Source organism: Balaenoptera physalus (genome assembly GCF_965194825.1).
Source record: "Balaenoptera physalus genome assembly, chromosome: 11".
NCBI lineage: Eukaryota > Metazoa > Chordata > Mammalia > Artiodactyla > Balaenopteridae > Balaenoptera > Balaenoptera physalus.
In genome coordinates this window covers 87,493,296-87,565,384 of record NC_138896.1, presented here as the reverse complement: position 1 = coordinate 87,565,384, position 72,089 = coordinate 87,493,296, and positions in this window count along the sequence as shown.

Sequence of the window (72,089 nt, the reverse complement as noted above, 5' to 3'; positions counted from 1 at the left end):
TGGGTCCTTTTGATCTGTTTGGAACTGCTCAGCCCATCTTTTCTGGATGTTGGGAGGATCAAATGAGGTAGCAGGTGTGGAAAGACATTAGAAAGTTTGCACACAAATGGAGTGGCGATGGGGTTTCTACTTACGTCCCGCTGTGGCTGTGTGAATTGATTTGTATATCTTTGTTGCACTCATTGAAATGAACCACAGTGCTTAAAAACTGCCTTTTTTCCTATGGCTTTTTCTATTAATATGGGAAGTGTTCACAAGTTTCTTATCCAAATAGTAGAGCAACAGGGACCCCGAGAGGACCAGAGGTTTTCAGTAGAGAAAAATCCATCATCTCAGAATTCCCGAGACCTTTATGAGAGAAGGTAGTGAGTCGGTGCTCTTAAAACAGTGGAAGTGCCAATTCTGAGTACAATGTCATGTTTCTTTCATGGGGGAAGAAGAGCAATGTGGAAATCCCCAAAGTATGTGTTATTACGGGGTTTCTTTCTTGTTGTTAGGATATTTGAAGGTTTTTTTTAAAGAGGTTTAGCATTGTGTTCTGAAAAGCCCTTACCTGTCGCAGAGTCTTCAGGAATGTATTCTCCAGTCACTTCCAAGGGATGCGATTCCTTTCATGAATATGCCACCTCTAGTGAATAAAGGGAAGGGTGGCCCTGGGGAAAAGTAAGGGGGTGGATACCAAGGTGAGAAGAGGATATAAATAATAGAGTCCTATCTGGCCTTAGGTTATTCTTCAAATTAATCAAATCCTGCCAAAAGGTAGATTCCTGGACAAAAGAAATTAACACTTGAAATGAACAGAAAAAGTCTCTACCCTCTTGTAACATGTTCTAGTACGGGATTTTAACCTCGTGCCACTCATCCTGTGGCGGTTTGGTAAAGTCTACGGATCCTTTCTCAGAAGAGTGTTTTCAAATGTAGAAAATAAAATACACAGAATTCAAAGAAAAGCAATTATATCGAAATTCAATAACTTGCAGCACTATGTTTGACCCCTATTATTGCACACTCTTTCGGCTATAGGCTACTTTAAATAACACACTTCAATAATTATCTCAACCCTCACATGTATTTGAACTTATCTAGTCCTTATTCCTAGACTGCATGACTGTCCTTGTTACAAAAGGCCTTGCAACCTTATAGAGAGTTGAGAATTCTTATGTGGACTGTCCGGTCTTAGAACCTTTTAACAAACAACAGAAACAATTCACTCTTTCTATGTATTGATTAACATTGTAAATAAGAAATACTAGAATGCAAGGAGATGTCTGGGTCACCAACATAAGAAAGCGTGGTTTCACTGTTTGGTGGCTGAATGATAAGCAGGCATAGAACTGCTCTATAATTGGCCATCTATGCCTTGTGGGCATCTGTACCCGGGAAGGCTCTGATAACATACCACCTTGCTGCAAGCCCATTGACTACCATAATTTCTAAGCAATGGGCATAAAGGATATTTCAAGATACTGTCAACAACTGTAGTGTCATAGGAGCCACACCTGTGATTTCTTGTTGATGACAAGTCACTGGCACTGCTACACGTTCAGTTTGCTGTCTGTGCTCATAATTGAAAGAAATGTTAAATTTCAGTTAGAGGGCAGTGAAAATAAGGATATGATTATTTTCCTGTCCAAGGACGTCCTAGACTCGCAATTTGACTCTAGGAAAGAATCCCTTGTGGGAAAGCAGGTAGTAAGTAAATAATAGCATGCCAAGTGATGGTAAATATTATAAAGGAAAATAGCACAAAGTAAGGGAGACGGAGAGAGCCAAGCATGCAGAGGGGACGAGCCACTCTTTTATTTCAGGAATGCCACTCTAGGATGACATTTGAAAGAATACAGGAAATGAGCCCTGTGACTATGTGCAGAAAGAACGTTCTAGATAGAGGAAGCCCCAAGTATGATCCCACCTCTTAGGACCTTATTGATCGTATTAGTGAAAATTTAATCAGGAAAGCAGAACCCCTATGAATAGCTAGGAATAAGGGCTTTATTACAGGAATTAGACTTTTCACACTTGTGGGAGGAGCTGGGGAAGTAACTCTCTGGCAGCGGGTATGGCATGTCAGGGAGGAGTCCCTAACCGGCCCTGGTGCAGGGAATAAGCCAGAGCTGGCAAGGGGGATCTGAGCTGGGAGCCAGACGCGTGTCCAGATGCTGGGATGGGGCTACGGGGAGGAGCCAGTGAAGGGGAGTCCACGGGAGGCTGTAGCCCAGCCCGCGCATAGCCCCTACCTCTGAGTGTCCACAGACGAGCATGTGGAGCTGGGCCTGGGGCAGCTGCTGGTCAGTAGCCAGGAAGAGCTAGACATCGGCCAGAGGAGAGTGAGAAACACCTGGAATCCACTAGACTCATCTGTGGTCGTCCTTCACCATGTTTGACTGGAAAGACCTTCCCAGAGTGATGGCCACTGTTTTTCTTCTGCCTTGCAAATCTTGTGCAAATTCCTCTTTGGCTAACTCTGACTCGGAACCATTCGGGGAAGAGGATTCTGTGAAAATTAGTTCCAGCTTAATCAAGTCGACAAAGTACAAATTCCCACATCTGTCAGTGTCAGGGCTTTGGCTTTTAATGGCGAGATGGGAAGCCATGGGATGGTTTTGCATGATGTAAGCTATAAGAATCTCTCTCGCTCCAGTGTTTGGCACAGTACTAAGAACAATATTTACTGAGTGTTTTGCATTCTTTTGAGAAATGCAGAAGGTTTTCTTCTTTTTTTTTTAAACTAGGGTAGCCCCAGTCTGAACCAAGCAACTGTGTCCACACGAAATCTCTGAAGTTCTGAATTTTCCTATAACTAGAGGAGCAGAGAGGTGGTTTTGAGGTAAAAGACCTACAGCTTAAAGAAATTGAATCCGTTTCTTTGTTTGTTTGTTTTTTTAAATAGCTGATACAGCCACTGTGGAAAACTGTATGGAGGTTCCTCAAAAAATTAAAAATAGAACTATTGAATGATCCAGCAATTCCAATTCTGGGTATATATCCAAATGAAATGAAATTGCTATGTAGAAGAGATACCTGCACACCCATTTTAACTGCAGCATTATTTACAATAGCTAAGAAATGGAAAAATCTAAGTGTCCACCAACAGATGAATGGATAAACAAAACGTGTATATATCTGTGTCTATATCTATCTCTATCTATCTATCTACCTATTTGTCCACACAATGGAAAGCTATTTACCCATAAAAAAGGAAGGAAATTCTGCCATTTGCAGCAACACAGATAGACCTTGAGGGCATTATACTAAGTGAAATAAGTCAGAGAGAGAAAGATAAATACTGTATGATCTCACATGTAGGATCTTAAAAAAAAAAAAACAGTAAATTAAAAAATTAAAATATACTTAGTACCTTCTGTGTACCCAGTACTAGGGCACTATTCTAGGCATGTGGTATTTATCTTGAACAAAGTAGGCAAAAATGGCTGCCCTTATGGAGCTAATACTCTAGTGGGGGCGACAATAACATAAAAATAATTGTTACACAGTGTTTCGAAGTGCTTTGGAAAAAATAAGTAAAGCAGAATAGAGCAATCAGGAGTCCTGAGGAGGGTTAGGGAGACATAATATAGGATTGAACAGGGTGGATGCTCCTTGAGACAGTGAGATGTAAGCAGAGCTTTGGAGGAGATAAGAAGTGAGCCGTGTGACTGGGGCAGAGGGGACAGCTAAAGCACAGGCTCTAAGGCAGACACGTACCTGGCATGTTCAAAAAACGGCAAGGAGTGAACAAGGAAGGAAACTCATAGGAGACGAGGTCAGAAGGCACAATGGGGCCAGAAGCCTTGAGCCTTGAAGCCCCTGTAAGGACTGTAGCTTTTACCCTGAGTGAAATAAGGAACCACTGCGGAATTTGCAACAGAGATATAACAGGACAGCGAATTGTTGGCATGTTTTTATTACATTTTGGAGCTAAAATGCATAGGTAGCCTGAGCTCGTGATTGTTTCCAAAGCCAGATAAGAAGAGTTGAGTCTCTCTGAAAGGAATAGTAAGAACAGAAGAGGAAAAATAAGACTGGGAGCCAAGTCCACGAATCAATCTTGATGCCTGCATCGTGCTCGGGAAACGAAAACCGGACTCACCTGAGAGCATGCTTCATGTTCTTGGAAAGGATTGCAAATGGGCTGAAAGGGCGTTGCTGCAATATCCCTTGGGGTTTGGAATTAGCCCAGACTTGGTTTCTGCGAGCCCAGAAATACTAACTAGGACTTCCCCAAGGTACACTTGATGTTGCTTAATGATAAAAGGCCTCCGTGTTCTGTTCCTTTGAGTTAAAAGCAAATCCCCCCATCTCTAGCTGCTATAATCTGCGGGTTGGAAGAATTGTCCTTTGTCATAAAGGAGAAGCTCAAGTAGAGAAAGATACCAGCTCTTGTGATAACCAGATTGGATGGATCTTACCCAAGAGTCAGCCTACGGTTCTCATTCCACCAAATCTGTGATGTTTGAGCCCAACCATTAAATTACAGTGGTTGCTTCTCAGATTGGTCACACACTAGATTCTTCATGATGAAACCAACCCAAAGGATGTCCTGCAGGAAGAAATAAAAGCTCCCCAGAAAGTCACTTTCCAGCCCTCCACTCCATCATTTCTCAATTCAGGGCTAAAAAAATCCAACACAGACTTCTTTTATATGCAAGAGAGGCAAAACCTACCATTGAAAGCAGGTAAAAAATAGAATAAAAGTACCAGTTTGGAAGGCAGTTGAAGAGAGATTGCCCAATACTTGGAATACACTTTGAGACTGAGTCCCATCATATATACAGAAACTGTAATGCAGTCCATGCCCTGAGGCCCTGTGACGAAATCCCCTGTGGAGTAAACAAAAAAAGAATAAGCATCAAGACCCAACAGGACTGACTCGACCAGAATCAGGGGAGGACTGGCAAACTCACAGCAAAAATTGTAATACAGGTCACAAAATCCTCCCTAAGGCTGCCAGTTTCCAAAAGTGTAGTCAGAGCACATCAGCATGTTGAAAGATAAATACCAGAGACTCAAACAATGACACATTTTTTTGCAGGCATGGCACCCTCGACAGCTCACCTACAGAGGCGCCACAGACGGTGAGGAAAACGAAGGTCTTCCACAGGGAGAGTGAGAAATCAAAAAGGTTGCAAACTCCAGGGTAATTTAAAATAACACTCATTATCTTCCCCAATTTTAAAAGAAACATGGAAATAGGCCCCTGTTAGCTAAAGATTTACAAACCCGGGCCAAATTCTAACAGTCTCAGCTCCTTCCAGCCAGCTCCAGGAAGCTGCTGTACCAATTTTTGGGAAAGGAGCCTGAAGAGCTGGAACCACCTGGTGTTGGGGTTACTTGAGGGCATAGAGTTCGCTTGACCCTGTTCTTTAAGAGTCAGAAGATAAAGACTGACATTCACTTACCTGGGCCTTATTGTTGGATGATAAATTGCCTATTATATCCCTGCCCTGGGAAAGGCAAGCTTCATTTTCCCATTAATTCCTGAAATGAGAATTGCTTCCTTACTGATTTCGTCTAGAGACTGATAGAAACACCGTCTGGACAAACAATAAGCTTTGTACTGCTGGCAGAACTCTTCCAGCGAACACCCCAGACTACAGTGAGGATGTGAGAACCAAGGCTCTGGAAGCCAGCGGAGGGACAACATACCTAGGCCCCTGAACATCAAGGATGTCCCGAAAGTCATGTCGGTGGGAGAGAGTCCAGGCCAGGAGCCGCTGTTACTGACCAGGACACTTCCCTACACCCAAGGAGGGCCCCCCCATCACCTTCAGCAGAGACACACTGATAGCATCTCTCCTCGTGGACTTGGTAGTCATTTTTTGGAATCCCCCTAGAACTTCAGTTGAGTTGGAGAACTGAACTGTCCCCAGAAAAACCATGCAGACTGAAAGTCTATCAACAGAAGTTGCTGGTTTGGATATGAGGCCCACGCCAAACACAGTTTGTACCCTCAGTGCAAATTTCTTAGGCCTCACTTGTAACAAAGAGCAATTCTGACCATAAGCAGAGTAAAATAAGGTAGGGGCATAACCTCTGGCCTTGTTTTATGAACTCCCAGCTTTTTTCTTTATATTTTTTTGTTGATTTGGATTTTTAGCCAAAGAAAGAGCTCCTGTAGCCTGTGTTGTCAGTCTGCTTTTTCCAAAGGATTATTTTATTAAAAACATTGACTAGAGATTATCATACTAAGTGAAGTAAGACAAAGACAGATATGATACGATATCACTTATATGTGGAATCTAAGAAAATGACACAAACGAACTTCTTTACAAAACAGAGATAGACTCACAGACAGAGAACAAATTTAGGGTTACCAAAGGGGAAGTGGGGGTGATAAATTAGGAGTTTGGGATTAACAGATACACACTACTATATGTAAAATAGATAAACAGCAAGGACCTACGCTATAGCACAGGAAACTGTGTTCAATATCTTGTAGTAACCTACAGTGGAAAAGGATCTGAAAAAGAAAAAAATACATATATATAAACTGAATCACATTGGTATACACCTGAAACTAACACAACATTGTAAATCAACTGTACTTAAATTAAAAAAAAATTTTTTTAAGTTACCTGGTTTTCTAAAAAAACAAACAAACAAAAAAAAACCCACTACAGTCTTTAAAACCAATCGGAAAAAAGAGTGAGAGAAGGAGGAGGAGGGATCATCCTGACCATTTCTAAATCACAATAAGCCTAATTTATTCTGTCAACATGTGAGTCATAGGATTTCATAAGGCATCTAATCCACCCTTCTCATTTTACATATGAGGAGATTAAAGGCCAGAGAGAGGAAATAACTTGTCTAAGGTCATGCATGTTTATGAGTGTAAATATAATGTTAAAATTTATTCCCAGCTACTGATTTCCTTATTATTATTTAATTTCCTGAACATTCTTTCCGTGGGAGTTGATGAGCATCCCAAAATTTGTGATTAAGAAAGAACCTGGCATGTTACAGTGAACAAGAAGAGAAATTCACTTGGACCAGCCTCTTCATATCTGTCATGGCCTAAGAAACCTGTTGTACCAAGCCCTGGTAAACAGCCCCATCCTTGGGTAACCAGATGGCCCTGGGGGTCATAGTTGCAAGGCCCAGGACGATAACCTCACTTCCACTCTTCTCTCTTTGCTTGGAAAAGAAAACTGTAGAATCAGCTATGCCACTGTCTTACTAAGCATCAGTTTTACCTACAAGGATTCCTTGCCTTTGCAGAAATTAGACTTTTGAATTAAAAATTCAGTTCCCAGAAAATGCAGTGATGGTGTTCCAGTGTTGTGGAAAGAATAGGTCTTTAGTTATCTGAATATGTGGTTCTCATTTTCCTCGTGATGGGATTATGGGGAAATTCAGAGGCACTATTTACAAATAGTATGGCTGTTATTATAGCAGTTTGTCATTATTGTGTGTAGCTGGACAAATCTTTCCTCACATTGTCTGAATTAGTAATTTTAATATTTTTCTTTTGGAGAAATCTCTCCAACTTCCTCTTCCTTTTCACTAAACAGTTTTTATGTGATAGACCCTCCATCATGTGTATTCAGGGATCCGTATTTAAAATGAATTTTAAGTTCTATTTTATATATATGCATTTAGAAGAAAATAGCTGATCTACATCAGGGTTTCTCAGCCACAGCACTATTGACATTTGGGGCTGGATGATTCTTTGTTGTGAGGCTGTCCTGTGGACCGTAGGATGTTTAGTAACATACCTGGCATCTACTCACCAGGTGCCAGGGGCACCTCCCCTTCATAGGTGTGACAACCAAAAATAGGCATTCCAAATATCCTCTGGGGATAAAATCACCCCTGGTTGAGAACCACTGATGTAACTTGTTTCAAAAAGAGGTCCCAGTAGAGGGTATGCTCCATAAGAACAGGAACTGTGTCTGTTTTGTTCATCACTATCAGGCACATAATAGGTGTTTTTAGAAAACTTGTTGATTGAATGAAAGACACATGTGGTATAAAAGAGAAAGCCTTGGGTACAGAATATTCAAACATCAATCTACTGCTACCTAGCCATGCCATGTGTCTAAATCATTTTATTTCTTTGACTCTTAGGCTCATAATATATATTGCAGAAAATAATCTTTACCTTGACTCTACTATCTTGTGAATTTCAAACCCGATTATTTGTGCAAATATGTCTGTAACCTGTGAAATGACCTCAGATCTGAAAGATAGTGAGGGACAAATGCCTTGAAGTAGATGCTGAACTCCAGAGGAAGACCCAGATCAACCTAAAACAATAGTTCTTGCTTCTCCAGGAACCAAGAGCTCTGAGCTACACTCTGGCCTTGAGGTCAGGTAAAGAAAGAGGAAGGAAATGGAGCTGGATCGGACAGCTCCAGAAAACCAGAGGGATGAGTCAGACACAAGTGGGACAGTGCCTGCTTATGGTTTCTTTGTACAGCATAGATTGTTCTACACCAACCCAGGTACCAAAGGACAACAGTACATTCCTAAGAAGGTACAGTACCATTGGGAATTAAGACTTTCAGAAGCCTTTGCACTGAAAGACTACGATTTCCCCACTCCCCAACCTTATCGGCAGATCAACTGAAAAAATTGTATGTGTGTGTACGTGTATAAAACACAGAATTTGTCTATATGTTCATTTTTCCTTTAAGCAGCTAGTTTTGCTGGAGGACTAAGGGCCTGACTGGCCCACCTGTTGGAAAGTCCAGTATAAGCTGTTGGACCTGGCACAAAGAACCACCAGGGGTCAGGTTCTGTGCAGAAGGAGAGGAGATGTATGGATCGTATCTGTGTATCAGTGATAGGCAGATCTCGGTGGTGTGTGCAGGAGTCTTCTGCATGGGGTCCGTTTCATAACACATCCAGATTTATCAGTAGATACTAGTGAGCCAAAAGGTGAAGTGTCTGTGGTTCCATGTTATGAGTTCTCCAGGAGGAAAAATTGGTGCAGGAGGATTCTTGCCCCACTGTGTTATAAATCACCCCATTGGCTGTGTGTGGTGTGGGGAGGGGTCAGGGGAGCACCTGACTTTTGTCTGCCTCAGCTTCCTCACTCAGGAAAGGGAATGGTATTGCTGATTCAGTCTAACTTGGAGTGCTGTTATGGGGGACAAATGCAGTCAGGAACTTAGCATTTGTTTGCTTTTTTCACATTTATCGGTTGATTATCGTGTTAGGGTTTTCCAGTTGAAATGGAACCAGTGTTGGGGGGTGGTGTGTGCACGGGTATACCCGTGGGTGTATTTATACACATACATACATACCCTAATTTTTCTTTATTACGTCACTTTTTAATTTTTCTGTTTAGACATGTAATACATGTTCATTGTAAAAATTGAAACACGAAGCAGTGAATGTCCGCCAGTTCCTACCCATAGGAGTAACTGCTATGAAGGTTTCGATGCATATATATCTGCAGATTTATTTCTATGTGTACATTACTATAAATCTGAAAGGATGAATCACTAGTCAATTCCAGATTAACAATTGTAGCATCCAGGATAAGATTGCCCAAGAGGAGTGAACTAGCCCTCACAGGCGAGACCGGTCACATTGATGATCACTCAGGCTTTCCAAATGAAACAAAACATGCCTACCTAAATCCATTGCTTTCCAGGTTGAGCTTGTAATATCCCACAATATTTTTTTCTCTCTCTGTCCTTGTATGCTGCCTCTTCTTTTCTCTGGATTTTGTCTTGAACCGGATTCAATAGTACAGGTGTTACTGCCATGGCAAGTAATGATTTGTACACCAAGAGTAGTCCTCTTGTGTGATTAGCCAAAACAGCCAGCGCCAGCTATGAATAATCAGGTAAAAAAGAAACAGATGCATGTTGCAGTGGCATTTTTCTCTCTTTGCCTTTGGTCATTCATCTACCATCTTCACTATTTTAGCCATGTTTATGTGCCATTGGTACGACTATTTACTTAATATTCTTTTAATCAAGTCACTATTTTATCTTAAAGTTGCCTTAAAACTTCTGTCATTGACATAAAAGGAAGGCCAGCATCACTTGCCATAAGTGAAAGGTAACCATAAAATAAATACGTAATTATTAACTATTGAAGCGTATTCACCTAACACCTTTTCCCTAGTTTGGGAAATATTGCTTTAATTGTCTAGCTAAGATCCACAGCATTAAATTATTAAGGGGACCTCTGAATTCTGGAGGTACCCACAAGAAAAACAAGCTTTAAAGAAAGTTATCACAAATACAAGCTTTGTCAGTCTCCTGGAACGAAAGTTTGGTGAATCAGAGAAATCGACCCAACGTACTGACAGTGCTTCGTATTCTATAGATTTAGGCGTGTACACGTTTAGAGCCGTAGAATCTTAGAACTGGAAGCAGAACTCACTCCATCCTCAGTCATGGAAGCTGAGGACCTGGAGACGGAAGGTACCTATGAGAAACTCTCATAAGTAAGTAACAATAGAACAAGCCATTTCCCCCGACCTCTACCCTCTAGGCTTCCTGTAAACTACCAGGTGTTGGAGTCAAGCCAACCTAATGTTTTGCTTATCCGCTGCTGTGTAACACACTGCCCCAGAATTTAGTGGCTTGAAACAGCAACCATTTAATTCCTCACAATTCTGTGGGTGAGGAATGCCGGCAGCACTCAGCAGGATGAAGCTATTGCTCCAAAAGGTGTCAGTGGGGGTCATTCATTCAGCTAGAAACCGGGTTCGGCTGGAAGGTCCAAGAACCCTTCATTCACATTTCTGGCACCTAGCTGCCTCTCCACGCAGCCTCTCTCTCTCTACGCAATAACTTGGGCTTCCTCACAGTATGGAAGCCTCAGGATAATGAAACTTCTTACATGGCATCTTGCTGCTAGGAATGTGAGGGAACATTGCAAGACCAGCAAAAGTGGAGACTGCAGATCTCTTAAGACCTGCCTCATTTTTGTTGATCACAGCCAATCACAGAGGTAGCGAAGGATCAAGATCAGGGGACGTCAACCTTACCTCTCAAAAGGAGAAATGGCAAAGAATCTGCAGTCTTCTTTTTATTTTTTTTAAATTTTATATTGGAGTATAGTTGATTAACAATGTTGTGTTAGTTTCCGGTGTACAGCCAGGTGATTCAGTTGTATATATACATGTATCTATTCTTTTTCAAATTCTCTTCCCATTTAGGTTATTACAGAGTATTGGGCAGAGTTCCCTGTGCTTGTTACACAGTAGGTCCTTGTTGGTTTTCTATTTTAAATATAGCAGTGTGTACGTGTCAATCCCCAACTCCAGTCTGTCCCTCCCCCCACCCTTCCCCTTGGTAACCTGTAAGTTCGTTCTCTAAGTCCGTGAGTCTGCTTCTGTTTTCTGCAGTCTTCTTGAATCCACCACAATGAGGTTCAACCTCCAGCTCCAGTATGTGCTAGCTCTGTCTCCTTAAACAAATTATTTAACCTCAGTTCCCTTGTTCGGAATAATTCACATGTAATAATATTTACCCCATTAGATTGCTGTGAGGATTAATCTCAGATAAGCATATAAAGTGATTAGCACAGTGCCAGGAAGATAGTAAGCGTTCAACAAATTTTAGCCGTTTCCTTCCTTATCTACCAAGAGCTGATTTCCAACCCCCCCCCCCCCCCGATGTTATGAAGGTCAGTAGCCTCCACATTGAGAACCGTGGTCCTGGGATGGAATATTCAAGCATAATAGAAACACTATCTACCAAAATGTTAAGCAGAAGGGAAATGCCCCAAAAATATCAGTCTCCCAGCCATCCCAGACTCAACCTGAGTCCAAGCCAAAACAGAGGCTGTGAATTGAAAGGTTTATCTTCCAAAGCTGACCTTTAAACCTTCCGAAGGCCTCTGTGAGAAAACAACCGTGGAGCCAGGCCATGGCTGTCCTGAGCCTGATCTCCAAATGATAATTTCATTGATTGGTGTGTTTATTCCAGTTCCTAAATCTGCTTTGTGTCTTAAACAGAATGAATACCGAATCCCCTCTGTTTGCATTCAAAGCCCAATAATTTTATTAAGCTGGGCTATTTACTAATAGAGAAATAATGGAAATTTTTGCTTGGTAAAGAAACGTGTCCTGTACACTAGAACAGTAATTCTCAACGGGGCATGATTTTGCCCCACCTACCCAGGGGTTCCTTGGCAGTGTCTGGAGACAGTTTTGGTTGTCACAACTGGAGAGAGAAGGTGGTATTACTGGCATCTAGTGGGTAGAGGCCAGGGATACTGTTAAACATCCTACAGTGCACTGAACAGCTTCCCACAGTGGATAATTCATGGCCCAAAATGTCAGTAGTGCTGAGGTTGAGAAAGCCAGGTCTAGGACATCACAGCCAGGCGATTTGCTTTAAGAAATCGTATAACATTTACACGGGGACAGGCGAACTTGGAATCCCTGTAGCCATTTAGTGACTGAAAGACCAAATGGACTTTATTATTTTGCCTATCAGATAAAATGCATGTGTAGATTCAGAAGCATGTGGCCAGGGGGTAAGAGGTATACTGTGGCAAGTGATGCTTCTCCCTAAGCACATACTCCAAAAGTGTTGTCTTTTCAACAGTTTTAAGGTGGTTTGTAAGAAGATAATGAAAAGACAGAAGAGGAAACCATATGAAAATAAGCTTATGTTACCTTGAGAAGGTAACCAAGGATGGCATCCTTTTCACATCCTTACCAACCACCGGCACAGCCCTACTCCATTCCCAAGCATGACCTTCCCCATCCTGGCACCTGAGGGTACTTCTGTTGGCCCAAAAAGAAAAGTACCAGGATGTAAGTTCCTTACTCATCTCTACATCCTCCAGCACCTCTAAAAGCATGAAGTGGCTGCTTATTGGTTGTTGATGGAATGAAAAAACCAAAGAACAAGTCAACCAGTCACTCAGCCAAACAGACAAGCAAGCTGGGTATTAATTTTTTGTCACAAGATATCAGCACTTTATTTTTTTAAGGTGCCAAAAAGCAAAGCATAGTATGAAGATGTGAAATTTTGAAAAAGACCGGCATATTTTGAAAAATATTTTCAAGTGAAAATCTGGAGAAAAAGACACACCTTTAAAGAAGTGAGTGAGGGAGTACCTCGCAGCAATGAGAATAAATGCACTCGTGACATATGCAACCACGGGGATGGGTTTCCCAGAAATCACGGTGAACAAAAGCAGCCAGGAAACATCCTGTGTGATTCCATTTGTAAGGCAGGGTTTCTCAACCTTGGCGATAGTGACACTTGAGGCCAGGTGATTCCTCGTTGTTGGGGGCTGTGCTGTGCATTGTAGGATGTATGGCAACACCTCTGGGTTCACTAATGCCAGTGGCACCCATTCCCCCGTTTTGACAGCCAACAGTGTGTCCAGACGTTGCCAAATACCCTGCAGGGAAGGTCATCCCAGGTTGAGCATCTTGATACAAAGCAATCCACAGTGTTAGAAGAGTGGGTAGTACCAGGGTCGGGGCCCAAAGGGCGATTTCTGGGGTGCTAGTAATACTTTTTTATCTTGCTCCCGGCTAATTTTGTGTTTTCACTTTGTTAAAAATTCATCGAGCCAAGCAATTATGTTTTGTGCACGTCTCTGTATATATAAAGTCTGCTTGGAAAAAAATGAACAGGACTGTAAGAATAGAGAAAAGAAATTTCAACCACTGATAGGGCAGAGAGTTTGGGCTGGTGGAAGAATCTGTACCATATTCCAATATTTTCCAACAATACAGGTTTCTTTTCCGACGTTTGTTGCTATTTCCGAAGTTTCAGGAAGGTTTTAACAAATGTCATCGGGATGAGGAATTTCCTAGCTCATCTTTAGAGGCAGAAAGCTGGTGGAAAAGTAAAAGTGTGTGACCTACGGAGTCCTGGAGCCAGCACGTCCTCTGGGCAGCCCCTGAACTTGGCGCACCGTCTCCGAGGTGGAGTTCCACACACATGCACAGATTACATTGTTGAGATTATCATGAAAGGGTTCCGTGTGTCAAGTGTCCCTTCCTTGCTGTGATAACTGCCAGGTTCTTAGGCAGCCATTGTCCCCGTTTGTTCTCACAGTGAGTCATTGCTGTGACTAAAATAAAATCCTTCTCTGAAATGTCTCTCTTGATGTACTGGGACCCTTTAAACTTGCCATGGCCCAGAAATCCTATTGAAATCACCTCTGAGGTTCTTGTGGGATCCTTTTCTGATGCGAGAATTTTGCTTTATCTAATACTGTTTTAAATGAATAGACCAATGGTTAGAGCTTAGAAATATTTTCTTGCTCTTTAGGGATTATCTCTGCAACGTGGTGATTTGAATTTAACCTATCTGACATCGAGGTCATTCCATTTTAACGTCTCTGCTAAAGGAAAAACAAAGGCCAGAGAGATGGTGCCTGAATGGCTTAGAATATGCTCAGGACACTATTTTTCTGGACTCCCCTAAGGGGAAATTCTCTCAACTTTCCCACCCTTTATTTTCTCCGTTGGCAAACTAGGTTCTGTAACTTGGTGGCTGTTCTGGAATTTCACTGAGCTTAAGGACACACACAGGCACAAATATATATAAACGAAGTATTCTTTGAAGGTTGATCTTTCTAGTGAGACGATGATAAGCCACAGTATGAGCTATTCTTGCAGGAACAGAAACTAGACCATGTGTCCTCTGGGCAAATTATATCTCAGTTTCCCCAGGTTCTTAGCTGTGTTTCTGGAAAAGGACCGTCCATGTGGCCACAGCATCCTTGCTCTGGGCTTCCAAGAGATGGCACAGAATCCACTGATCTCTTGTTCTCTTGAGGTACAAAGTTGCCTCTCTTCTTTAAAGACATACAAGATCCAAATTTATGGAACTAGTGAGAAGTTGGGGGAAAGAATCCTGCCGCAGAGCTCCCCATCTCCAAGAGAAAAATGACATTTCCTGACTTAACACAAAATGTGTGGCCTGCTAACCCTGGGAAGTTGATGGAAATGAGGCCCAAGACAATTTCTTCTTTTGACTCAAGAGATGTATTGAGCTAGTGGAATAGCAGTTACTATTTTATCTGCTAGCATGTGTCCACAATGACTGCCAGAGGACCACAGCCAGCCATGCTCATACATGTATGTATTGTCTGTGGCTGCTTTCACGGTACCACGTCACCGTTGAGTGGTTATGACAGAGACCACAGGGCCACAAAGTATCTACTCTGTGTCCTTTACACAAAACATTTGCCAACCCTGTGCTGTGACTAGAAAGTCTATTTTGTCTATAAATTGTATTAATGTTTAATTGTCAGAATGATGTTGTTCTCATTTTTAGTTTTAGTCTTAAAAAGTAAAACCTCCTGAGATGTATGCTTATAAGGTTCCCATGTAATACATTTGTGGCAACTTGGCATTTTTGTCCCTCGTCACCACCTCCAATCTCTCTCTCCCACTCCCTCTCCTCCTTTTTCTCGTCCCTCTCCCTTCTCTTTCTTTCCAGCTATCTGACTCCTTCCTACCTACCTCCCTGTATCCCTGGTAAAGAGAAAGCGTTTTTATATATACAGTTTTTAAAGGCTGCTTTCCATTTACAGTAATTACAAGATATTGGCTCTATCCGCCATGTTGTACAGTACATCCTTGAGCCTATCTTAACCCAGTAGTTTGTACCTCCCTCCCCACTGGTGACCACTAGTTTATTTTCTATATCTGTGAGTCTGCTTCCTGTTTGTTGTATTCACTAGTTTGTTGTGTTTTTTAGATTTCATATATAAGTGATATCATACAGTATTTGTTTTTCTCCGTCTGGCTTATTTCACTTAGCATAATGCCCTCCAAGTCCATCCATGTTGCTGCAAATGGCAATATTTCATTCATTTTTTATGGCGCAGTAGTATTCTAGTGTGTGTGTGTGTGTGTGTGTGTGTGTGTATACCACCTCTTTTTTATCCGTTCGTGTGTTGATGGGCATTTAGGTTGCTTCCATATCTCGGCAATTGTAAATAGTGCTGCTGTGAACATTGGGGTGCATGTATCTTTTCAAATTAGCGTTTTGGGGTGTTTTGGGATATATACCCAGGAGTGGAATTGCTGGATCATATTGTAACTCTATTTTTAGTTTTTTTGAGAAAGCTCCATACTGTCTTCCACAGTGGCTGCACCAATTTACATTCCCACCAACAGTGTAAGAGGGTTCCCTTTTCTCTGCATCCTCACCACCATTTGTTATTTGTGTTCTTTTTGATGATAGCCATTCTGACAGGTATGAGATGATATCTCCTTGTGGCTTTGATTTGCATTTCCCTGACGATTAACAATACTGAGCATCAGCGAGAGGGTTTTTTGATAAGAGAGAGAAACGGAACAAAGACATGGTAACACCACATTCCATCAATACGTTTCTGTAGAAGATGATCCTTACTGCCCATGGATATATTTGTCCTAAAAGATGCTTCAGTATAAAGACTCTGAAGGACACAAATCAGAACTTCTCAGGGACAAAAGAATCTGCATTTTCACATACCCATTATAGTTTGAGACCACCCCAGAGGTTAGACTAGGTTCCCAAACTCTTCTATCCATGGACCATTTTCTATCCACCCCTTGTGATGGATGCTAGCAGGGTTTGTGTTTGGAGGTCAAGACAACACATTCTTCTTATCAGCTGTCTTGAATTTCCTCTGCCCTGACCACCAGCTTCCCAAGGGAAGCGTAGACATTTTTCCCAGGGCCTGGAACACCTTCACGGAGTTAGTACAAATGGCCATCCAGAAAGCGTGGAGACGGACTGCCAAGGCTTAGATGTGCTTTCTGCTGAACTAAGCAAGGAATGAGAGGCATGGGGACATGGTTATCATACAGAAAACATTTTCTGGATTGGAACCATGTGTGCAGGGGTCTAGTACCTGGAGGCAATTAAGATGATGACGGTGCTAAACAAATGCCATTAAAATCCTGTAAACCACCCACCCATTTTTATGAGGAAAAGCTCAACGTAAACAAGCTGTTACCCTGAGACCTATGGTATCATTGCTGGCTTTTTGAACAGTTTGTAAAGAAATGGCCTCTGCTGATAGTGAATTCTTCTTCTAGAATCCATACTTAGTATTAATCACCTCCAGGGTCCCCCAGTGGACCAGAGACCTTCATCTTACCAATTCACCAGAAAAGTCAGACAGAATTACTCTTCCTGTGCCCCTGTTGATAATTATTTGAGCCTATTTTCCTTTGGGGACTGATCAAAACGGTTATAATCACATGTTTACAGTGCTTGTCACCAGCAAGATTGGGAATTCCTTGAGGACAACCACTTCTTCAACTTTGTATGTCACCTCACACCATGCCTGGTATGCACCCCTGTTGACATGGAGTGGATGCATCAATTAGTTCATTAATCGGAGAAAGAAGAAAAGCTGCCCTGTGTTTCTTGGCCTGGGGATGGGGTGGTTGATGATGTGGGTAACGTCAGCCGGCTAACTTGCAGAACTTTCTTGCAGCCAGGCGGCAGAGATGGAGACCATTCTCTCAGCCTGGGGCACAGTCGGCATAGGGCCTACCGCACACAGCTGCTCAGAAGTTTGCTTGTGTAGCAGTCATATGGGGCCAAACTATTGCACTTTTTTCAGACTCAGCCCCATAAATGGACATTTTCTGGACCACAGCTCTCTGCTCAGATGCTTCCTGCCACTCTGACTACATTTGTCCCCATCACATCACCCTGTGGGTTGAAGAGAATGTAAGACCTCGGAGAAGATGAAAAGACATCTTTAGGCAAGATGGCTCCCGTGGCAGCCTCACAGCTGGCGTGAGGGATCATTTTCAGCCCTCGGTAGACTCTTCCTTTCCCCCCGTGAGCACCAAAGCTCACATCAAGTCATGCTGGTACAGCGGCAGTGATCTTTAAGGAAAATTGTATTTTCAAACGAACGTGTGGGAGAAAAACATTCTTTCTCTTTTGGAGCCTGGCCCCTTCTCCTCAGCCCAGAGGCAGCGTGATGGAGGCACACTCATCCCCATCTGTGCTGCAGCTGCTGAGGCAAAGGGAGAGGCTGGGATACTTTCTGGCATTGGGGCTGCACCAGGCCCGAGTTGCTTATACGTTGCTTTTGGCACTCGTTTCCGTAAGCACTCAGCCTATTTTCAAGTAAGCCCCTGAGATTTCTTTTTACGAAGAAAAACATTCTCTACATTCCCATCTTCATTTGGGCATGAAGATGGGAGCTTTTCCTTTGTCTCTAGCCAGTACTGTTGTTCAATTTAACAGATGTCGTTGAGCACCTACCACATGGCCCTGTGGGTTGTAGGAAGTCTGATGCTGAATACGGCAGAATCCTTGCCTTCAGGGACCCCGTGACCTATCAAAGGGGACATACCAGTGAACCACTTATCATAATACAATAGAATAAGTTCCTATAATATGTAAGTACCCAAGTGCTGTAGACAATAGTAATCAATTCTATTTGGGGGTGACTGAAGGTTGAACTCAAGTTGGAGTTTTAGGGGATAAATGGAAGTTTGCCAAGCAAAAACAAGCATAATAACAATAACAATTTATATTATATAATTTATAATAATGTATATCTATATCCAGTGCCACTTATTGAGCACATATTATATGGCTGGCATTTTGCTGAAGGATTTACATACATCATCTCATTTATTTTTCACAGTAATCATTAGAAGAATAGTAAACATATTTCTAATACTTGCTATGTAACAGGCATGATCTACTTTATATGTAGACAGAGAAGAAATGGGATGGAATCTTTGGATGGATCACTATTCTGAGAATGCTCAAGAGGAACATGTTAAACATTTTTCCAGTGGTTCTAAATTTATACTATAAGTAAACCATGCTTAACATGTGGAAGAGGAGAAAAAAAAGAGAAAGAGAAAAAGAAAGAAAGAAGGGAGGGGGAGGGGAGGAGGGAGGAAGGAAGAAAAGAAAGAAGGAAGGAAGGAAAGGAAAAGAAAAAGAAAAGGAAAGTTTGTCCTCTTCCTTGTGCTTGGTAAAAATCTATAATGAGCTATCTCGTGATCTTTCTCCAAACTGCATAAAATCTTACTGGGAATTGTCTGCTAGCATGAGGCCGTATTTGTGCTTAGCTAAAGCCAGACCTCTTTGGTTTCTGTCTGGAATTGAGCTTGGGAGGCAACATTGTTCTGTAGCTGATCTCTAAGACAATGTGTGACTTGGCTTTGGACTTAGTTGTCCTTGGTATATTGCTGACTTTCACCATTAAATCTAAGAAGTCTGTGTTTGTATTTGTATTGGCACAAATTGGGAGGATTCTAGAAAAATAGTACAGATGAACAGGTTTGCAAGGCAGAAATAGAGACACAGATGTGGAGAAGAAACATATGGACACCAAGGGGGAAAAGCTGGGAGGAGGGCGGTGGTGGTGGCATGAATTGAGAGATTGGGATTGACGTATATACACCAATATGTGTAAAATAGATAACTTATAAGAACCTGCCGTATAAAAATAAAAGCGGACAAACTTAAAAATATTAATAATAAATAAATAAAAATATATGATTTATTAAAAAAAAAAAAATTGGGAGGATTGATTGCCATGAGGAAACAATGAGGAAAATTTTTCATATGGTAACAGTTACTTCTTTACGGTATATAAACTATTCTTCCTAGTTTTCTTTCTTCTTCATCCAACTTCACAGTATAAAAACGAAGTGAAATAAGACTATTTCATGCTACAGAAACAGGACAATTGCATAAGGGCAACAGTCATTCAGTCAATCAGTGCTTTGATATCCTGTGTCCGTCTCTTGATTTGCCCCAAGTTGCGAATCACCAAATTAAATAAATGCCAATGTCCAGTAACCAACCCAAGCCCAAATCCTGTCAACAGGGCAGCCTTCAGAGAAACCCCATGACACCTTCAGAAAAGACCTTTAAAATTCAGTCAACTCCTCCTACCACGTGAGGCCACCCCCCCGCCACCCTACCCCCGGACAAACTCTTCTTCAGACTGGGAGTGCTCTGGTCCTGGTGCTCACCACCAGTCTTTCTGCAGAAACAGCATCCTGGAGGATGGAAAGTTCCTGACTCGTTTTCAGTACCCTGTGAAACGAAGTCAGAAACTTCCATACTGTCGAGATCCATCAAAATAGGCCTTGCACAGAGAGTTCTGGGTCCAGATAACCTAAACAGAGACCAAGTCCATCTCTAGAGTAAATCAAAATGTTCTCCTGGTTTGGTTGAGCAAAAACTGTCAGTCCACAGACGTGCCCCTGCTCATTAGAGAATCTTCCCATGTTTCTATATGGAGCAGGTGTAGGGGGTGGAGGAGAGCAGGGGCAGGAGTAGATTTTCAAAAGGCAAAGCAAACATCATTTTTAAGACTTGTTTTGTTTGCTTTTTGTTAGCTCCTATGCAACAACACTATTTCTTGGATTTTATTTCTTCTCCCCATTTTGGTTTTCAATATTGTCCTTTATTTGTTAGCAGTTCCTCTCTATTTTACGGGATTATTATGCACAGCATTCTAAATCTCAGATTCATTTAACAATCCCAAGAATTTCAAGGACACCTGAGTGCCCACAAGGCACAGCTTTAGTGAATCCTTGGCCTCACTGTGACACTAACAGTTCTGTGGTTCCCTGAGAAGTAAAGTACATCGTTGAGAGAGAAGGGCAGTAGCTTTGGAAGCTAATCTTCTAAATATTATTTGAGGTTCTTAAATGTGAGCTCTCACTGCAGGCTCCAGACTCCCCCCAAGATGAAATTACATTGAACATTAAACATTTTTCAGCGTGTACGTTCCACTTTAAAGAAGGGGAAGAAAATTGTTGCAGCCATGCAAATGTCTATTAGTATACGCATCAAGAATAATAAAAATAGGTCTTTTAAAACGAACCTTTAAAAACAAAAAAGAAAGCTGTGGAAAACAGCTCCCAGAGAAGTAATTTTTCAATTTCCTTGATTTGCTTAGCGGGAAATTGCTCTCCAATTTATTGTAATTTGAAAAGACAATGAATTCTTCATTTGGAATTAATATAAAAATGACTGAAAAGCGTCTTGCTTGTCTCAGAATTTACAACCTGTTTGGATAAAGCATTTTGAGTCATGCATCACTGTTAAAACCCAAGACTTAGTGAAGGCTGGTAATGCTTTCCATATGGTTTCCCTAAATGATAATTATAGCTCATTCTGAACTACAAATTATGTACACTAAAAATGTTAATTTAATTTAGGGTTACTGACTAGATTTTTTTTTTTCTGAAAGCAGGTGTAATAGGAATTACATTGTCTGAATATTGTCAGTAATACTAGACATGATGAATAGGTATAACCGGATTATTGCTGGATTTGACTTTATTTTGCGGATTCTGCTTGCAAATGTTCAGCCTGCTGTGCATTCTCCGTGATTTATCCTGAAAGGAGAAAACATTAATGAGGGAAATCAAAACAAATGCCTCTCCTGGACTCTCCAATAAGCTGTTTGAAATAGTCTATCTAGGAGAGAGGGTGGGCATGAGTATAAAACTGCAAACCAGTCTCCATGTGACTTCTTGGAATTTCATGATCAATCAGCATTAAGTCAAACATTAATAAGTATTGAAGTTGAAATTAACTGCAACTTCTGACTGAAAAGTATTTACTTATAACCTTTCAGTTAGTTTCTGTAATGAAATATGGCAATGAATTAGCCATGATGGCCTGGAGAAAGGTGCTTAATAAGAGAAACTGCTCATATTTAGAATCCACGTTCTTCTCATGTTTATGTTAATGAATCCTTTTCATCCTTCCCCTGCTCCCCCCACCCAAATTGCCTTTTCGTGAATCCATCACTGCTTCCAGTAGAGGCAGATAGTAGGAAGAACTTTAATTAGTCTTCAGATTTGCAAGGTATCAGGAGCCTTAGAAATGGTTAGGATCCAGAGGTTCTCAAAAACCAGTGTTCAAGAGAGGCAGAGTGTACAATGCAGGGGCTGGGGTTCTGCAGCCAGACCACTTGGATTGGAACCTGGCTCCCCACACTTATTACACCTGAGACCTTGAGAGAGTCACTTAATCATTGTGACTCTCAGTTTCTTCATCTGTCAAGTGGGCATAATAATAATACTTATATCATAGGTAGGTATGATGACAACAAAGCTTATCGTACAATCTCATACCTAGAAATAGTCTATAAGTGCCTTATCATAGGAACAATTTAGGGTGCATTTTTAAAATACAGATCTCTCTAGGTCCTCACCCTGAGCAATTCCAATTTATTCAGTGTTCACTGAAGTCCAGATATCTGCATTTTGACCAGCATCCCAGGTGGTCCTGGACCATACTTGAGGAAACACTGATTTGGTCCAACACCCTTGTTTGGAGGATGAGAAAAGTGAGTCCCGGAGGGTGAAGTGCCTTTGTCAAGGTCACACAGCTATTTAGCGATCCACCTGATAGAGATCCCAGGTCTCTCATCTTGCATTCTAATATGCTCTCCACCATAGCTGCCTCCATTTATTGACTCTTTAAAAGTGAGCTTCTTAACCAGAAGTGCACATCAGAAACACCTAAGAAGCCTTTTCACATACTCATGCCCAAGGCCCAGCCCACACCTGCTGAATCTGATAACAAGTGGCAGCTCTCACACCTGAACCCAAGGTCCCTGATTGTTTTATAGGACCAGGTGATATCCTTGTGTTAGCTTCTCGTGCTTTTCTCACGTGGAGCTCAGAGCACGTGATTTAACTCATCTTTGAGTCATTTTCATTTCCTGACCACACTGTCGGATCACGGTACTATAATAAAAACACACTTTATTTTTTAGTTTATTTAAATATATTTTTTAGTTTATTTCCCTTCCCCTCCCACCATGGAAAACTCTGGCATTAGCCACTGCCCTGGCAAAGCATTTTGCCACTCCACCCCAATCTCCCAGGGCTTTTCATATACAGATTGGGATAATCCAGCGGCTCTCAACTGGGGTTGCTTTTGCCACCCAGGAGACATTGAGCAATGTCCAAAGACATTTTCAGTTGCCATAACTAAGGGGCAGTGCTACTGGCATGTAGTGGGTAGAGGCCAGGGATGCTGATAAACATCCTTCAACGCACAGGACAGCCTCAAAACAAGGAATTATAGGGCCCGAAGTGTCATGAGTACCAAAGTGAAGAAACCATAAGCTAATCAACAGGAAGAAGGACTCAGAGTGAGGATTTGTCTCAGAGAGCTCTGAGAGCCACTTCTAGAAGAAAAAACTCACGTGGATGAGGCAAGAGTGAGGACAGAGAAGAGTGAGCTACCATTTAGGAATATAAAAGAGTCTGGGGAGAAAGTGGAGAGTGAGGGTTAGGGAGAAGGAGATCGTGAGACCAAGCAGCTGAGAGGAGATGGTGCTTTGACTTAGGAAGTGAATCTTCTTTAAGGTTCCTCAACAGAGGCAAGTTAAGATTAGAATGATTTATACTTTTGCTATCTTTCAATGTGATACCGCTCCAAGACTGGGCCCATGGAGTGCTGGCTTGTATTACGGTTACAGAATAGTCCTTAGAATTACATCCCCTCCCTAAAGATGATAAAAATCCTCTTAAAGTATCAAAATAATTTTTCTTTTTCCTTATGTAAGCCTTAGGTCAACATCATATACCTACACCATATACAGCACATATGCTTGTCAGCGAGGAGAAGGAGCAGGGAGCTCAGAGAAGCTGATTCAAAGACCCAGAAAGGCTCTAGTAGCAAGTGTCTGGCTTGGCCTTGCCCCTTGTTTCGTCAGTAACTGACCACACTGACGAAAGGCCATTGACTATCCTGTTGACCCCAGAATACCAAATAACCATGTAGTTTGTAGGTAAAACAAATTTTAGGCTGATGGGGACAGAACTTTCTGGAAATAGTGACTGTAGGAAAGAATATCCTGTTGTAGATTACCTGAATAGCCTGTTGTAGACTGTTACCAGAATGGCCCCAAGTGAATCATGCCCCCATGTCCGTGCACCTCTGCAGTATGATATTGCCACTCCTCCCCACAAAAGGCAGGACCTGTTGCTCCATCCCCTGTGATCTGTGCTGGCCTGGTGACTTGCTTTGACCAAGAGAATGTGGTAGAAGTGATGTTGTACAAGTTCTGAAACCTGAGCTACAAGAGGCCTTGCAGCTGGAGCTCTCAGCCTCTTGGAACCCTGAGACCTCCATGCTGTGAAGAAGCCTCGTGTGGTCCATTGGAGGATGGGAGGCAGGTAGAGGAGAGCTGAGGCGTTGCCCATCCGCAGCCAGCACCAACTGCCGGGCATGTAAATGAAGTCATTTGAACCTTCCAGCCCCAGTCGAATAGTCAGATAACTGCAGCTACAAGAGCAGTCCCAGGTAAGACCAGCAGAAGAACCACCTAGATTGCCAACCCACTGTATTGGGAGAAATAATAAATCATTGCTGTTTGGGGGTGGTTTGTTTCTCAAGAAGAGGAACCTGAAAATTCCCCCGAAGTCCCCAGGATCAAATTGCTTTAGGCAAGGGTGGCCAAGGTAGCTGAATCCCCCTCATTATGTTCCTTCTTCTCCCAGGCCAACAACAGTGCCATCTGGATCCCTAAGCAAAATGAGTAGGTCAACTAGGTGTGGCTGTGGGGCCTTCCCACTTGTTTGTGAAGCATTCTTCTTTCCTCTTCTAGGAGCTTCTGTCCTCCCACAGACAGTCCCAAGATGCCAGGGCCACCACAGGGACATCTTTTCACTACCACCTTTCTTCATGCTCCAAGAGGGCATTCTCCTCCTTCTCAACCGCAAAAACCTTTCTTCCCTAAAAACCCTGTTCCCACCTCACTGTCACACGGAAAATGGTCCAGACCTGTTGATTTACTGAGATGTGAATGACTGATGAGATGTTTTCACAATATATATTAATAATGATATCGTACTAGATATAAAATAGATCATCAACAACGACCTACGGTAGAGCACAGGGAAGTTTACTCAATAGTCTGTCATAACCTATAGGGGAAAAGAATGTGAAAACGAATAGACACATGTATTGATATATGTATAACTGTATCACTTTGCTGTACACCTGAAACTATCACAGCATTGTGAATCAACTATATTCCAATATAAAATAAAAATTAGATTAAAAAAAAAAGAATCTCGTGCGCCTCAGGCAGACACTCCCTCTAGCCTCATGCTGACCAGTTAAGGGGGACACACGAGGAAAAAGAATCAGATGGGTAAGGTGACTCTTGCAAAGTCATAGAGCTTGAAAAGATGGAGCTTAAGTCTTTCAGACTCTAAAGATAGTACTTTTCCAATATTTAACATCACCTGCTCTGTAGGTGTGACCTCACATACTTAATTTCAGAAGCTGTGTCAGGAAAAGGAGAGTTGGAAAATGTCTCATCATAAGTAGGTGTCCATTGAATGCTCTTTGTCCGTGGAACACTGTCTAAGCCATCATAGGAACCACTGAAGATGTATAAGAACCACTGAAGATTTTTGAGCAAGTGAGCCCAAGATGATATTTTTTTCCCCGAAATAAATTCTCTCCAGGAGCCTTGGAGAATAAATTAGGATGTAGAGTGAGCATCTAGGAGGCTCCTTCAATGCACAAGGTGCATTTCAGGAAGACCTGAAATAAGGCAGGTGGTTAGAAAGTTGTGAAGTTACTTAGAGGTAAAATTCACAGAATTATAGTTAGACTCTGAGAGATGGGATTTAAAAGCTCCTTTTTCTCTGATGACATATCATAATAAGCCTTCATTGTGTATTAGCAGAGTGGAGCCAGGTTCTGGAATCATACAGAAGTGGATTTGGATCCCACCTCTATCCTTTAATAGCTGTATAAATTGGGCAAAATACTGTGCCTTCTAAATCTCCATGTCCTCTTCTGTGAAAAGAATGTAATAACATTTCCCACTTCAGAGGACCGTTGTGAATACTGAATATGGGCCTGTAGGCAAAGCAACAGGAATATTATGAAATCTCAGTAAGTGGTAGTTACTTTTTAAAATCATTGTTCTGCTTGTATTTGCTTGCAGGCTTTTACTATGCACCCAAGTTCCTCTTTCCTTGGCATCCGTTTTTGTTGTGACATTGGAGTGTGTTTGATGATTGGTCAAGCATTGTATGGTCACTGAGAAAACTGTATAAACATCATCACAGTTGTTCTCAAACTGTGTGCATTTTACCTATTAGTTCTGACTATTTTAAGATGTCTTATGGAGTCTCCAGCACTACTTTAGGGTCTGCATGAGCCGTATTGTGATTTAAGGAGCTCAGCTATCTGAGAAACTTGGATAGTTTGCCCTCAAGGAATTAGTCTGTTTAATGGGGAAGGTAGCAAGCATATTCCCTCCAACTGCAGACTCCTCTGAAATATCAAAGTTTTGCCTAGTGTTTGAATTGAGTCGTATGTCAAGAAAAAAACATATCACATTCCTTTGCCATAAGACAAACGCCATACGTTAAGTTTATTTTTAAAGGGTGGGTAAGAACAGGGAGACCATGTTCCAGTCTGAGAAAATATTGATGCCGTGGTGTCGGCAAGGCAGGTTATGGTTTAATTCATACCTGAGGATTAAAGAATGAAAAATGAACCCACACCCCCAGCCTGACATCTGGGTAAATGGTGCATAGGGACGGAGGTCTGTCTACCTTCCTGAATGTTCTCAGGATAAAGTAAATACTGAAGGGCTTGACGTCTCTCCCAAGCCTCACAAAGCTGGCACAGCTGGCGCCCAGATGCGCCGTTGGGTGGGTGGAAGGTCCTAGGGGCTGGGGAGAAAGAACAGAAGTGAGAAGATGCCTTGGGGTTTAGGGGACTTAGGAGAAATAGTGGAAAACTCCTGCTTTTACCCAGGATTGTTCTTATGCGCAATTGAAAAGTGGCTGAAGTTGGAGTCTGGGATGTCCCTTCAGCCACCTCCTTTAGAGCTGGCCCTCCTGCCAGCCCACCCCCCATTCCATACCCCATCCTCTTCCTTCTCAGGGTTCACAGTCTCACTTGATATGATCATCCAGGGTGGTTTGGAAGAATGTCTTAAACCAAAAAAATGCACTTATCTTCCCCCTCAGCTCTTCCCCTGCTCATATTCATCCTACCTACACCTGGGCAAGGAGATTTGGTAGCATGTTTGTCAGAGCAGACAATTGGAAACATCGTAAATGTCCAGCAGTAGATGAAATAAAGCATGGTCTTCTTCTACGGGTTCTAAGATTTCTCATTTGTGAAATGGGACCAGTGTCGGCTGCTTATTTCATGCCGTTTCATGAGGATGAAGTAAGAGCAGTTCTTGGCAAATTGTCAACAGTAAATAAATTGTTAGTAGTAGTAGCAGCAGTACATGGAATACTATGCAGCTGTTATAAAAGATGATTCATGTTCTTCTGTAACAACTGATATTAAGGACAAAAAGAATGTGAAAAACTCTAAGCACAGTATTCCACTTATATTTTTATTTGTATATTCCTAACAGCATCAGATTGCCTACCAGGAATATACTTGCCCAGCCTTCAACTCCCATTTTGATGAGCATCTCAGACATTCAATGGAACTGGGAAATAAAAATGTGCAGAAACAGCATGTATCCATTTTTTAAAACCTCACGAAACAATATTATAGAGTTTCTTTGGGTATTCCTATGTGTATAAAAACAGAAAACCGTCAGAAAAAGGGCAGATCAAACTCCTAAAGAAGTGCAGTGAATAAAGTTTGGGGGTTTCTGTGTTTCTTTGCTCTCAAAACATGGAGGTGATATGGGTTAGGGTTGGAGGAAGGAACCATTTGAGTCTTATCTCTAATGTTTTCATTTGGTACAGGAATAAATACTCATGTGTGACATGTGCCATTAAAAAATAGTTTAAAAGCGGAAGAGTAACCTGTGCTCAGGTGCTCACTTTTAATTAAGTCAGGTGTGTTTTTCTTAAGCAGCATGACCTGAATCTTCAACCTCAGAGAACTTCCAGAACAGGTGCCTTGTCTCCAGCTGAGGGAACCAAGAGTTTACTTTTAATTTTATTTATTTTTTTTATCGAAGTATAGCTGATTTGCAATGTTGTGCCCATCTCCGCTGTGCAGCAAAGTGACTCAGTTATACGCATATAGGCATTCTTTTTTTTACATTCTTTTCCATTATGGTTTATCACAGGATACTGAATATAGTTCCCTGTGCTCTACAGTAGGACCTTGTTTATCCATCCTATATATACTAGTTTGCATCTGGTGATCCCAAACTCCCAGTCCTTCCCTCCCCCACCCCGCTCCCCCTTGACAACCACAAGTCTGATCTCTATGTCTGTGAGTCTGTTTCTGTTTTGTAGATAGATTTATTTATGCCATATTTTAGATTCCACATATAAGTGATATCATATGGTATTTGTCTTTCTCTTTCTGACTTACTTCGCTTAGTATGATAATCTCTAGTTGCATCCATGTTGCTGCAAGTGGCATACTTTCTTTTTTATGGCTGAGTAATATTCCATTGTATATATGTACCACATCTTCTTTATCCGTTCCTCTGTCCATGGACATTTAGGTTGTTTCCATGTTTTGGCTACTGTGAATAGTGCTGCTATGAACATAGGGGTACATGTATCTTTTTGAATTATAGTTTTGTCTGCATATACGCCCAGGAGTGGGATTGCTGGATCATAGGGTAATTCTATTTTTAGTTTTCTGAGGAGCCTCCACACTGTTTTCCATAGCACCAACTTACATTCCCACCAACAGTGTAGGAGGGGGAACCAAGGGTTTAGCATGGGAGTGAGTAGCTCAAGGCCACATAACAGAGGGAGGCGGGAGAGTGGCCAGTGTTGGGCTTGGAAAGCAACTAGCGAAGCTGAAGATCAGCTAAGGTTAAGGGGGCAAGGAGGTTGGAAGAAGAGGAGATGAGTTAGAAGGTTCTTCAGAGGTTTTGTAGTCGAGATCCACAGAAATCAACATCAGCAGGCAAGTTCCTCAGGCTCTCCCCTTCCCACTGCTTCCCAGGGGGTGCCTGGGTTTGCCTCTAGGGCCTTCGGTTGTGTTAATGCTGATAATAGCAAAAGGAGAATTGAAAGATAGCCAGAAAATCTAGAAATCTTTACATGAGAAAAGACTAAGACCCTCTTGGTGAAAAGCTGAGGGGCAGATCTCAGAGAGGAGCCAGGCTCAAGGGATTTTGGAAAGCATGGGGTCTGGGAGATGCAGCAAGAGTTGGCTGCACTCCAGAGACAGTGGGACAAAGAGGGGAAAGAGGACTGTCTGAAGTTTCCATGGGTGGGATTGTAATCCCCTTTGCGTGATATTTCCAGAGACTTCAGTAAAAGTTTAAGTTGCTCACTAATATTTTTCTGGATGTCAGACTTGGTTTTGTGTTGAATGAACAGTAGCCCAAGATCCTAAAGTTTACACTAAAATATTACCACTGCTGATGGAGCTAGCAGGAAATACACAACACTCGGAGATTTTAAATCAATATCAGGAGTGGGATCTGGAGCCCTCTCTCCAGATTCTGCCCCTCAACCATCTTCACTCTTTGCTCTCATCCCTTTGTTTCTCAGACAAAGGTCAAAAGGAGATGGTGGTCAGAGAAAGCCCACCTTTGAAACCACTTCCTTTCCCAGCGGGGTGAAAAAGGGATTTTGTAAGAGCGCCAACTGCCGACCAAGAACACACTTGCCCGGCTTTCAATTCTCATCTGAAGGAGCCTCTAAGACTTTCAGTGGAATTAGAAAGTTAAAATGTGCAGAAACAGCAAATATGTCAAATCATCATGACCTGAAGGATAAAATACACGCGCGCACACGCGCAAACACACACACACACATACCCCAAGGGGAGGAGAAAAAAGACACATGTCCTTGGTTTGTGCTGGCAGAGTACCAGATAAGGGGGGCTTTGGGAATTAGTATATTTGGTACCCTGTTGAAAGAAAGTTTAAGATTTTTCTGCTTTGTTATAAGTATCCCCCATAGAATCTTGCTTTATCTGCCCTTGGTTGCCTAAGCCTGGTGAATGGATTTTGTATGCTGCATTTTCCAGGCAGATCAGACTATGCATTGACAATCATTTGCCAAAGATTACCTGGGTGGCACCTTCATGTAAGAATGGAAATGATTCTCCTGAATCCCGCACACGTTGTACGGAGAATAAACAACCTTGTTGAAATCATCTACATGACCTGGAATGCTAAAAGCCTTTGGTTTGCTTGCTGTAGTGCAAAAATATGAGAAATATTTAATCTTTAAAAATACACAATGGAATCATAATTTTGCTGCAGGTTCAAAGACAGCACACTGTATGACGCAGTGTATTTAAAATGTAATGGCAGTGTATATTTTCAAAACGCAAACAGCAGAGAGTTTGAGGAATAGCTAAAGAGCACCAGACCATATCTTATCCTTATAAAAATGTCTCCGATGAATGTTAACTGTATCTCTCAGAAAATTCTTAATATGCTCCATGGCTGAGTGTGTAGACAACAACTCTGTAGAAATGTATATGCCTACCTGGTGTGTGGTCTTTGTCAACTCAAAGTGAAGGTTGTATAAACTTTGGGTGTCCAGCCTTTTGCTTTAGAACAAGGAAACAAATGTAAAGTTTACAGTTTTCCAGATCTCTCATATACCTAGTGTTTTAAAAAATCTATTTTTGATACAATATTCTTCTATTTTTAAGTAATCAGACCAGATTATTTATAGTATATCTTTATCTGTTTTAATCCATGTTTGATGTTCGATTGTGTGTTTAAAACTCTGTTCATTTTATATCATAAAACTGATATATATTCTTGTAAAAAAAAGAATTTGTACAGGGTATGTTCAATTCAGGTACAGGTAACAAAGACATAAATGTTTGGGGCTTTATTCTCTCTTGTAGAGTCTGGAAACAAGCAGTAGAACAGCAGTAGCCAACAGAACTTGCTGCTATGATGGAAGTGTTCTATTATCTGTGTTGTCCAATTTGATAGCCACTAGCCACCACTGGGTTGTTATCGAGTACTTGAAATGTAGCTGTTGGGCTGAGGGACTGAATTTTTAAATTTTATGTAATTTTAATTAATCTAAAGCTAAGACGTCACACGTGGCTCGTGGTTCCCATAGTAGATAGCAGAGCAGTGGCGGTTGGCATGGAGGAGATGCATGCTGTTTCATCCTAATATCCCAGTTTGTGGCTTCTACACTCAAGATGTCCTCATGGTCCAAGATGGCTGCTGGAGCTCCACCTTGAATCCACAGTCCAGGCAGCAGGAAGGAACATGGGCAAAAGGGCTAGTCCCTTCCCTTTTAACGAGCCTTCCTAGCTGATCTACACAACACTTCTAACCTACAGCTTGCCCAGAACTTAGTCACATGGCTACACCGAGCCACGAGGAGCCTGGGAAAGATTCTGTTTTGCTTTTTGGACCGAAGAAGGGATCTGAGGGCAGGCAGTTGGCAGTCCCTGCCACAAAAATGTATTAAGTCCACCATTCCCATGCATTCCCCCATCCCCAACCCAAACTCATTCCTAGTCTGCAAAGATAACTGCCGTGAATAATGCTGTGTATAACCCTCTGGCAAATTCATTTGTACACACACATATGGGTTTTTTTTACATTTTAATCTTTTTATATACTCTGCAAATCACATATTGCATTTTTATAACATATTTTGGATCACAGACAGAATGTATAGATCTAGATCGTTCTGCTTCATCCAATATACAGTCAAGTGAGGGAAGGCACTGTGTGTATGGTGCTCAACTTTGTGCCCTCCCTGTACTAGACAATGAAAAAATCCAGCAGCACGGTGTCTCCTTTTACGGGTATACCATAATTTGCTTAACTCATTCTTTCCTCCTACCCCCAAAATAACAACCCTGCCCCCCAAAAAACAACTTTGCTTTGAAGCTCTGAGAACTTCAGACAGTTAACCAAATAAGTGCCACCCATCCAATTTCTTAGTTGTCTTCCCAACCAACTGCAAAAATTGATTGTCTCTGCTCTGTTGTGATTTGATTCAGTTGTTATGACAACTCAAAACTATGTGTCCGTGTTTCTGTTACTCCATGGAGGTATGCATGGACTCAAGAGTGCCAGTTAAGGGAAAAGTCGAACTAGTTAAAAATTCTCTTAGGGAGGGAGAGAGATGACTTCTTTGTGTTTCCAGACATTCTGTTGGTACAGATGTACTCAACAGCTGGAGATACTTACCTTATAGAAGTAACGTGGCTGGCTGACACTAGACTACAAAAGTGAGGACACAGAGTTACTCATTTCCTCAAGGACATAACAACACAGTGTGATGAGCACAGGATAGAGATAAGTAGGAGGTCAAGACATTCCGTTGGTACAGGTGTACTCTACAGCTGGTTACATACACAGCTTAGGGTAGGAATGCAGTGAACGGACTCTGTGAAGGGGCTCTCACCATCCCCAGCAGCTATGCCAGTCCCTGGGGGATTATTGTGTGGAAAGTGTAGCTGAAGAAACAGAGAGACAGTCTGGCAAACAGGAAGGCAACAACAGCTTTGGAAACAGACAAAACAGGCTTTGACTCCAGGCTCAGCCCCTTCCTAATTCTGTGACTCCAAGAAAGTCCCAAAATGTCCCTGAGGCTCGGTGACCTTATCATTAAAAGGTGATCGTGTCCCTTGCCTCCTAGCATTGTGTGAATTAAATGAAATATTATCTGTTGCCTGGCCCATAGCAGCACTCACACGTTCAGCTGTGCATGTGGAAAATATTCATGCGTTTCCAGAATATTGGAGTGGGTCCTAAGAGCCAGTGGGTCGGTGTCAAGAGGGAGATCTTCATGACGGTGGAGCTGCTCGTCAGTGTTGAACAATTCAGACTGATCTGGCCTGAAATTGAGCACATGTTCATTCCTCTATACAGGCATCCTTACAGAAACATAGTCCAAATGTACTTGGACTGATGTACATCCAAACGTACGTCCTCACTGATGGATTTGGTCCATCATTTTGGTATGCGGAGGATGTAGAGACCAGTGCAATGAGCAGGGCAGTAGCAGCCCAGCAGACCAGGATCTCAGCATCCCAGACTCCGATTTAGAAATATTTCTAAACTGGAGTTTTACATTGACCATCTGCATCAGAAAGCCTTAGGGCTGCTGGTTAAATATGCAGATTCCTGGGGCCCAATTAAAAATGCAGAATCAGAATTTATGGGAGTGGGGTCCACAGTCCCCCAGGTTAACAAGCTTACCAGGTGATTTTTTTTTTTTTTTTTAAATGAAGGTCTTTTTTTTTAAACACTATTTTATTTATTTTATTTATTTATGGCTGTGTTGGGTCTTCGTTTCTGTGCAAGGGCTTTCTCTAGCTGTGGCAAGTGGGGGCCGCTCTTCATCGCGGTGCGCGGGGCCTCTCATTATCGCGGCCTCTCTTGTTGCGGAGCACAGGCTCCAGACGCGCAGGCTCAGTAATTGTGGCTCACGGGCCTAGTTGCTCCGCGGCACGTGGGATCTTCCCAGACCAGGGCTCGAACCCGTGTCCCCTGCATTGGCAGGCAGATTCTCAACCACTGTGCCACCAGGGAAGCCCTTACCAGGTGATTTTTGAGCATAGGAAAATTTTAAAACTTTTGTCCCAGAGTGACTTAAATTGAATAATAGTAACTAAAGTGAGTAATTGAATATTTTTTAGAATCTACCTCACAGAAGTAACATAACCTAACGTAACGTAACTGACTGACACTAGACTACAAAAGTGAGAACACAGAGTTACCCATTTCCTCAAGGACATACCAACAACACAGTGTGATGAGCATGGGATAGAGATAAGTAGGAGGTCCAGAGAAATAGCAGAGAGGAAGGGGTGATTAACTCCGGCAGGCATTGCTAGAGGAGGCTTTAAAAAAGAGGTGATATCTGAGCTGGGCTTTCAGGGATGAATAGGAGTTCACCAAGTTGCCAAGATAGCATAGTTCAATTCTAGGGAAGCACTTCTCAGGCTTTACTGCAGGTATGAATCACTTGAGGATCCTATTAATAAAATACAAGTTCTGTTTCAGTGAATCTGGGGTGACGCTCTTGTGGGATGACCTATGGATGGCCTACTCACACTGTGAGTAGCAAAGCTCTGGAGGTAGAAATGGCATTGGTTATAATGCATCAGACGAGGTTTCTGTTCTACCCATAGTGAGGCGTGTATTACACATTATGTTGATATTTATTGACTCCTCTTTCATGAGGAACAGCTGACCTCCTTCTTTCTGCCCAGGAATATCATAGCTATAACCTATAATGGAAAAGAATCTGAAAAATAATTTATATATATACACACACGCACACTCATATATATACAAATATATATACATATATATGTATAACTGAATCACTTTGCTGTACACCTGAAACTAACACGACACTGTAAATCAACTATACTTCAATTTAAAAAATGGTTAGAAAAAAAGGTACCTATCGCATACTATTTCTGAAAGTAACAAGCAATTCTAAGTAAAGGGTACTGCACCTAGTTTATGATGGTTATTCAAAAAGAGTAGCTACATAATCATCCTACTCACCTGCCTTCCTACAGTAACCTCCACCTCACCTCCCTGTACTGACCCAGATGGCTGACTCACATGCCTGGGCGTCCAGCGCCCACCTCCACCTTCACACGGCTCCTCTCCCCCATGCTGTACTACCCTGTGTTTCACCTGAAGCCAACTCCTGCTGTGTATTTCTTCTAAAGGACTCAATCTTGTTTGCACAGGAAAACAAATACACCCACACAGACCACATGTTTGCTCTGTCTCCGTGTTCCATTATAAGCCTTGCAGACAATCACAACAGGCCAGGAGAAAGGCACCTTAGGGAGAAAATGTACTTGGACGCACTTGCCAGGCGAAGGTGCAGCCATGGCACCCCATGTACATGCAGGGGGATAACTGAGATTTTTCAGTTAGGGGTTTGACTTTGTAAACTCCTAATCGCATCTACCTGTCTCAGGTATTTGAGGTAACTAAATACTGTTGTGTCCTGTAGTGCCGTTGCTTCCTGCTCTAATGACAGCCATTGCAACCTTTTGAAAGGCTTGCCACTTATTTGAAGATGGACCAAGGATGCTTAAGTTGTATCCAGAAACCCTTTAGTAATTAACCATTTTATTTCAAAATCAGTTAAACTCCTTCAGCACTTACTTCAGCACATGGGTAGGTAGTGGGTGATGAACAAGGTGGGGAAGGCTGACCTCCAACTACTTTTCTTGCTCTTGTCGATCTAGGGGACCTGAAATTTATTTCCTAGCCTGGTGCTTTTCAAACTATCACAAATTTATTGATTCATCAAAAAATATTTCCTGCGTGCTTCCTATGCGTGGGAATAGGATCCACTGGGGAGATGCTGGTCCCGGTGCAGCTCCCAGATTTCTCTGTGGCAAAGGTCCTGGGGTGGCATCTGGCTGGAAGGGGGAGGGCTGGGACCCTTTCCATGAGTCCACAGGCGCACAGCCAGGGTTTCTCCTTTAATTACTTACTTATGTGGGGTGGTCTCAGGTGAAGGTTCTACTCTGAGGACTTGAAGAGGGGCTGAAGCCCCCCTTTGGCCCTGACCCTAAACGTTAAACATGACAAACAGGTTGCCTCCCTCCAAGGGAGTTATAGTCTAATGGCGCAAGAAACAGACACTAAATGAGGAAGTAAACCCCAGACTGGTTAAAGATGGCAAGAAGTGCTATGAAGGAGATGAAGACGGTAAGCGAGATAAAGAAGAACGAGGAAGACCAGGGGAGGTGACATTTAAGATGGACTTTGAAAACGAAGAGTCAGACACACACAGGACAAAGGGACAAGTGTGTCAGCAGATGGAACCACACATAGGGCTAGAGATGGGAGCAGAGGGCCCTGGGACCGCAGCGTGGGAAACCCGGGTTGAGGAGCGCTGCCTGAGGTCAGAGCTGAGATGGAGCCACGTCCCACAAACTCGTTGCCAAGGGGTTTGTGCTTTTATACCCAGTGCAATGGAAAGCCAAAGGTTTAAAGAGCAGGAAACCCCCCTTTTTAAAAAAAATTATTTAAATTCATGCATGCATGCATCCAGACTGTGCCGGGTCTTAATTGCGGCATGCAGGATCTTCGTTGCAGCATGCAGGATCTTTAGTTGTGGCCTGCATGCAGGATCTAGCTCCCCGACCAGGGATCAAACCCGGGCTCCCTGCATTGGGAGCATGCAGTCTTACCCACTGGACCACTAAGGAAGTTACCCCCCCACCCCGCTTTTTTAATTAAATAAAATCTTACTCGGAAGAGAGATATTTTAAATGATAAAGCAGACCTTTCCTGATTAAAATGAGGAAGGCCACCCCGAGCCAGCCTGAGAAGACTTCTCCTCCTAAGCTATTCCCCAGGCACCCTCCTGGAACCTTAGCTCTGCAGGACACACTTAACTCACCATTCCAGGCAATGGTAGCCAGTGCTGGTACTGAAGTTTGAGAATGATTTCAACTAGGAGTGAGTGAAAAGACTGGTGTCAGAGCCTGGAGGCCAGCTTCTCTGGAGGAGATGGATTTGAAATGATTCAGGTCAGGACTGTTACATGATTTCTGTTAGCATTATTCAGCATCCTAGGCTAGGATTAGAAAAAGTGGATGGTTGGAGTTAGGCAAGACGGGTATGACCAAAGCTCTAAGGTGCTGGCTATGTATGGGTCCAGGGTGGTTGAAAAAGAAGAAAAGAACTCAGGAGAGGATTGGAGGAAGAAAGTAGGTCAAGGAAGTTGAGCCCACCAGGAGGTCCGAGTGAAGATTAGCTGGGCAAGAACATGGAAGAAATAGAAGAAGAGATAATCAGGGGATATTGGATGGAGATGTGCTGGGTGACAAGATCCAAAATGCATCTTGTGAGTTCCTAGGGCAAGTGATGGTCAAGGTTGCTGGGGCAGAGGAGGACCAGGGGCAACAGGGCTGCTGCAGTCATGCAGGTAATGGTAGGGAAGATGGAGAGGAAAATTGTAAGCTGAGTATGGGTGAGAGTTCATCAATATAGGATGGCTACGAGAGTGGGAAGAGGGTGACATGACTGAGTTATGTGGTCTAAGAGAAAAGTTATTTTGTTTTCATTTACTTTGATCAGTATTTTAGACCCCCAAAAGGATACAAAGAAAATAAAATAAATACCTTTGTATCTATCACTCAGCTTAAGAAATAAAGCTCTATATCAACACCGTTGTAGCCCCCTGGTTAAATCCTCATAGATTCATCCCCACTGCTGCCGCCAAGAAAGTAACTACTGTTAAATACAATGCTTATCATTGCCAATCTCTCTTTGAGTTTTTCCTCCATATACATGTATCCTTAAAGCTTTGTTGTCCGTGTTTTAAAATTTCACAGAAATGATACTGTCCATTTTTCTACAATTTCCTTTTATTCATTCACCATTAAATTGTGAGATTCATTCAAGTTGAGATATATAAATATATATATATATTTATATCCACATACACATATACCTACTTCAGGTTCATTCACATATAACTACTGTATTGTTTTTCACTATATGAATATACAGTGTATTTATCCTTCTCTTTAGTGAACATTAAGTTGTTTCCAATTTTTGTCATTTCACACTGTTGCTCCAGTGAACATTTTTGTACATATCTGTGTGCATCTCTGTGAGAGTTGCTCTGGACTCACCTCGCAGTGAAACTGTCGGGTCCTAAGCTAAGGGCTTTTTTTTTGAGCTAACTAGATACGGCCAGATTGCTCTTGGATGTGGTCATCAACATTTATACTCCATCCAGGAGTCTAAGTTTCCATTACTTCATGTTATCATCCCCACTTGATATTGTCCAACTTCTTAATTGAGTGTGAAATTGTACTTACTAAGGTTTTGGCATGTATTGATATTTCCCTAATTTGAAGTGGAGTTGAACATCTTCTCATGTTTTGTGTGATGTTCAGGTTTCCTGGTCTGTGGATTGCCTCAATGTATCTTGTTCCCATTTGCTTTATATTGTATGATTTGTTTTTTTAATTAATATATAGGATTTCATTATATATTCTAGACACTAATCCTGAGTGATATATGCAGTTAAATCCTCTGTTTTTTCATTTGCTCTTGCTGTCTTTGGTTGAACCTATGTTCTTAATTTTAACTTAGACAAATTTATCAAGCTTCTCTGTGCTGTATTTAAGAAACTCTCAAAAGAAAAGTTCCAGAATGAAGGTGATCTGGAAGCATCCATGATAAGTCAAGGGAAATCTGAGTCTTACTTTTTGTCCTGGGTTATAGAAAGTAAGCATGAGGGAGTGGCCTGTACTTGCACAGCAGACTTCTATTAAGGGATGAGAGGTTTCTAGAAAAAGACTACAATATAAAGTGATAGTTTATGTCAAACCAATGGTATTCTAAGGAGTCAAGTTGACGGGGTTTGGCGGGGGACATGCAGGACAAGGAAACTTAAAGAGAAGGAAAAGAATGAACCAGGTACAGGTGGAGAAAAAAAAAAAAAAAAAGAAATGTATGGAAGGGACTCACCTCTTAACCAGTGACTATGAATCCCAGGGAAAAGGGAGGCAAAATTGAGGAGGGACCCGTATGGATCTCTTCACCCCAGGGCTCTTCTCACTCTTTACTGTGCACCTGAATCACCTGGGGACCTTATTGAAATTCACACTCTAATTCAGTGGGTCTGCAGCCCAAGGTCCTGCATTCCTAGCGGACTCCCAAGGGATGCTGCTGCTGCTGCTGCTGCCGGTGTAGGGAGCAGCAGGGTGGCGCACCATCCTTTGCGGTCAGCCTTTTAATAGCATTTCTCAAGATGAACTAAATGGTCTCAGAAAACGTATTCAGAAACCGACAGATCTGCAAAAATGTTATTTGACCCCGAACATTTCTATTGTTCCTTCCAGAGATCGATCCTCTCCCCTCCTTTGCAACTTCCGAGATCTTGAGACTCAAGCTTTTGAATAACAAGGTAGAGGGCCGCTGCTCTGATACGAGAGAGTTGGGTTGACTTTCCAGCCCAAGCAGGTGCCTGGGCGAGGTGATGAGAGCTAGGCTGATCTGTCTAGGGCTTTGGGGACTGAGGAAGCTGAGCCACTTCAGGCTAATGGTACACAAGTCTCTTACAAGGAAACGTGATCGATTGGGAGTCTGGGATTGACATGTACACACTACTGTATTTAAAATAGATAGCCAACAAAGACCTACTGTATAGCACAGGGAGCTCTGCTCACTATTCTGTAATGACCTAAATGGGAAAAGAATCTGAAAAAGAATAGATACATGTATATGTATTGCTGTACACCTGAAACTAACACAACATTGTTAATCAACTCTACTCCAATATAAAATAAACATTTTTTAAAAAAGGAAATATGATGAAGATGCCTGAAAAGTAAGACTAGGCTCCCACAGGGAGGGTAGAGGAGCTAACCTGACTTTCCAAGGAAGCTGGACGGGTCACAAAGCTTATTATAGGCAGAGTCGTCCTAGAACAGACAGTCGGAAAAATATGACATTCCAGGTGTTTGGGTGAACATTGACTTCAGTTATTGCAAGCACTGGGACTAGCTGAATTAATATTCCTATCCTAAGGAGACGTTATCATGAATGGCATCAAAAAAAAAAACACAAAAACCTGAGAACAAATAATAATCTTTCAGAGTTTACTTTTCCCAGAACTGTAATTATTATGAGCCACTAGTTTGTTTCAAAACAATCACACATTATAAAAATAGTTTGTATCCTTAGGCTATAATAATGTGTACATTCAGCTTTAGAAAGAAGCAGTGCCCAAGGCTTTTAAGAAATGAAGGAAATTGATGTTTTCATTGAGAGTTTGTCATTTACTAGTTCTACAACCTGGGGGCAAAGCTGCTTCACTTCCTTGGATCTCAATTTCTTCATTGGTAAAACAAGGGAAATGACGTTAATACTGTCTAAAGATCCAGTCCACGGTTTTCCTTTCGTTTGGTTATTTTTTAGCTCGTTTCAGTGGAAATTTCTATAGAGGAACTATGACTATGAGTTTTCATGTGCTCAGCAAATGCTTGGGTCTTTTAGTCTGACAATCTGGGAAACCAGAGAAAAAAGGAACCATCTCTGGAAGATGCAGTGGAAATATTCTGGCTTAAACTAGCCTGTTGCTAATGTGTTGGTTTGTGGACACTCTGTCCAAGGCCATGTTAGTTTATCTTGAGAAAAGCTGTAACCAACCCAAGGACTCTTAGAACCCTGTTGGAGTTCAACTGATGTAGTTTTATGGTGATTTTGTTTTCCTCCATGAAATTCATTGATTACTACTCTGAATGGACTCAATCAACTATCTTATTTTCTTGCTTTGCTGACTGAAGAGGCATCTTTCCATTTGTAGGATTTTATTGCTTTAGGTATGAATTCTCTTCTCCTGGATATGTCTCCTGTATTGGTTTTTTTCTCCCATTTTCTTTTCTTTTTCTTTTTCCTTAATCTTTAGTGGTGGTTATCAGGATAGTAGCAAAGACTTGCAAATTTTCTTAAATTCAGTACTGAGTTTTTTTTAACACCAACCCCTGGCGTCAGGGGCATCTGCGTTTCTTCCTCTTTGTTGCTGTCTCTTGTGCAAGAAGGGAAACCAGAACAAGCCCTTGGAAGACACTGAACGTCATAGCTTGGAAAAGTTTATCGTCTTGCAGGATCCTTCAGGGGTTTCAGACCTTGGAGATGAGGACAGGAATCTGAGTGGCCTCAAAAATATTCTACTTTCAGGAAGACACTTGGATTCAACTAGGAGGCAAAGGCTGAGTGTTAGACAGTGAGGGCAGCCCCTCTCTTGCTACCAAGGAGATTTCAGAACTGGGCCTTGGCAAGGGCAGGTGGGGACATGGAGGGGGGGAAATTCCCTCAACAATGACCACAGTGCTAAAATGCTGAGCTGCCATGACAGCTCAGGGAGATGTCCAGCTGGAAATATTTGAAAGGATTTTGATACCCCGTGGAAAACTCCAGAAGGGGTTCCAGGGTTATGGGTCACATATGTAACCTTAAAGGCTACGTATGACAGAGCTGTTTTTCTATCAGCACTTGACAGGTGTGTCGTGGACGGCACGTCTGGCTCCCCAGGGGAGCTGACAAAATGTCAGGGCTCTACGCCCAGATTAGTTGAGCCGTCAGTCACTTCAGGCCCTTATACAAATACTTTTGAGTCTCTGGGCCCTTCCTTTCCATTCAGGCTTTTTTCAAGTTAAACAAAGTCACTGACCATCACAAAGAAAATATTCATAGCATTGTATGGGGAAAAAAAGGGTGCAAAATGGAACCGTTTACTTTGCTGTGTTTGGATTATAAACAAATATTCACACCTGTGCTGGGCCTCCGGCTGATGAAGAACTCAGCCAACTATTTGAAACAAACACATCTTCATACTTTTCATAACTCCCAGTCACTTTGGCGCAGATTGCCAAGACTGAAAATTAAAAGACGAAGAAGAAAAAGAGCAAACAAAGTATTCCGTGGGTGATTAACCACAGGAGGAAAACTGCTAACTTGGCTGAAATTCATAACCGATCCGTGATGTATTCATTTCTCTATTCACCAACCTTGCTGGAGGTGAAATACTTTTAAAGGAGCCTTTAAAGAATTGCTGGCGCTGATAGATTGGTGCAACACATAAAATGAAAGAGCAATGAATGCATTTCACCACAGTATTCGTGCCAAGTGTTAAAGTTGGAATAAAAAGCAAAGTCAGGAAAACGAACATGATCAATTTAGTACAAAATGTGGTCAGGTCAGCCTCACCAAGGGTAGTTTCTTGTTTTTAACTGTGGTCAGCCCAGTAGCACAGTAACTCCGTGGCACCCAAATATTGATTGGGTATCCAGCATTCCGAAGTCTGCTGACGACATAGAGATAGCTCCCGTCAACAAACAAATGAGCCCTTTGCTGCTTCACTCTGTGAAGCAGAGTGAAGTTAAGTGCATCTTCTTGAAAGATCTTTAAAGGTAATTACCTGGCTATTTTTAGAGCCATGAAGGGCACTGTTTCCTTGCTCAATTTCCTCACAGATCTGTGTAGAGTTATTTGCTGGATTTTGATTTCCTGGAATTCAGGGTTGGCTTAGGGATTGAGTTAGTTTGCTCAACGGTGCCAACTGGTAGCCAGACAGCACAGCAGACACAGCCAACGAGGTTCCTCATGTGATGGTGGAGCGCCTTGGGTGGCCCTCATATTCACAGGGCTGACTCACCTGCAGACACCACAGGCAGGTCCAGAAGCAACTGTAATATTTGGTGAATGTTAAAAAAAAAAAATACATGGAGAGCGATTTCCTTAGATGAGATCTAGAGGATTTGTATTAGACTTTTAGACTAAAAATTAGGCCCCTGGGTCTTCCTTCTCCCTGTAAACACTGGTTATGATTGCCACTCGCAAAGCTATTTTGTGGTCAGTCCCAAGGGTATTTTAAATGAATTTTATTTGAAACAGCATAAACATTCATGGAGTGAGGATGAGGCCAGGCTCAAAAATGAATGAAGCAAGGATCCTGGCCCAGGGAAAGTTTTCTTCTATCAGGGAGAGGAACCACACACACAAAGGTGATTTTTAACACGAGCAAGAGCTATGGAAGTTCTAAAGAGGGGTCTAAAGAGTTTTCTTTGAGGCTAGCAGAGAAGGAGACTGATTCAGAAGAGATGTTAATCTAAGGCAGTGTTTCTCAACCTCAGTGCTGTTGACATTTTGGGCCAGAAAGTTCTTCATTGTGGAGGCTGTCCTCTGCGTTATGAGATGTTGAGCAGCATACCTGGCCTCTACTCACTAGATCCCTGTAACACACACACACACACACACACACACACACACACACCAGTTGTGACAACCAAAATTTTCTCATGCCATTGCCAAATGTCCCGTGAAGGCAAAAAAAAAATCACCCTTAGTTGCAAAGCACTCTTCTGAGGCATTGTTTCTCAAAGTTGAACCAAGGGCAAATTGCCCCAGAATCACCTAGGTGCACGTTAAAAATACAGTTTCCCAGGCCTCACCGTGACCCTGCTGAATCCATGACTACCTAGAAGTAGGGCCCAGAAGTCTGTCTTTTAGCAAGTCCCCCAAGTAATTCTTACACTCACATAGCTGTTAGAAAAAAAAACTGCAGGCATAAATCCTACCTATTTGGTAAAGTTACCTTTCTGATCAAAGGACAGAGTATGACTAACGTTTAAGGGCAGCTCTTGGGAACTTGGAATTATATATTTCTATAGACACAATTCACGGCTGATTTTCCTGTACTGAATCTTGCTGTGTGTCATATTATATTGCAGACAGGCTCCAGACCAGTGCATCTCCATCTTGACTGTACATTAGAATCAATCACCTGAGGAGCTTTAAAAATCACAGCTGCATGAGCTTCACCACCTGGAGAGTCTAATTTGGTTGGACTGGGATATGGCCTGGGCATTAAGATTTTTTTACATCTCATTGGGTGGCTCTAATATGTTTACAAAGTTGAGAACCGCTGTCCTGAACCAGAGATTCTCAAACTTGAATGTGTTGATACAAACCCACAGATGATGCAAAGAGTAACAGAACAGGTCCCTGCTCTAAAAAGTTGTCTAAGTTGATCACAAATCCCTGGTCACAAGCTTGCAGAAAATAGAAAGGCATCCCCAAAAGAAGATAGAAATGGCCAATGAGTCCAGAATATGTGAGAATTTGAACCTAATGAGATTTTTTTTTTTCATGTTTTACTCTTTGGGGCAATAAGCTAATGAGTTAAAGAAGGCAGGTCATGAAACTCCCAACAGGCAGCCAGTCTTCTTAGGGACTGTTCCTCTTAAAGAGACTGATATTAAATGTGAGGGTCAGAAGCTCAAAGGCGTGACCTCCAGTGACACACATGGACAGTACCAAACCCACAGAGAGCCCAGTTCAGACCCTGGCCACTGGGTGTTGGCCTGGCCCTGCCTGCGTGGACTCAGGCCTTCCCCTGTTCTCTGACTGGACAAGCTCTTAGGAGGCCCACCAGAAAGTCAGTTCACTCTTCCTTTTCAAGAGTATTTCACTCAAGCTGGTCACACCTACAACAGTAAACTCTGAGATTCCATGTCCCAAGCACCTGTCTTTCCTATTTCCCTCCTACTTTGTGGCAGCCACACTCACTGTGATCTCTTGAGAGAGACATTTATGAACAGATCACACCATCATTACTCCCAACATACTGGGGCTTCGCAGACACAGGAACAATATTTGAATCCCAGCCCTGCCGTAGGGAAGTTGCCTAGCCTTTCTGAGCTTCATTTTCCTCCTCTTTGCAGTTGGGTTGCTAGGGCCATCCTGAGGATTCAATTCCACCCCTCACCTTCACTGAGGTGGATCTTCCTTTTATTAAAGTTTCAGCTTAAATCTACGCCCCCATCAGTGGGGTCTTTCTTAACTACCCAGTGGTTCTCTGTCACATTACTGTGTTTTAATTCCCTGCATAGCACTGACTCTGTTGTGTGTGTTTGTTTGTTTATGAGCTTGTTGGTTGTCTCCTCTTGCTAGAATAGAAGCTTTAAGAAAAGCAGGCGTGTCTTGTTCACTGCTGTATCTTTAGCACTAGAATGATGCCTGGTACACAGGAGGCTGTCAAGAACTATTGATTGACTCATATGTACCAAGGACCTCATACAGTGCCAGGCACTCAGTAGGTGCTCGTGAAATGATAGTCATGATTATTATATCTAATTAAGTTTCTTCGAGATGACAGAAGATTCTGATCCAGAAAATCTCCCTATGTTCACAAAGGAGGTGATAGAGGTGCCATGGCTGTGAGACTGGTTATTAATTAGGGGTCAAGGAACAAAACTTTGTTGATATTATTTCAAATATTTCTAGTACAACATTTAATGCTGTCTATTCTGTTTTCTATAGTGCTAATAAAACATGATTATAATTTTAAAATGAATTCTATCATAGACAATAATAAGAGATGGAGTGAGTGCCTTCTTGATTTCTCTCTTTTCATCTGACATTTTTTTCCTGCTTCCCTGATCTCAGGTCACTGATAATTGGCTCATGTTGCTTGCTTCTAGCACCCCAAAACTAATAACCTCATTGATTTTGCTTCCATCTCACCTCAGGGCAAAGAACAGAGCCATAAATCTGAGCCTCAAGCTATTGCAAGAATTTTTTCCTGAAGTTGATGTTCACAATCATAGCCCAGCCAGGGCCACACACAGTCTCATGAAAAGCATGGTAGATTTGGGCAGAAGCAGTTTGGTGTTAGTTGTTTTTTTGTTCGGGGGATTTTTTGTTTTTTTGTGTGTATTTTTTACCTCTGTGTTATAATTGAAGAGGATTAAGCAGACAGTACTAGGCTTTTGTTGAAGGCTCTGGAACTAATCTGGGGCTGACCTTGAGCTCTAAGACAGAGTGATAGCCCTCAGAATCTGACAGGAAATAATATTTATAAAAGTCCAACATGCCTTTGAATAAGAAAGTCAGAACAGAGATAATGATGTATAAAAACCAGAAAAATTGTACTCCCTTCTTTTATTACAAATGAGAGAATATGTCTGACTGTTATTATGGCCACCACAGAGTATGGGGTCTACATTGTGACTGTTTTACAGCCGTCTCACTGAGAGTCTGGAGAGGATGGTTGTATGAACTGCATCCTTGGCTTGACCATTTGTTTTGAAAACTCACACTTGATTACAGCCAGAGCCTGAAACTTTTAAGGAATAGAAATGTGGTCCACTTTTCATTTTCTGTGGTTCAGGCCGCCGTGTGCCACGCTCAGATCTTTTTCAGCAAAGAGACATGAACCAAAACAAAAGAAACAGCAACAGTGATCCTATTAGCAGCTATTACTTACTGAGCATATACTATGTGCGATGATCTGAGCTACAGGCGTTGTGTATGTGATGTCATAGTCAAACCTTCTTCCCCTTTTTTTCTCATAGAAATGTTAGAATTATTCAAGGGTCTCTGCTGCAAAGTTTACTTTGTATAACGAACTACCCACGCAGTGTGTATGATGTCTGTGTAACTCATAATCTCTCCCAAGATATGGTATGGACTGGAAAGATACACAGATTCAAAAAAATCAAAATAGGGAAAGGATGTACATTCAGGAATGTTCACTGCATCATTATTTATGTGAGCAAAAAAAAAAAAAAGAATCTGAAATGATTGTCAAATAAGAGGTTGGTTGGATAGGGACTTCCCTGGCCGTCCAGTGGTTAAGACTTCGCCTTCCAACGCAGGGGGTGCATGTTCGATACCTGGTCAGGGAGCTAAGATCCCACATGCCTGGTGACCAAAAAACCAAAACATAAAACAGAAGCAATATTGTAACAAATTCAATAAAGACTTTAAAAAAAAAAGAGAGAGAGACTGGTTGGGTAAATTATGACACATTTCATTTCAACAATACCATGCAGCTATTAAAAATTATGTAAATCAATATTAATTGAGACAAAAGCATGTCTGGTGAGACACAAATATTTGCACATTCACACATGCACACATACTTGCACACACATATACATCCATCCCTGTTTATGGAAATTTGTACACATACAGGTATGGCCAGAGAAGTGCCTTCAGGGATGGTCACTAAATCATTGACCCTACTCATCTCACATTAGGGACAGAAGGATACTGGGTGATTTTCACCTGCTTCTTTGTACCTTTCTACAGTTTGACAAGCTTTTAATGAGCTTATGAATGTGTATGATTTTTAAAAACAGACTTTATTTTGTATAGTTTTAGGTTCACAGCAAAATTGAGCTAAGAGTTCCCACATTTCTCCTGCCCACACACATGCAGATTCCCCCACTACCAACATCCCTCACCAGAGGGGACACATTTACAATCGATGAACCTACATTGACACATCCTCATCGCCCAAAATTCATAGTTTACATTAGGGTTCACTCATGGTGTTTTGCATTCTATGGGTGTGATTTAAAAAAATAAATAAACAAAAAAACCACTGAAAGTATTTTAAAGGTTTTATGGATTAATGAAGTATTCTGAGTTATCACTAGAAACCGGATGTTTATGCTGTCATCCTGTCTCCACCTACCCCCATCTCTTTGGGATTCCTAAATGCGGATGAGTCATTCACAGGGAGAGGGTGGGTTTAACTACAGCAATATTTTATTTATACATGTTCTCCCTGCCTTTGGGTTGTTTGAGAAGCTTAAATAAGCCAGCTACTTCCTGCCTTTCCCTTAGCCTGTGTCCCCGTGGATCAAAAGAAGCTGAACTTGGAGCTGTGGTTTTAGGGGCTGGGGAGATAAGAAAGAGCAATGATAAGGCAGAAAGAGAGGTCTAGTTGGCAATTCCTAGGACAAAACTTCAAATTGTAGGGGCAAACCTTGGGGCATACGCCTTGATGTTTTAGACCCTAGAAATACCTTGGGTTGTATTTCAGTGGTATCCTCTGCATTCTCCATACCCACAGGTGGAAAAATGGGGAGAAATAGTTTCAACATGAAAGCCCTAAACTTAAGATTCTGGAGAGCAAGATAAATGTCATGTTGTCCTTATATCCTCAAGATCTCACTTAAAGCCTGGCCTTTAGTCGGCGCTCAGTAAATGTGTGAATGGATGGGAGAAGCAAGGAGATGAAAAGGGGAAAGGCAAGGGGGTCAAAGGGCAGGAGGCTTTATATTATAGAGCAGTTAGTACTCACTTTTGGGTGAGATCCATTACTTTGTAACAAACTCTCCGTGACTTAAAGAATGTTTGTGTTCTTAAAGCTAACTTTGACCACACCTCACCTTGTCATCCACATTTGGCTTCTTCCTGTACGTGGTTCTCCAATGAAAATGAAATTTAATTCACTCTTTCCTCCCTTTTCTCCCACCACCTTCCAAATGCCCACCAACTCCCTTTCCATTGGAAATGACAAACAAAATAATAGTTCATTGCACACTGGTTAGGATTATGTAAACCAACTTTGACTTACAATAGGATTCTCTAAACTTCTGACTACAGGATATCAACTATTTCTCTAGCTCTTGATCCCTGAGAACTCTGTGGTCCTCGTTCCCATGCTTTTGTTGGGAAGAACAGCAGAGTGGAAAGAGCATGGGTTTGAATCCTGCCTGTGCATCTCAATAGCTGTGTGTCCTTGGGTAAGTTATTGGAACTCTCTGAGTGTCCATTTTCTCATTTGTAGAAGGGTGAAAAGAACTCTATTAGATTGTGAGGATTATATTAAATGAGCATCTGGAAACTGCTATTTAAATTATTATCTTTCCAGCAAGGCCGTGTTGCCAAAATAGTGAAGGAGGATCCCATTTTTCAGTTTCTGCATTTCAGTAAGAGGAGAGAGGATGGCCAAAAGCTTCAGCCCTTCTTTGAAAATATTTATTTAAAATTTTTAAAAGTCAGGGCTGGGTTTTAAGGAAGGCCTAGGAGGTCTGGACGCTTGGGTCTGATGAACTCAGTGAGAGACACCTGGCTCCAAATTTTTACACAGGGAGGTAACTTTAAAAACAAAACAGGCACACCACCTGCTGATTTCTTTATTGGGAAACCAAGAATTATGTAACTCCAAATCATAAACAATCCGCATGCGAAATGCAAAGGCATAGAAGGGACAAGTTTTGTCAAGTTTATGGGCATTCTGAGACCTGTAACCGCAGAACAAGCACAGGTGAAGAAATCTTCAGTTATAAGGCTGCTGGATGCCAAGTCAAAACCTCCGGATAAACTTGAGGCAGTGAGATTGTGTTATACAGCTCTGGCCTGAGAGAGTGGAAGGGCAGTGCAGTAGGACGCCTGGAGGGAGAATACTTTGATTGGTCAACAATTTAGTTTATGGAAAATTATCTCAGATCATTAACTTAGTGGCCATACAGCAGAAAGAGTTACAGTGAGCAGTAACATCTTGGGGGTTGATGACGTCATGGTATGAACTGTTGGCTACTTTTCATTGATAGGGAAAGCAGGTGTATAAACATCCATGAACCCAGCTCAGTGTGAGGAGTGTTTTCTTTTAAAGGCTCTCATTTGGCATCAGAACATCTTTCCCTTAGACCAGAGATCAGCAAACTTTTTCTGTAAAGAGGCAGAGAGTAAACGTTCTCAGCTTTGCAGGCCGTACGGTCAGTATCAAAACTATTCAACTCTTCTGCATGAATGCAACCAGAGATCATTCGTAAACAAACAAGCATGACTGCCTTCCAATGAAATGTATTTGTAAAAACAGGTTATGAGCCAGACTTAGTCAATGGGCCATAGTTTGCTGACTCCTGCTTTGGACCAATAGTCTCTATTTTGGTCACCCCAGACCCTAAACTACTTATTTTACCGGCTGACCTCATATTCTTATTGTTCAAGAAGAATTTAGTTTGTCTTTTGAGTACAGTGGATTTGTGTTGGGTGTTTCGAATCTGTGACTTAGTCCAGGAAATATTCCTACCATAAAAATATCACAGTAAGATTATCTCTTTCCTTCTGACATTTTTTCCCCTTGGGAGATCTTCAGGACATGGCTATAAACCGCCTAGTTCAACTTGTATCTCTAGTTTTAATCCCATTTTTCAACAAATTCTCCAAGCACCAATAAACCTCCATCTTTCACACAGTAGAGAGGTTTTTTTTCAGATGCACTGGTTGAACAAAGACAAGCGAGTTTATCAATGTACACTACAGAGTAACTTGCTACTCATGTGTTCAGTGAATATTAGATGAATGAAAAAGTGAGCAAGTGAAGGAAGAAAGGGAGGAAGGAGCAAGGAAGGAGGGAGGAAAGGAGGAAAGAGGAAAGTTATGGTGCATCATTGAGTCAGTGATTTAATATGTTTGCCAGATCGATACTTCTGGTTCTTTTACAGGTAGATTTGGAGTCAAGGGCTTTCTGGTTACATGTTTAGTTTATAAGACTCATCAGAAATAGACTCACAGACATAGAAAACAAAGTTACAGTTACCAAAGGGAAAAGAGGGAGAGGGATAAATTAGGAACTTGGGATTTACATATACACACTAGTATATATAAAATAAACAACAAGAACCTACTGTATAGCACAGTGAACTATATTCAATACCTTGTAATAACCTGTAATGGAAAAGAATCTGAAATATATACACACACACATAACTGAATCACTTTGCTGTATACCTGAAACATTGTAAATCAACTGTACTTCAATTTTTTTAATTTTTATTTTATATTGGAGTATAGACGTATTAGTTTCAGGGGTACAGCAGAGTAATTGTTATACATATACGTATGTCCACTCTTTTTCAGATTCTTTACCCATATAGATTATTACAGAGTATTAGGTAGAGTTCCCTGAGCTATAATCCTTGTTGATTATCTGTTTTATATACAGTAGTGTGTATATGTTAATCCCAACCTCCGAATTTATCCCTCCCCTCCACCTTTCCCCTTTGGTAACCATAAGTTTGTTTTCTATGTCTGTGAGTCTATTTCTCCTTTGTAAATAAGTTCATTTGTATCATTTTTTAAGATTCCACATATAAGTGATATCATATGATATTTGTCTGACTTATATACTTCAATTAAAAAAAAGATTCATTAATAAGTGTGCTCGCTTCAGCAGCACATATACTAAAATTGGAACAATACAGAGAAGATTAGCCTGGCCCCTGTGCAAGGATGACACGCAAATTCATGAAGCATTCCTAATTTTTATGATCTTATTTGCAAAGCAGAAATAGAGTCACAGACGTAGAGAACAAACGTATGGATACCAAGGCGGGGCGGGGGGGCGTGTGATGAATTGGGAGATTGGGATTGAGAACCTACTTTAAATGAGAACCTACTGTGTAGCACAGGGAACTCTACTCTGTGCTCTGTGGTGATCTAAATGGGAAGGAAATCCAAAAAAGAGGGGATATATATATATACGTTTGGCTGATTCACTTTGCTGTACAGCAGAAACTGATACAGGAGTCCCACTCCCCTGCAAATAAAAAACCCTTTTTACATAAAAAATTAAATTAAATTAAATTAAAAATTCTTCAATAAGGAGAGAATCATTCATTTACTCAGCACATATTCATTCAGGAGTGTCACTGTGCTATGATTTGGGGACACAGTGATGAACAAACTAGACAGAATCCCTGCCCTCGTGGAGCTTAACATTCTATTGGCATAGGTGGCCAATAAACAAACAAGTCAGTATATAATAAGGTGCCAAGTGATTGGCTTCCAGGCTCACTCCAGAACTATCAACACTTGCCATTGCTTCTCCCTCATCAATTATTTGCCAAAGAAGCAACCCCAGCCCTCTTCTCTTCCACTTCCCTCCTGCAGAAGAGACCTGCACAGTCATCACCGGGTAAAGTTGGGACCATAAAACAGTGAGAATTGGGCTAGATTCCCAGACACTGCAAATAGCTGTCTTGCTTCAGCACCGCTGGGAGGAAGGAGGTGCTTCTTTCCAGCGATTTGAACTCTCCCGAGCTGGCAGCCTGCGGGGAAGTGTAAAGTGTTGGTGACAGCTTCAGTAACTAGAGCCAGGGGGCTGTCCTTGGCAGCCTGAAGCTCGTGCCATCTCGGGGCCATATCAGTAACACCAACACAAACATGGCCGGTACCCGTGGCAGTGACAGTTCCGGGAACATCTGCTTTTCCTCTCCCCGAGCCCCACGGCCTAGAGCCCATGCCTAGAGCTTGGGCTCCTGCGGGGATAAACAGAAAAGGGGCTTAGTAGCCAACACGGAGAGGAACGATCAAGGCTGTTTGCTGCTGCGCTAGCCAGACCAGCCGCTGCTTGCCCAGACAAAGCCAGACAGGGGCCAGAACCCTGCTCACTCTCTCTCCTCCACCGCACTGACCCTCAGACCTCTTACTGGAGAGAGAGGAAAGCAAGATGACTCCAAGTGTCCCCGCATTGGGTCTTTCTAGACGCACTCTTGCTCCAGACTTGTGATATACTACGTTGTTCTCTGGGAAAGGTTGGGAGAGAGAAGTAAAATGAAGGAGAGAGTTTGTGTTGGGGAAAGCACACCAAGGTGGACACGTAGAGACATACCAGAGATGTCGGGAAGAGCATTCTTACATACCGCACAAACCCAGGAAGATAGAAACCCACCTCTTCTTTTGTGGGTCCTGTCTCTGACTAGAGCAAATGCTCGTGAAAAGTAAAAGCATGCAACCCTGCCCCCAAAACATGTACAAAGCAAGTCGCTGCTCTACAGAAATCAAAGTACAGAGGGTAGCCTTTAAGAGCATAGATCCTTAGTTCCAATCCCAGGTCCACCTCTTCCCAGCTGTGCAACTTTAGGTGAGTTACTCAATTCCTCTCAGCTTCAAGTTCTCCATCCATGAAATGGAAATGATGGTAGTCCCTGTACCTTAGGATTCATATGGGAATTAAATGTAGGATTTATGAGAATTGTGCAGTAGCCACAGAGGCCAGGAACATGGGAAACAGTCTATAACTGGCAGCTGTGAGTCACGAAAAACTACATTACCCATGTGTATCAACAGATCTGATTTTTTTAGACCTATAAAAAACCTATTAAATTGGTTTTATTTTTTTCTATTTGATGTAAAACGCTGTGACACTGAGTTTAGGGAAATACAGTGAATTGCATTCGTTTGATTATTCATGTAGTTTATTTATGTAGTTGGATGATAAGTTTTTGACCAAAGAGAGGGTAAGAAACAGCATAGCAAATCGTGGTAAGTTGCCTCAGTTTTGGGGTAAACTTAGGGAGGCTCAGCCATGAAAATAAATTCATTCTCTCATCAAACATTTATTAAGCAGTCTTCCACATGCCAGGCAAAGATGAATAAGAAGTAACCCCAGCGTTGAAGATTTTGAAATCTAGTAAGAGAGAAAAGGGAATAACACATATATACAGGTGATACAAGTGCCCCAAAGAGATACAAAAGTCGCATGAGGACCTCAAAGGAAAGTTAAGTCATGTTTAGGTATTGAGACACAAAAGTTTTCATGAAAGAGGTGAATTTCAAAGTGGGCTATGACAGAACTAAAAGATTAAACAGAAGGAGGAAAGAGCATTGCAAGAGCCAGAAACAATAGGAGCAAAGCTTTTGTCCATTTTTTCAGTTTGAGTAAGATGCAGGGCAAATGGTGGGAAGATGAAGGGAGAAGGCTGAGCTGAGAGATTAGGGAAAAAATGGACAAAAGAGATTTGAACACAGGCTTACAGAACTTAGACTTTATTTGATAAGGCAGTGATAGATGGTACTTTAGGAAGATCAACTCTTATCAGTACAAAGCAAGGAGAAACCCAGGGCAAGGAGATTCAGTTAAGAAGCTTTTGCAATTTTACAACTAAGATGTGGTGAAAAGGAATGAAGAAGTGAAGTCCAGTTGGAGTGGTGGACAATGGGAGAGACAGAAGTCGAAATCGTTGGACAGTGGTATCTTCAGACCTGGATATCACTTATGTAACAGACACTGGTGGCTCTGCGGTTATGAGCCTGGGTCAGTGGGAGAATAGTGGTACCTTTAATAGGATGGGGAAGTCAGGCCCATCAGAGGAGGGAGACTGTGAGCTCTGAGCCTGGTTCAGTTATTGATATTACTATCCACTCACCTACCCAAGCCTGATGCCATCACAGACATCTCCCACTTTCTACCATTCCTTAAGTTATTGTACCAGTTAGCTACAGCTGCCTAACAAATTACCCCCAAGTTTAAGCAGCTTAAAATAACCACCATTTATCATATCACACAATTTCTGATGGTCAGGCATCCAGTCAAGACTTAGCACAGTAGTTCTGACTCAGGGTCTTTCATGAGGCAGCAGTCAAGCTGTTGCCAGGGGTGCAGGCGTCTCAAGGCTCAACTAGAACTGGAGAACCCACTTCCCAGCTCCCTCATGTTGTTGGCAGACCTCAGTTTCTTGCTGGCTGTTGGCTGGAGGCTTTAGTCTCCTGCCACGTGGGTGTCTCCTTAGGGCAGCTCCCAACATGGCAGCTGGTTTTCCCCGCAGCGAGTGATCCAAGAGATAGAGCTCGAGACGGAAAGCACAGTCTCTTGTAACCTAATCTTGGGAGTGATCTATCATCACTTCTACCGTGTGCTGTTGGTCATCCTGACCACCCCTTGCACGATGTGAGAGGAAAACTACGCAAGAGCATGAATATCAGGAGGCAGGCATCATCAGGGGCCATCTCCAAAGCTGTTTCCACAGCCAGGAAGCCCTGCCAGTCAGCCTTCATATTTGTTAAAGCCGGCCCCTGTTCTCCATCTCACTTCCGCTGCTCCAGTGCAGTGTCTTTATCTCCTGTTTAGTCGGATGCAATTGCAATCTAACAGGTCATGCTATTTTGGGCTTTTCTGCCCACAGCCTCGTCCTTCTTACCCCTGCAAGAGTGATCCCTCAAAACTGGACATCTGCCTATCCCTGCACCAACACACACCCCTCCTGCACCCTCTGCTTGGAACCCATTGCCCACATGATGTAGGTCAACCTCCTTAGCGTCAGTATGAGTCCCTCTGTGTCTCAGTCCCTCCTAATGCTCCAGCCTCCTCCCCTGACACCCTCCGCCTTGAACTTCACACTCTAGTAAGTTGGGACTCTGTGTCTCCAGCTCTATCTGTGCTATTTCACCCAACCATGCCTTAGCCATACTCTTCCCTCTGCCTGCCATATGATTCCTTATCTCTCCCCAACGTTACAGGATAGCATTGTGATTCAGAGCATGGGTTCAGGAGCCCACCACCTGATTCAACCCCCAGCTCCACCACTCGCTCACTGTATGACTCAGTCAATTATTTAAACTATATGCTGGGTATTGGTCAAATTATTTATATGCATATATTAACTTATATATCCCTACCACGACCTAAAGGTAGATGATTATTATCATCATCTTTGTACACATGAGGAAGCTAAGGTGCATAGGAGCTATAAAAGTTGTTGCAATTATAACCCTTCCTTGTTCAGGACTAAGTTCAGATACCATCTCCTCCACTAAATTTCATCCTTTTCAAGACAGATGCCCTCCTCCATGCTGCCCATGGCTTCCTGGGTGTAACTCTAACCTAGTAGCTACCATATTGTTTTGAAATGACCTATTTTTTATCTGCTTTTTTAAAAATCAGCTCTTTGAGGGCAGGGACCCCAAAGTCATCTGAGCCAGTTCACCACCCAGTAGACTCTCAGTCAATACGTGCTGGTTGAGCTTCGCTAAGTTGGCGGTGCCTGTTGAATATCCAGGTGAAGCTCTAGGCAGTTGCCAAATGAAGAGGGAAAAGAGAGAAGCTAAGGATAGGACCTTAAACAGAAAGAGAAAGAAGAGGTAGTGAAAGTATTGTTAAGATGAAATTTAACATTTTCCTTAATAAAACTAAAACAATGGCTCTAAACCACTAATCCTGAAAAACTTAACTGAAGTAGCATCGAATGGTCCCATCTAGTAGATGGAATCAAATTGAGAGTCATCTAGAAGTGTGATTCTTCTCATGCTATTTTCTCCGGGGAAGAATGATCATGTATATCTACAGACTCAGGCACAGCCATTAGAGTAATCAGTCTACAGCACTCCTTCCCTGAAGACTCCTATTTCTATCTTCCTCAAGAGCCTGAGTCTGTCTCATTGTTACAGGAAGCAGGCTGGCCTGTGTGACCAGGAAAATGGTCACATTTAATCACAAAATAAATAATGGAGGAATTCTATGAAAATAATGAGCTTCTCTTATTTTTCTTTTGTAGAGTTGCCTTTAAGAGAAAAATATCAAAACAGAGAGTCTTCAGACTATTGTGAGCTTTACAAGAATTTGTTTGGGTTCTTTGCAAATAGTGGCTCATGACCCAACAGGCCCATTCAGACCATAATCAGAAATAATATGGCAGTTACCATCATTTGTCTTTAGTGATCTAATCTCTGATTGGGCTTGCATCTCAGACACACCTTGTATTTTGTTGTGTGTTCAATCTGTGTGAAAAAAAAAAAAAAATCAGTCCTCCAAATTAGTCTTGCCAGGTGTTTCTAAACAAAATAGTTTCCATATGATAGCAGCTCATGTCAATATCCTGCTAAAGATGTGAAACATTTTTCAAAAGTTTATACAGCCCTGACTTTGTCTAGGGACTCCTCCAGTTTTCCTGTCTCCAGTGATATCATTTTAAACATGTGCTTGCTCCCAATGGTTTGTGTGTTCTATGTAATTCTACTTGCAGTGCTTCTTGGCGTGTAACTGTGGAAATATTGAGTCATTCCACGTGTGTATGCATTTGCCTCTCCAGGTATATTTTGGAATTTTCTTAAGAACTGTGATTGCGTCTCCTTGTCCTTTTCCTCCTCTTCTTTTCCTTTTTCTTTTCCCTAGGAACACCTCAAAGGTGTTCACTGAGCAAGTTCTTCATCATTCTTGGCTGATTAATTTCCTAATTAAAAAAAATAAAAGCTACAGTGTATCGACTATTATGGGCCATGCATAGAATGAAGTGCTCCACATGTGTTCTCTCTTTGATCCTTACAACAGCCCTGTGAGTATTGTTCCTACTTTCCAATTGTGGAAACTGAGGCTTAGCAAGAGAAGGTGACTTTCCCAAAAGTCACAGCTAATGAGTGAGTGCCAGAGCTGCGAGTCAGACCCAGGCTGTCTCTAGAACGTATGACTGCCTCCAATCACACTCATTTTCCATCCTTTTAACTAGCAACTTTTCAGGAGTTACTGCTTTGCAGATTTAGAAAGGAAAGTGTATTCTTTCCTTGGTGAATGGTGAATTCAGTGGTGAATTCCATGGTGACTCTGATGTGTCTGACAAGAGACACTGAGCAGTATTCTTGTTATAAAGTTGACTGAATTCCTTCTCTGGTCTTCATTTCTAGAAGGCCCTGGTTTCCGTCGCCTTTGGAACAGTGCACATGCATCACTGTCACACCCAGGCTGGTTGGTCTCTGCAGCCATTCGTTAACTAGCCCACCATCCTCTACCTACTTGCTGCTCAAAATGTGGTACTTGGACCAGGAGAATCGGCATGAGCTCAGATGTTAGAAATGCAGGGTCACAGGTTCCCTGAGACTTGCTGAATCAGAATCTACATTTTAACTGTATCCCTGTGTGATTCATGTACACATTAAAGTTTGAGAAGCACCGCCCTGCTTGTCACTGTCACATAAAGTGGAACTTCTCTCTCCTGCAGCTATTAGTAAAGAAGTCAAAATGGATCAGACCCGGATTCAAGTGAATCAGAGTGAAGTCACCATGTGGCCCATCATCCTACCACCCACCAGGTGTTCAGCCTCCTTTCTCAACATCACTCTTCCAAGTTAGCTGAAAATTCTGTAGCTGGAGAGTCATGCGTTAGAATGAAAATATAAAACCTTGTCTAAGGAGAGTTTTCAAATTCAGTGTGGTTTCTAGAGCCTGTCCCTAACGACCATCGCTACCATAGCCAAAGTTCAGCTGCTAAATTGATGTGACGTTTTAATCTAGCCTAATGTCAAAACAGAATAACTCTGTTAAAGGGGAGGTGAGTTGAGGATTACAGACCCTTTTAAGATCTGCGTTAAGAAATGTTTATCCCACCCGTCTCCAGCGTGTGCCAAATTGTGTAGTTGCTGTGGGCAGGAGAATGACCTCATTATTTCTCTCTCTAACCTGTTTGGAGCTGTACAGCCTAAACACGCTTTGTACTCGCACTGCTTGAATGCAATGTTATTTTGTAAAATAGGACTAGTGATTATTCTGCACGGACTTAACATGTTTTGCGTCACCGTGTAGACTCTGCTGCTTTTCAAAGAATACATTTAAACTGATTGTATTTCTCCCTGCTTATATTCAAGTATTTATCAAGCAGTGTGGCAGGTACAGAACAAGTCAGACATGAAAAATTGCTCTCAATGAGATTATATTCTGACAAGAGGACAAGACGGTACACAGCAAAAACTAGGGAAGAGGATAAATTCATTTGTATGATTTATCCAAAAGGTAGTGGGTTCAGGGAGATGTGGGTATGGCCGTGGTCAGAGAAGGTCTCATAGCAAGCAAAGCAGAGACTTGAAGGCAGGAGAGGCAAAGAGTGAAAAAGAGGTTGTTCCAGAAGGAAAATGATCTGAGCAAAGGAGTAAGGACTAATGAGCCTGGAACCTTGTTCATGACATCCTTGCCAGTAGCTAACGTATGTTGACTAATACATCCAGGGCTGCTATGTGTTTCTTCTGCTAAAACACTAAATTAAAAGATGCATTTAGTTAACCCATTCTCTAGAGCTTTACATAATAATTTATAATTATATAAATATATATCATTGTATATTACATAGTATGCCTTATAATAATTATATAATTATTATAACTTTATTGATATTACAATTTATAATTAATGATTATACTACATAATTAATATATTAGTAATGTGATTAATAATATTAATCATGTATTTGTTAATATTAATACAAAATTATGAGATATAGTTATGTATATAATAATTTATAACTAGCATTTTTGAGGTCTCTCCATATGCCACGGCTGAGTGCTAGACATTTAATACTCAGAGCAACTTTCTGGGAGTATTTTCATCTCCATTTCATTAATAGAGAGACAATTTAGGAACTTAAGCAAGGTCACAGAGTGAGGAACAATGATAGTAGACAAACACAAAATTTGAAGGGAAAACCCACATTCTCAAACACTATGCCATACTATGCCATATATCTCAAACACTATGCTGTACTACATGGTATTGAACCTTGAATATTGTATACTGAGGTGCAATACAACATTAGGATATCAGGACAGGAAAAACTAATCCCTTTAAGCAATTTCTATTCTGTATGGAAAGCCAAGGTAAGATGTATAGAGCTGAGACTATTGCAGCAAGAACGTGTGGCGAAAACCTCTTTCTCAAGCCCTGAAAGTGTATTAAAAAGGCATGGAGGTGAGGTTATTTGGGTAAGACTTCTTAGAACTGATCATTTTGAGGGATCCACTATTCTAGGCCAAAGGATTGTGCCAATTAGATCATTTATATGGCTGTGTGGCTGTGTAGTATGCAAACATCCGTTCCCCAAATGGCCCAAAATGCAAGACCCCGAATGAGAAAGACTTGAGTCATTTGGGAAATAGCATCCATTGAATTTTTGATAGGATTTTCTGAGTGTGTGTTTGAATGTTTTTCGCTCACTTCTTTTTGGAGCTCATGGGAGGTAGTTTATCAGAAATGATTAAAAGCATGGATAAAGAATCACGCATTCAAATCTGGGTTTGAGAGCTGGCCCTGCCACGATGATCACGACACTTGGCTGTTCACTTCAACGCTTGGCCAGTGTCATCGCAGTGTGGTCCTGGCCAGCAGCCTCAGCACCATCTGGGGACTCGTTAGAAATGCACATCTCAGGCCCCACCCCAGGCTGACTGAATAGGAAGCTCTAGGGACGGGGACCAGCAATCTGTGTTTCAACAACCTTTCCAGGTTTGGAAAACGTTATGCTGGACCACACCTTCCACATCTATAACAAGGAGATAATGTAGTAATCATACCCTTTCCACAGTATCATTTTAAAGATTAAGTGAGATATTGACAGTATACATAAAGTACCTAATGTGAAGTCTAAAATAAGTGTGCTTCATACTTATTATCTTCCATGACTTTATTCTTGATTTGGGGCTAAGAAAAGGTAAGAAGCCAGAACCCTAAGCAGCTGACTCTGCCTTAAATTATAGCAGAAATCAATTCTTACAGTTAGCGACGAAGTCTTGTCCAACGGCCGCCTTATGTTACTAAGAAAATCTGAACTGTATAAACAGGTTTCTGCTGTGGTCTTTCTTGGGCTCCTGTTTGAAAACCAAGGAGGTCTGTCTGTGTGTGTTTTACAGCCAGTGCAGGGGCTCCATAGGAACAGCTCTGATGAATGTGTGTGTCAGATTGCAAAACACCCCTGCCTGGAGCAGTTAAACTGGACGGTTTAGAAAACCACCTCCAGGTTTCTCATTTGGGAACACAAACACTTGTGAAGTGAAATGTTTCTTCCCAGGGAGATGTGGCACTGCTTCAGCTCCCTGGGAAGTGCCCATATATATCAGGGGCTGGATAGAGTCCCAGTAAGGCCTGGCGTGACCCACTGTGGCCAGTTCCAAACCATCTGAATGCATTCTAATTTCTCTGCACCTTTTGTTCAGGAGTTATTTATGTGTATTTGGGCATTTATCTTCCTGATAGACATTTTGCTTCTCACTTGCTCTTTTCCCCTAAGACAAAGGGCAGCAAAATATTTACTATCAGGCCCTTTACAGAAAGGCCCTTTACAGAAAGGGCCTAATAGTAAATATTTTGCGGCCATAGGGTCTCTATCACAACTACTCAGTTCTGCCATTGTAACTCAAAAGCAGCCATAGACAATGTGTAACTGAATGAGTGTGGCTGTGTCCCAATAAAACTTTATTTACAGAAACAAGTGGTGGGCCAGATTTGGCCCCAGATTTTGGCTGTGGTTTGCTGACCTCTGACTTAGAATCTCAAAACATCTAGTGAAAAGGACCCAGTCAACCAGGCAGAAGAATAACTCGGTGTCCATTCATGTGTAAAGTTCTGGCTTAGAAGTAGCTCCTGGCCTGACCTGAGCCATGCCTTGGGAATGGAAGATAAACAACACCACCTGTCCCTCCAGACCAACTGGACCAAGACCCTGAAACCGGTTTGCTCCCACCTGATGGGAAAACACCTCTCAGTTTTAGAACTTTTTTTAAAATTAATTAATTTATTTATTTATGTTTGGCTGCATTGGGTCTTCGTTGCTGCGTGCAGGCTTTCTCGAGTTGTGGCGAGTGGGGGCTACTCTTTGTTGCGGTGCGCGGGCTTCTCTTGTGGAGCACGGGCTCTAGGCGTGCGGGCTCGGTAGCTGTGGCTTGCGGTCTCTAGAGCACAGGCTCAGTAGTTGTGCACGGGCTTAGTTGCTCCACGGCATGTGGGATCTTCCCGGGCCAGGGCTAGAACCCATGTCCCCTGCATTGGCAGGATTCTTAACCACTGCGCCACCAGGGAAGTCCCTCAATTTAAAAACTTTTAATGAAGGTGTTGCCTCACAATTTGGGACAAAGCAAAGCAAGTTCCAAATCTGGAACAAGGAAGTCTTCCTCTGAAAAATGAGATAGAAATGGAGTTGCTGTTTAGATCCCAATGAAGCAGGAGGCCAGGGCCCAAACTTAAACTGTAAGAGTAGAAAGTGAGTACCAGTGTCTTACTTTTCTGGAATAATTCACGGCACGTAACTCCCAGTGTTTAGAAATGACTAAACAATCCCTTCTGCAAAGAAGTAACCTAGAGGGTGTGAATGTAATAAATTACCCTGTATTTATGTCCTAGGAATTCTAAAGTAATGATATGAATCTCTGTATGAGACTGCAGCAGAAGAAACCAGCTGACACACGTTGTGACCCAAGCTGTTCTTTTATGTGAAGGGTTTTACAGTGCCAGGTGTGAGTTGAGACTCAGCCTTGTAAGACTTATTCATTCCAAAGTTGGAATTTGCAAGGTAGCCATTTATAACAGATGTCATTAGTTGCATGTCCAGCAGCCATTCCAATTCCTCCTTTTTACCTTGAAGAAGAGCCCGTACTTATGTTGGGGTGTCCACATGTAAAAAAGATAAATCTTACTTGGTTTCATTCAATTGTGATCATCTCATTGGCCATACCAGTGATTGGTTTATGGAAGAGCATGTAACCCAGCGCTGCCTAATGAAAAATTAAGTCTGCTGGGAAGCTGCTGGTAAAGGTATCTTTTCCCTGAAGAAGAGGCATAGGGGGAAATATGTCCTTCTGTGGACATTCCGGATATAGAGCTTGGAACTATGATGGCCGTCTTGCAACCCTAGGGAAAGCCAAGCTATGGATAACAAAGCAGAATTAACCCTGGAGCTGCCTTGCCTTGAGACATCTTGCTGTTGAGAGAATAAATGTTCCTTTTATGTAAACTAACTTGGATTTTCTGTTTCTTACATCCAGTAGAACCCCAAATGATACACACTCCTGTTTTGTCTCCCCTCGGTCAGTTCAGGTCTCTCCACTCCCACCAGCTCTCAAGTTCTATGCTTTCACTGTCCCCACCCCATCTAACCACCTGGTAGAGACTTGGGAATTGTGTTTTGTTTTGTTTTTGTTTTTTTCATAACTTATAGCCCTTAAGGTTGAGGTCTTAACCTGTTAGGATTTCACCATGGAGCCACTGGTCAGTAAAGAGTTACTAAAACAGCTATTCACAGGCTGAAGTGATTTCAATGTGTTGTTTTGTTATTAGAAGTATTGGTAATAATAATGCTATGTTTCTTTCTCATTCATTTGATAAAATTGCCCTTCCCTAACAAAGATTATAGGCTAGTAGTCAAGTAAGCAATTACATACAATATAATGATGGCCCGTGGGGAAACTGGGAGCTGTGGAAGTCCAAAGAGAGGTGCTATTGTTGGCTTACCCAATAGTCATGCCCTTTGCATTTCTTCCACGCTTGAAGAGACTCTTTCCCTAAAAATGCCAGACGTTCACTTTCCAGCCTCTCTTGCAGCTAGGACATGTATATATGGGCCCCTTCTGACCAGGGAGTTTTAAGGCAAAGCCTTCAAAGGACTTCTGGGAAGGATTTTCCTTGAAGAGTAAGATCATCACAGAAGGGTGTCTTCTTCCCTTCCTGCTCTCGGTTGTTTTGTGAGAGGGCATGGTTTGGAGCTGCAGCAGCTATCTTATAACCATGAGGCAAAAGCTAAGAGAATCATGGAAAAGTTGAATCCTGTTCTTGACATTATCATCGCACAGAACTAATCTTGGATCTGTATATCTCCAGATATGTGACATCCAGTTATGTGATAATACCGTCATATTTCATTATCTGTTACTTATAGCCAGTAGTATGCAAATTGGTACAATGCGTATCTAACCTGGACTGAGGCAAGCAAAGAAGGCTTCCTGGAGGAGATGACTTATGCGCTAAAGCATGAAAGATATGTACATATTTTGTAATAGACGGAGAGGTGATAAAGGAGGATCCAAAGACTTGAAGGAGAAAATATGGCAAGTTTAAGAATTCAAAATTGGAGGCTATGGCTGGAGCGTAGAATATTGTTTATGGAGTGGCAAGAGATGAAGCCAAAGAAGTGGTGGGTAAGAGCACAAATCATACGTGACCTTGTAAGTTGTGTTAAGAAATTTTGCCCTTTTTCTTAGGAACATTCAGAACACTATTGGAGGCTTTCTCACTCTCAGGGTCAAAGTTAATCACTTCTTTTACACACCCAGATCACATTGCTGATAGTTTGCTGTCATTTGGTCCTATTAGGGCTTGTTTGTTATTCAGTGATCTGTTCCCTCCAGTAGACCAGAAGACACGAGGGCAGAGGCTACGTTTTCTCTCATTTAAACCAACCCTCTCTAACGAATCCTGCTAAAGGTTTGTTAAATCACATTACCTCTCCCATTACAGTTGATAAAACCTGAACCTATTTTGAAGTATTTTGTCTTGCTTGATCCTTTTAATACCCCCATGAAGCCTGGAGAGAGCAAGAGAGGGGTCCAAGCTTCCACAGCTTGTTAGGGCAGAACCATAAGGGCTAGAAACAGGTAGTATCTCTCTTGGTCCAAAAATGCTTTTCACTATATCATACAGTTTTGCCCAACAGCAAGTGTTTCCAGCACTGAACCTTTGTACATTGATTCATTTGCTGTGAGGTTCCAGTTTGATGAAACTTAAAAAAAAAAAAACATTTCCATGTAGTCTTTTCCAGAAGCTTTGTAGTAGCGGAACCATCCAGTCACACTGTCTTTTCCTGGGGAGAACTCAGGGTGGCCTTTTGGAGTTAGCAGATGTAAGGCAAGTGTGGTTTGAAAAAGGTTAACACTCCCCCTGTCTCCTGGTCTGCAAAGCTCATAGAATACTTAAGGGCTGGAGGAGACATTTGTGTAGGAACTGTATTAGTTAGGGTAACTAACTACCTGCCCTAGCAGGTAAACTTGAACATCTCAGTGGCTCAACTCAATAATTTTCTCATTCGCATAAAGATTAACTTTCGGGGGGCTTCATCAGAGACCCAGGCTCTTTTTCTCTCGTGGGTCCACCTTCTCCTATAACTCCTGGTAGGTCTTCTGAGTCTATCTAAAACATATATATGAAAAAAATAGACATCAATATTTTATTCTGGTTATTTCTCGTGGTAATATCACAAGTGATTTGCAATTTCTTATATGTGCCTTTCTGTATTTTCCACATTTTAGTTTTCTCTAATGAACACGTATTATTTTAATAATAAAAAACATTTTAAACAAACAAAGAAGGACCCCTCTTGCCAGTGAACACCTCTAGGATTCTCAGACTCATCCCAGAAACTCCTTAGAAATATTCAGATGAGGGAAAGGGTGTCAGAATTGTGCAGTTTGACTAGGAAGAGGAATGTGACCTCACAGGTGAAGGAAGGCATATCAATTTTTCCTTCATTCCACAATTATTTATTAAACACCTTCTCTGTATCAGAAACTGTGTTAAGACCTGGAGACTTAAAAAAAGAAAAGTAAACACATGTGACATAACCCCTGACTTGATATAGATTTTAGTCTAGAGGAAAAGTGAAAGGGCTGGACAGAAAAATCAAAGCCATCCACGCAGGAGTTTTTGTGCACAGACTACGTACAAAGCACTTTGCCCAATTCTGCGAAGCGGGGCGTTAGTGGGACACCTCTGCTGCATCGCTTGTCTCATGAAGACACGAGGACATCTTTCTTCCCCGATGCACTCTTCCCAGAAGGAGCCCTGACTTCCTGTTCCTGTTAACGCTTCTGCAGGTGCTTCCCTCCTCAGGGAATTCAGCCTCGTTCCGCTTTGTGATCAGGCAGCTGCGGGGTCCTACAGGGCAGTATCCTTACCTTATGCCAGGATCCAGCCCCACCATGTGTGTTCTGACCCCCACCCTCCCAGGTCACCCTGTGGCTGCCAGAAACCACCAGTCCCCCTTGTGTGTTGCTCTGCCACAGTTAACCTTGTCATTACACAGATGCTGTCAGAGGCCATGTCTGAACACCGTGTCAAAACAACTAGTCCAGAAGGAACATTCGGTCAGTCTGGTTTGTCAGTAAGTCAAAAACTAAGACATTTGTTTGATTGGATTCGTGTAAGAATCGGTTGGTTTTGTTCTGAGTGGAGTTTGGTCTTGTTAGCTCACGTATCTCAGCACAGTTCTCGTCTCCCAGGGTTACAAGAGGTCACGGAGGAATGAGCACCACAATAAAAATGGGTCTGTTTTTCCCCCAATATCTTCACTTTATCTCCATAACTACCCTGGAAAGCACTTGAGGGCAAGACTGTGTGATCATCTCCATTGCACACAGTACGTGTTTAATATTTGTGTCATTTGGGGTCTTGCCAGCAAAGAAGTGACCTATTCAAATTGTGTCCCTGGAGGAGAGCCAGCAGAGGGACGGTCTGCAAAGGTGTAGGCAGGTGTAGAAAAACTGTAGGAGGTAGGGCAGGACCTCAGGGAAGTGACAGGAGAACTATCCTTAAGCCTGAAAGGACATGATGAGGAAGTGGAAAGAACAGAGAGAGAGAGAGAGGTGAGCTACCTTTGTCCTAGGAACACATCCATTGTGTATCACATCCATAGTGGGAGAGTGGGGGAAATAAAACCCCAACCTCACTCTCCTTTGATCCCCTTCCTGGGTTCCCTAGCTGCTAGACTCACCTGGAAACCAGAGAGCTCAGAAACCTGTGGATGTAACTCACATTTGTCAGCCTCCGGGAACACAGAAGAACCTAGAAGAGTGGAAAGTAGAGCTGAAGGGACAGACAGAAGTTATCCAGCCCAGTACTGTGTTAACTAATTTCCAGAAAGGGTTAATTCTACCCCCTCCCTGAATCAGCGCCTTACTTTTCAAGGGAAGCAGTCATGTGGACTCGCAGACTTTTGGGCTTGGGGAAACTTCGAAAGCACCGACCCCTTTGGAATGCATAAAACTTCTTTCAGGGATCCTCAGCAAGTGGCCATCCACTTGAATGCCCCTTGTGACAGGGAGATCAGTGCATGTCACAGCCTTTCAGGGCACTTCCCGATTAGAAGCATCCACAACAAGTTCCTAGTTTCATCCCCTGACATCACCAGAACAAATCTATACGCCCAACTCCCATTCAGAAAGAGGGATACTGGAGCCTTAAAAGCTCTACGTTTTATACTAAAAATAGAGTTGCCATATGTTCCAGCAATTTCACTCCTAGGCATATATCTGGAGAAAACTCTAATTCGAAAATATGCATGCACCCCAATGTGCATAGCAGCACTATTTACAGTAGCCAAGACATGGAAGCAACCAAAACATCCATTGAAAGATGAATGGATAAAGAAGATGTGGTACATATACACAATGGAATATTACTCAGCCATAAATAAGAATGAAATAATGCCATTTGCAGCAACATGGATGGACCCAGAGATTTTCATACTGGGTGAAGTAAGTCAGAAAGAGAAAGACAAATACCATATGATATCACTTATATGTGGAATCTAAAATATGCCACAAATGAACCTATCTACAAAACAGAAACAGACTCACAGACGTAGAGAACAGACTTGTGGTTGCCAAGGGGGAGGGAGGGTGGGGGAGGGAAGGACTGGGAGTTTGGGATTAGCAGATGGAAACTAGTATGCATAGGATGGATAAACAACAAGGTCCTACTGTAGAGCACAGGGAACTATATTCATTATCCTATAATAAACCATAATGGAAAAGAATATGAAAAAAAAAAACCCTCTGCGTTTTGTGCATGGATAATCATGCCCTTAAAACAAGGTGGGAGAGAAGCTACAAAGCTTAAGCCAATCTCCCAGGCAAAGGCAGAAGAGAACTCAAGCTGTGCAGAGGGGAGGAAAACCGTTCTCTCCCTGTATCCCGCCACAAACACATCTAAAATTCAGAACATCCTAAAGACAAAGACGTGATGATGAAATCCATGAGCACCGGAGCTGGGACCCTTCAGACAGATTTAATTATATTTCCAAGCCACACGCTCTCCTCGGCAAGACAGCAGAAACCAAGAGCCACAGCCAAAAGCAGCCAGTGTAATTAATGAAAACCTAGCAGCTAAAAATACCCTTTGCCAGCTCTGAGGACCCCACTGCTGCCTGTCAGTTATATTTCATCTTTTTAAAAATCCCAGCCTGCAGAAAGCATTCCGAGTGGAAAGGGCTGGGTTGTTTGCAGGAATCAGTGTAAAACTTAGACAGTAGTTTATTTGTTAGGCTGGTAACACATGAGAAATGGAGGAGAGGTTTGTTTTCTGTAGCAGTAAGCAGATCAAGCCAGCTGGCAATGTGCCCGAAACAAATAACCAAGAAACAACTAGATCTGTGTGAAACTCGGTGTGAGAAAGTTTAGAGTTGGTAGGGCAGGGAAGGGGGGCTCCGGTAGAAGAGAAAACGGGTGAGCAGGGAAGACAAAGAGGTTTTCGAGTTCTCTTATTGGTGAAGTCACTGTGTAGAAGTCTATATGGATTCGTCCCCTGATTCCCATCTCCTGCCTGTTTTCAACTCTCACCACATCAGCATTCCAATTAGAGCCCGGGATTTTGTCCAACTTCTGTTTCACCATTTTTAAGAGTTGGCATTAAATTTGGTTGGTTCCATTTCTTGTATGTCTATTCAGCAGCTGTAAATCTAGAAGCAGCGAGTTAGAAATATAAAGAAGTAGTTTTGGTTGTTACTCTAGTGTTGACTATGCAAACGCCCAGCAACCCCGTTGGAGAAGCATCTTTATTAGTTCAGTTATCTTTTTGTCATCTTTTCAAATTTGCATTCAGTAAAATTCACTTTTCTTCTGTACAGTTAGTTCTATGAGTTTTCATAAGTGCACAGAGTCGTGTAACCACCACAGTGAACAGTTCTGTCACCTCAAAACTTTCCTTTGGGCGAAAACTTGGTAGTCCAACTCTCCCCTCACCCAGCCCTATCCCCTGGAAACCACTGTTTCTCTGTCCCTGCAGCTTTGTCTCCTCTGAAATGTCATATAAATGATATCATACAGCACATAGGCTTTTGCGTGTGTATTAGCCACATTGTGTGAAAAAGTCAGGGCAAGCTCAGAGAAGTTCAGTAACTTGTCCAGGGTCACCCAGCTAGAAAAGCAGAGCAAAAGTTTAAGTGCAAGTCAACTGATTCCAAATCTTATCCTTTCTCCCCAGTACTGAGCTAGAACACTGCCTGGCCTTAGTTTCCTTATCTCCCTCATTGAGAAGTTGGGACTGGGGGCACACAATGAAACCATGGTTGCATAAGGACTCTGGAAAATGTAAAACCCTTTGTGAAAGCACATATTGCTTCATGTTTCTACCCATCTTTGTCCTCTGCCAAGCGTTTTACGGGAGGGCATTTGGGCTCTCCAAATCATCCTACTGAACTTGGTGGCACACCTTGGTACCCGGCCGTAATCAATCTGTGTAAAGAAACATGCACACACACACACACACACACACGTGCACACACAGGCACACAAACGCCTGCTAATGCAGGAAGCATCTTAGGAGGTTAAAGGACTTGTCTTGACTGTTCTCCACCAAAGAGGCAAAGCCTCTCACAGATTTATTTAATGGGATTTGGGCTGTGCAGGGGTGTTTTGGTCATCTGAAGGGATTTTTCTATTCTCAGGACATGAAAGTAACTGCTGTGAAATAAAATTTGACTTGACTATTATGTCACAAGAAGTAAACATCATCTGCTGGCCTGATGGCTTGGAAGCCTCTCTCTAAACTACTTCTGCCAGAGGCTTTGAAATGTTTGCTTTCAGGCTGGATTCAACCATCAGAATATTTAGAGAAGCACATGCCATAGCCCCACAAAACAGATCTCTCTCTTGGTGAAGATAAACCTGCAAAGCTGTAGCTTTCTCCAAGCCACACAAGTATGGGTTTGGTTCATTCCTTTACCGCTACTCCCGGTAAATGTTATTGAAAGCAAAAGTCTTCTTTTCTTCATTACTGCTGTAGGGGGTAGAGTTACTGAAGCAGGCCAAACAAAGACTCATGAAGCACCTTGGACCTTTTGCTCTATTCCAGAGCCGTCCAGTGGAAGGATAATGCGAACCATATATGCAATTTTAAATTTTTTAGTAGACATTTTGAAAAGTAAAAAGGGTTGCAGTTCATTTTAATAATATATTTTTAAACCAAGGTTTCCAAAATATGTAATCAGTATACTGCTATTAATGAGATATTTTCATTCCCTTTTCCATGTTAAGCCTTCAAAATCCAGGGTATGTTTTATACTCACAGCCCATCTCAGCTCAGACCAGCCACATTTCAAGTGCTCTGTGACATGTGATTTTTTTTTTTAGAAGGGTTTTTGGCTTTTTATTAATTTATCTTTGGCTGTGTTGGGTCTTCGTTTCTGTGCGAGGGCTTTCTCTAGTTGCGGCAAGCGGGGGCCACTCTTCATCACGGTGCGCGGGCCTCTCACTGTCGCGGCCTCTCTTGTTGCGGAGCACAGGCTCCAGACGCGCAGGCTCAGTAGTTGTGGCTCACGGGCCCAGCTGCTCCGCGGCATGTGGGATCTTCCCAGACCAGGGCTCGAACCCGTGTCCCCTGCATTGGCAGGCAGATTCTCAACCACTGCACCACCAGGGAAAGCCAACATGTGATTTGTGATTACAGTATTAGTGGGTGCAGCTTTACAGGTAGAGGTAAATTCAAATCCCAACGGGGCCTCTTAATAGCAGTGTGACCTTGGGCAAGTTATTTCAACTCTCCGCACCTTGGTTTTCTCATCCAAGCAAGTGACAGTGATGTCTACTCACAGTGTAGGTGTGAGGATTAAATGAGATAATCCAAGTAAAGTGCCTGGTATGTGGCAAGTGGTCAATGAATTTGAGCTGTTATTAGAAGCGAAATTATTACTGTTTTTACTGGTGTCATCATTACTGTTGCCATTTCTATTGAGAAAGTCAGACCTCACTGGTCTGTCTTTGATTTCTCATGCAGATGGAAACTGGAGTCAGATTCATTACCTCCAAGGTGGAGGAGAATTAACAAGAAGGCAACCGAAGGAATCAATCATATTTTTACAGCTCTTAAGCTTTTAAAGAATTCTTTCCTCCATGTTATTTCTTTATAAGAGTCAAAATTCACCTGTAATGTAGAAAATGTTTTCTCTTCTTTGTGGATGAGGAAAGTTTAGGCTCGTGAAAGTTGGGTAAGGTCACCCAACCGGAGCAGTAGAGCCAGAGCTTAACTCTAAGGCTTTCATCTCCAAAGCTGTGTCTCTAATAACATTCTCTAAGCCTTCAGAGCCTCAGGCCTGCATGTGAATGTGCCACTTCTGCTGCTCATTCTGTATCCTGGGTCTGACCTTTCTGAGTTCGCTTTCCTCATCTGTAAAGCGGTAATAATATCAGCCTCATGGGGAGTCGGGGAGGTTAAATGTGGTGGGTTTGTAGACTGAATAACAGAGTGTCCCACAAGTAGCACACACTCTGTGTTGGTTACCTAAGCCACAATGCCTACTGTGCTCCCAAGGGGGATGTTGAGTTGTTTGGATGTTGGTGTGAGCTTTGGATGGAAACTCTCAGGGGCCAGTAGTCTTAAAGCTGTGCTTACTTAGATCAGAAAAATCATCCAGGTTTCGGGTGATTACTGGCATCGTGCCTTTTGTGCATGTTGATTGACTTCAGTGTGCCCATCTGGCTTCACACGCTTCTTGTTTGCTCTGAAGCATGCCTCATCCCACAGAATCCCAGAAAGAGGCCTCCTCTTGCAGCCATTGCCTCCATTCGGCTGGCAGACAGCATGCTTCGCTCTTCAGTGAAGACTTAATGGGAAAAACCTTGCTTCACTTCAAGAGGAGTGTGGTTCGAAGTCTTGGCAGGGCACACCTGGCTCCCTCCCATGGGAGAGTTGAGGAGAATTTAATAAAAGCGCAGCGTTGTTTATAAAAGTGTAGGTAAGGTTAAGGGGAACCAACAAGGGGTGGTGTAGAACGTTGTGCTTAGCTACAGAGGGACTTTATCAGCCCAAACTTGAAGGAGCGAGGACGCAGAACATGAGCATCACTGGAGCTGGAGAGGGGTGTTCGAGCTACACTAGAGAGCTGCCTTATGGGAGGTGAGGCCTTCAGTGGGAAGACAACCCAACTGTAGAGGGAGGAACAAGGACAGAAGAAGGGAAATAAGCATGATGACCTCATTCTCAGACCTCTTGATGATGTCCTTGATTGGCTGCATTCAACAGAAAGGGGACTTCCCTGGTGGCGCAGTGGTTAAGAATCCGCCTGCCAATGCAGGGGATATGGGTTCGAGCCCTGGTCTGGGAAGATCCCACATGCCGCGGAGCAACTAGGCCCATGCGCCACAACTACTGAGCCCACGAGCCACAACTGCTGAAACCCACATGCCTAGAGCCCATGCTCCACAACGAGAGAAGCCACCGCAGTGAGGAGCCCACGCACCACAACGCAGAGTAGCCCCCGCTCACCGCAACTAGAGAAAGCCCGCACACAGCAACAAAGACCCAACGCAGCCAAAAATAAATAAAAATAAATAAATAAAGTAATTAATTAATTTAAAAAAACAAAACACAAAGTCAGAGGGCAAAGGATCCCATTGGTGGAGGCCATGATCAGCCTTCCGGGAGCACAGAGCTTGGTCAAGAAGTATAGAGAGTGGATCAAATGGATTTCACAGTGGAGGAGCAAATGGAAAATATCCACCACAAAAATATCATTTGGTTTGGATCTCAGAACCTTTCCTCAGTGACTGACTCTCTAGCTCCTAAATTTGGAAGGTGTTTTGTGAGTTTTATTGCTTGTTTGTTTTTTGTTTTGTTTAAAGTGAAAGAAATTTTATTCAGGGAGATACACACTCCATAGACAAAGCATGGGCCATCTCAGAAGGCTAGAGGCACCAGGGCAGGGTGTTGTCAGTTTTTATAGGAGTAGGTAATTTCATAAGCTAATGAGTGGGAGGATTATTCCAACTATATCGGGGGAAGGGGCAGGGATTTCCAGGAATTGGGCCACCGCCCACTTTTTGGCCTTTTATGTTCGGCCTCAGAACTGTCATGACGCCCGTGGGTGTGTCACATAACTAATGTATTACAATGAGCATAGACTGAGGCTCAAGGTCTAGTGGAAGTCAGCCATCTGCCATCTTGGGCCTAGTTGGTCCTAACCGGTTTATGTCATGTCCTCAATGGCTGTCATTCTTTTAAAGGTTATGGCTTGCTCCCTTCCTGTCTCATTCCCCCGTCAGAGACTTTACTCCCATAATCTTATGGGAAGCAGAGGGGCGACGGTCTGTCTTCTGTAGCTGCTTCAGGGCTGTGTAGGAACATCCACCCTGCCTGTCAGGGAGTATAAATCTCTTGGAAGGTGTTTTGGAAGAGAGTGTGACCAACCCATTGCCCTTCAAGTTCCACACTCATAATCTCTAATGTACTCACTAAC